General features: G+C 38.8%; 4 protein-coding genes and 2 pseudogenes across 5 annotated transcripts; all 6 read right to left on the minus strand.

Annotated features, from left to right (window-relative positions):
- Positions 1–7,035: 7,035 nt before the first annotated feature.
- Positions 7,036–8,896, minus strand: LOC122088403 (berberine bridge enzyme-like 26). The gene has a single exon (XM_042657669.1). The coding sequence runs from the start codon at positions 8,834–8,836 to the stop codon at positions 7,220–7,222; it is 1,617 nt and encodes a 538-aa protein (XP_042513603.1). The 5' UTR covers positions 8,837–8,896; the 3' UTR covers positions 7,036–7,219.
- A 9,895-nt stretch (positions 8,897–18,791) lies between these two features.
- LOC122087958 (crossover junction endonuclease MUS81) lies at positions 18,792–39,994 on the minus strand. Of its 2 annotated transcripts, none has more exons than XM_042657094.1 (15): positions 39,465–39,994; positions 39,245–39,351; positions 39,076–39,154; positions 38,889–38,975; positions 38,615–38,740; positions 37,536–37,674; positions 29,711–29,909; positions 29,480–29,613; positions 29,199–29,347; positions 27,529–27,586; positions 25,449–25,514; positions 24,985–25,064; positions 21,899–22,136; positions 21,573–21,659; positions 18,792–19,332 (listed from the first exon to the last, which is right to left on the minus strand). In XM_042657094.1, exons 1-15 carry the CDS (start codon positions 39,653–39,655, stop codon positions 19,228–19,230), a joined length of 1,845 nt encoding a protein of 614 aa, XP_042513028.1. In that variant the 5' UTR covers positions 39,656–39,994; the 3' UTR covers positions 18,792–19,227. The 2 variants fall into 2 exon arrangements, with proteins under 2 accessions (XP_042513028.1, XP_042513027.1); XM_042657093.1 differs by having other exon boundaries at positions 25,449–25,607; positions 39,465–39,990.
- Positions 39,995–52,818: 12,824 nt separating this feature from the next.
- LOC122088318 lies at positions 52,819–54,222 on the minus strand (annotated as a pseudogene).
- Positions 54,223–55,281: 1,059 nt separating this feature from the next.
- On the minus strand, positions 55,282–56,700 carry LOC122088258 (hydroquinone glucosyltransferase-like). Its single transcript, XM_042657456.1, has one exon. The coding sequence runs from the start codon at positions 56,698–56,700 to the stop codon at positions 55,282–55,284; it is 1,419 nt and encodes a 472-aa protein (XP_042513390.1).
- A 4,778-nt stretch (positions 56,701–61,478) lies between these two features.
- On the minus strand, positions 61,479–62,889 carry LOC122089556 (annotated as a pseudogene).
- A 2,046-nt stretch (positions 62,890–64,935) lies between these two features.
- Positions 64,936–69,149, minus strand: LOC122089557. The gene is made up of 7 exons (XM_042659291.1): positions 68,477–69,149; positions 68,211–68,296; positions 67,979–68,042; positions 67,608–67,873; positions 66,504–67,448; positions 66,312–66,362; positions 64,936–65,019 (listed from the first exon to the last, which is right to left on the minus strand). Exons 1-7 carry the CDS (start codon positions 69,147–69,149, stop codon positions 64,936–64,938), a joined length of 2,169 nt encoding a protein of 722 aa, XP_042515225.1.
- Between the last annotated feature and the right edge of the window lie 2,940 nt (positions 69,150–72,089).

A 72,089-nucleotide genomic window follows, 5' to 3' on the forward strand; every position in this document is an offset into this window, starting at 1 on the left:
AGAACATCCTTTTGCTTTCAACGACTTTGCCGGGGCAATTTGGTTTGGCCAAGAACTCTCAAGGGATCAATAATGTTTCATTTGTTTCATGAATGCAAGGAACACACTCCATTAAACAGATGAGCAAATTGTAGGAATCAGTACCTCTCACTTGCCACTATTTGTTAAGAAAGAATTAACATATCTTCAGAATATGCAGCTGTGAAATAAAAATGTGTTGAGACACATATTAAAACACAGCAAGGCCCAAAAAGTGGGGGCTACATTAATTAAACAATGATGCTTCTATTAGCCGACCCACTAGATTCGTATCCAATGGAATGGATCATGTAGCCGATCACTCACATGAGCAGAGCATTACATAGATTACAGTTGTACCAGTTCTTACAATTAGCATTAGTTCAATCATTAGCACTAATCATTTTCTTGTAATACTAATCATTTTCTTGTAATTACTTTCTTGTAATTCTGTTTTGTGTAAGCTTATCAGAACATATATAAAAAGGATATTTTAGGGTCTCTCTTTCATATTGAGAAAACCCTTTCCTTATCTTCTTATCTTCAAAAGCTTTCATGGTATCAGAGCGGTAAAGGGAAGACAGTGACCGGACAACGACGAAGACAACGGCGGTGACGATCATGACGAATATGGTTCTACATCAAGATATCACTATCCGAGCTCCTTGAATGCAACAAATTTCGTCACGATCAAGCTCACATCTGAAAATTTCCTACTCTGGGAAACTCAAATCCTGTCTTTGATCGAGAGTCAAGATCTGATCGGATTTATCAACGGAGATTGCTCCTCACCAGATCAAGAAGTTGAATCAGAAGAAGGAAAGATGATCGTGAATCCTGATTACATATCTTGGATTCGGACAGATCGTCTTGTCAAAGCCTGGATCACCGGAACCTTGTCGGAGGAGGTTCTTGGACTTGCTGTTGGGGTAAAATCGTCATTCGAACTCTGGAAGAAACTATCGGATGCATTCTCTCAAGCTTCAGAAGCTCGAGAGTTCGAACTCTTGTTGAAGCTGCATTTTCTGAAAAAGAAAGACTCGGCATCACTCTCTGTATATTTGATAGATTTCAAGAAAATTTGCGACCAGCTCAGTTCCATTGGAAAGCCGGTTCCAGATCAGAGGAAAGTTTTTCTTCTATTGACCAACCTTGGTCCCTCGTATGAGAATTTCGCTACAACGATGCTGAAACCCCCAGTGTCGACCTATAATGAGTTGATTCCTCTGCTACAGAGTCATGATCTACGTAGCAAAGGTAATATTTCTAATTTTCCAAACTATAATCAAGCTTTTCTTGGAGAAAAGACCAATCGACAGAATAATGGATCGAACAGAGGAAAAAGCTCTGGTTCTTTCTTTCCATCTCAACGAGGCAGAAACAACTTCTTTTCTTCTCGAGGGTGTGGCTTCATACAGAATGCCAGATCCAATTTAGAAGAAGATAAAGAAAATAGAGATGATCAGCCAAAGAATGTAGTGCAACAAAGATACAGAGGAGGAAATAATAATTCTCGACCAGTCATCAAATGCCAAATTTGTCAAAAATTGGGACATGGAGCTCTCAAATGTTGGAGTAGATTTGATAATAGCTTTCAGTCTGATGATATACCACAAGCCTTTGTTGCAATTCGGTTGAGCAATTCTCAAGATTCTGAATGGTTCCCTGATACTGGAGCTACAACTCACATTACTGATACACCAGGTAATCTTCATACTTTAACTCCATATACGGGCACACATACCGTTATGATAGGGGATGGCACTCAATTGCCTATAACACATATTGGTGAAAGTTCTCTTACAAGTGGACTTTTCTCTTTGCCATTGAAGAATGTTCTACTAGTTCCATCTATCCAAAAGAGTTAACTATTGGTTTCACAACTTACCAGTGATTACCCTTGCTTTTTTGAGTTTAACAAGGATGGTTTTGTGATTAAGGATCGTCAAACAAGGAGGATTTTGGCATCGGGGAATAAGCAAGGAGGACTCTACGTGTTCAATGATCAGTCGGTGGCTGATCCACAGATTGAAGCCTATTTTTCTTCTCGTTCTCGGTCTGCTACAGAAGATGTTTGGCACATGAGGCTTGGTCATCCTCAAAAGAAAACAATTCAGTTTCTCCGAAGTAATGGTTTGGTTTCTGTCACAAAGAACTCAAAACATCCCTGTTCTAGTTGTCAAATTAGTAAAAGTACAAAGCTGCCTTTCATTAGTTCTTTTACTAAAAGTAATTCTCCACTTGAATGTATACATAGTGATCTGTGGGGAAAGGCCTCGGTTGACAGTGTGCAGAAATTCAAATATTATGTTGTGTTCGTTGATGATTTTTCTAGATATACATGGATGTATCCTCTTAGGCGTAAATCTGATTTTGTAAACACATTCTTGGGGTTTCAAACTATGGTGGAACGACAGTTTAATTCCAAAATCAAAGAGTTTCAGCCAGATGGGGGAGGTGAGTTCTCGGATAAAGCCTTTTTACATCATCTTAATAACTGTGGTATTATCCATCATCTTTCTTGTCTGGGTACACTGGAACAAAACAGTGTGGCTGAAAGGAAACATAGACACATCATAGAGTTGGGCTTGGCTTTGCTGTATACCTCCTTTGTTCCTTGTTGTTATTGGGTCGAAGCCTTCTCTACAGCGGTATTTCTCATTAACCGCTTCCCATCTAAAGTACTCAATATGGATTGCCCTCTTTCTCTGTTGTTCGGAAGAAAGCCTGATTACTCTATGTTGCGTGTGTTTGGCACTCAATGTTTTCCTTATTTGCGAGATTATGCTATGAACAAGTTTGCAGCACGTTCATTACCTTGTATTTTTTTGGGATACAGCAACAAACATAAAGGCTACCATTATCTCCATTTTGCTACAGGCAGAGTATACATTTTAAGGCATGTTGTGTTTGATGAAAATCTATTTCCTTTGGCAAACTCGTCTACAATCACTTCAGTATCAAGTGTCTCTCAAGCTGCCTCTGTTGCACAGGACTTTAGTTGTTTTGAAAAATGGCTTTCTCCATCTCAATCCAACATTAAACATTCTCATGTGCAATCTTCTTTACCTTCATCTACTGACCCTTGGTTCTCACCAAGTGATGATATTTTTGATCCTCTCAATAATGATTCTATCCTTCCCTCTCATGAGTCTCATATTTCTTCATCTACTATTGGTTCTTCTCATCCCTCTGTTTCTATTTTACAACCCACACCGTCCCATCCAAGCCCATCTCATTGTTTACCTGTTGTGGCAGCCCCATCTGTCTTGAATCCATCTACAGAGAATACCCCACCTACTATTGTACAAAACCCACTTCAGCCCACTTTAGCCTCTGATTCTCCTTTAGGCTCCTCTCATACAAGGATCAATTCAGTTGGACCATCCTCAACCAATCAAATGGGTTCTTCCTTTCCCATGGATCCTGTTTGCTCTTCATCTTTACCTACCCATTCAATGGTCACCCGCAGCCAAGCTGGAATACATAAGCCAAACCCAAAATATGCCCTTTCTGTTTCTACCATACCAACCGAACCCACTTCGGTTAAAGCTGCCCTTAAACATAATGGTTGGCGGTCTGCAATGATTGATGAAATGGATGCCTTGAAGGCCAATCAGACATGGACATTGGTTCCCTGGACATCATCCATGAATGTTATAGGATGTAAATGGGTTTTTAAATCCAAGCTTTGTGCTGATGGTTCTTTAGAACGTCTTAAGGCTCAGCATGTGTCAAAGGGGTTCAAGCAGCACGAAGATTCAGTCCAGTTGTTAAGCCTGGATCGATTTTGTTGGTTCTCACCATTGCTACAGTGCTTCGATGGCCCATTCGACAGCTTGACATGAAAAATGCTTTTCTTCATGGCCATCTCTCTACCCCAGTTTATATGAGCCAACCACCGGGTTTTGTTGACTCTCGTCAACCCCATGTTGTTTGTTGTCTTCAGCGTGCGCTTTAAGGCCTTCATCAGGCACCTCGTGCTTGGTTTGATTGTTTTGGCACATTTCTTCTTTCTTGTGGTTTCCTCTGCAGTGTTTCAGATTCTTTTATGTTTGTTTATCGTCGTCTTGGTCGAGTTCTCATTTTATTACTCTATGTTGATGATATAGTGCTCACCGGGAACGATTTACAATTTCTGGACTCGTTTATTACTGTACTCAGTTCCACCTTTGCCATGAAAGATCTTGGCTCGTTACACTATTTCCTTGGTGTAGAGGTCACTTCAATGCCTCAGGGGTTGCATCTATCTCAGTCTAAATATGCATTGGATATCCTTCGGCGTGCTCATATGACCGACATCAAGTCTACCTCCACTCCTATGGTGCTTCATTCTGATCTGACCGCTGCTACATCCTTTGCCAATGTTACTCTATTCCGTAGTCTTGTGGGCGCTTTGCAGTTTCTAACCATGACAAGACCGGATATCTCTTATGCCGTTAATTCGGTTTGTCAACATATGCATGCTCCTACCTATGCTCATTTTTCTATGGTCAGGCGCATACTTCGGTATGTTTGTGGCACTTTGGACCTTGGATTACGAATTGTTCGTGATAGCTCTTTCACCTTGTTTGCATTTTTTGATTCGGATTGGGCTGGGTGTCCTGTTACACGATGGTCCACTACTGGTTTTTGTACTTTCCTAGACTCCAATTGTATTTCCTGGAGTGCCAAGAAACAACCTACAGTTGCTCGCTCTAGCACGGAGGCTGAGTATCGTGCAATGGCCTTTACAACAGCAGAATTGACATGGCTATCATTCCTTCTTCGTGATCTCGGTATCACACAGCCCCGGCCTGCTTTGCTGTTTTGTGATAACATGAGTGCACTTCATATGACTGTCAACCCCGTGTTTCATGCTCGTACGAAACACATTGAGATTGACTACCACTTTGTTTGCGAAAAAGTGGCTCCCAGTTCTCTCCTTACTCGATTTATTCCCTCTACTCACCAGCTAGCGGATATCTTTACAAAACCTTTAGCTCGTAGAGAGTTTCATCACATTTGTGCCAAACTAGGCCTTTGTCTTCTTCCCCGGCCCAGTTTACGGGGGGATATTAGCCGACCCACTAGATTCGTATCCAATGGAATTAATCATGTAGCCGATCACTCACATGAGCAGGGCATTACATAGATTACAGCTGTACCAGTTACTTACAATTAGCATTAGTTCAGTCATTAGCACTAATCATTTTCTTGTAATACTAATCATTTTCCTGTAATTACTTTCTTGTAATTCTGTTTTGTGCAATCTTATCAGAACATATGTAAAAAGGATATTTTAGGGTCTCTCTTTCATATTTAGAAAACCCTTTCCTTATCTTCTTATCTTCAGAAGCTTTCAGCTTCATGGTCTACATTGTGTGGATTTCACATTATATACACTTACTCACTGCCGATTCAGACATCTAAGCTTAAACAGTTAAACTAATACTCAATGCATAAATTTTTCAAAGGCTTCACCTCTAGTTTCTGTTCCTCCTGCACAACCTAATCACCTGTCACCCCCACGGCCCATTTTTCTCCTTCCTTTTCCCTTCTCTCCTGTTTGTTTCCACAAGCCATTCCACCATCAGGCCCAAGTAAAACAAGGCTCTCAAAATATATTTCTGTACCAAAATCATACGGTGGACACCCAAGACAAAGAGTGTGAATCTTTTTCTTCGCTCCATCAAATATATCAAACACAGAATCACTTTCACACAATACTTCTTCATCTTTCTTCAAAATGTATAAAGGCCTAAACAATCTCGGAATCTCAGACAATATTGGTCCTGCAACTGAAAACACTTTAGTCCATGATTGTTCATCACCATGATCCTTCATGACCCAAATGTCGAAATTCTTGTCATCCTTGGAGCCATAGAGTGAAAGAAACCCACCCAATTCCACCAATTCCATGCGAAGTTTGGTATATTCTTGGCTGAAGCTTCTGGGACTGTAACCAAACCCAAAAACAACATGGCTGAAAAGACCAATCTGTTTTGGGTAACGCAACATCTTGAATTCTTTGGTGGCTGGGTTCAACAAATACAAGTTATCAGAACCAGCTAAACAGAGTAACCCATTACATGAACCTGAAATCATCAAGGAATCACTCCAGTACCAATCTCTAAAAGGGAAAAATCAGTTCTCTTCAGTTTAATCTTCTTCTGTCCACTTGTTTTGATGTGCTTATTTCCACATGCCTCAACGTGTATAGAGTAGGCTTTGTCATCATAAACCCGGATGAGTTTGGAGCATTGCTTGACTTGGGTAGAATGAATGAGTTGCCTTTTAATGAAATGAGGATTGGTAACTAAATTGCACCAATACTTTTCATACCCACCTGAATTGCATGAGGGACTTCACAGGTAGTCTTGAGAGGATATTGTCCTCGATTTCGCTTGGGAGAACAGAGCACATTATCTTCCTTGACGGCAGCTTTTCTTGCCCTTTCTTCATTTTCCTTCTTTTATCCATTTTCTCATTGATTTGCTCTACTCGAGAGAGAGATACAGAAGCAAGAGAAAGAAAAAGAAGAGGAACAAAACAAGGGTTCTTCACTATTAATGAAGCAAAAAGATTTGGAAAGAAAAATGTATTAAAAAAAAGTGGGATGGGAATAAAAGAATGGAATTTTTTGAAGGTTTTTTGTAAAATTGTTTTAAGATGCTGAAACTTACCTCACCACACCTTTCTTTGAAATCCTACCATATTCCATAGAATTTTGTGTAGAGAGGTGAGATCAAGATTATATTATTATTTAATTATTTAAAGTTTTTTTTTTTTATTCATATCCTTTTCATAGAGCCCATGGATTATAGAGTGATCCCACGGTTAGGAGGACTTGGGCACACGTCATGAGGTCACCCCAACTGTGAGATCACTCTATGGTCCATTGCCTTTATGGTAGAAAGGAATCCTATCCCATTTTTTATGATCTTTTCATTTCTTTGCTTTTACTATCCTTAACCCAATACGTGTAGGAGTCCATGATTTTCTTTTCCCACCCTTTTTTGTCTACCAAACAAAGGATACGATAATGAAAAATATAGAATTACATAAAGCAACTGTCAATACAAACTTTTGATAATCTTGTCTAATTGAAATACAAAGCATATAAGAAAAAAAAAAATTGAACTATCCTATCTAAACATTTTCATGCATTACACCCTTGATGACTTTATTATCCTCCTTTTTTCATCTATTAGTAAGCACCTTATTTATTAATGAGAACATCCTCTACATCCATCATCCTTAGTGGTGGAATGCTTTGTTCATTCCTGAAGAAATTACCTGGATCAGCCTTGGTCTTCACATGCAGTAAACGATTGAAGTTATTCTTGAAATACTTGGACCCCCAAGCCACAGCTTGAGAATAGCTTGTTTCACCACTACCATCCCTGCCCAAGTCAAGATCCCTATAATTGAGATATGCTTCTCTAGGGTTCTTTGAAACATAAGGAGCCATGAAGTCATACAGCTTTCTGATCCAAGCTATATGTTTGTCAGCTTGTGGATTGTCTTGTTCTGTCCATCTCACCACATACTGAATGTTATATATGTTCCCCTTCCTGTGTGGGAAAGGAATTGCAGATTCTGGAATCTTATTCATCTTTCCACCAAAAGGAAGGAAAAACATCAAGAAAGTCTCACCTTCCAAGAGTATTTGCCATAGATTTTCCAAAACACTCTCTGGGATGGGCTCCTTGACAAAGTCTGATTTCGCCTTGAAGTAGCCTCTGAATTGAGGTGTTCTGTTGAGTAAGATATCTGTGGATTCTCCGTTGGTGTAACCGGCGAAAAAAACTACAGATTGGAGCCAACTCATCTCTTTGAAGTCATTGCTTCCAACCCCCAATTCAGGGAAGCCAGTGGTGATCAATGGGAGGAGATCTTTGGCACCACCAAGGAACAAACAGTTGAATGCTACCAGTATGGTGCTGTTCCCACTCTTACTGGTAGTAGGAAGAATGGAAACTCTGATGAAGAGATCTTCATGGAGCTTGTCAATAACTTGTTGATATCTGTAGAGAAGCTTAGAAGCACCTTCTTCTAAAGTCTTGGACACACTAAAAGTAGTAACAGTAGGTGGGACAGCAACAAGGTTTATCTTATATGAGATTATAACACCAAAGCTTGCACCTCCACCTCCTCTGATTGCCCAAAACAGATCTTCCCCCATGGTTGCTCTGGTGAGAATTCTACCCTTACAGTCAACCATTCGAGCATCGATAATGTGATCAGCAGCGACGCCATACTTTCTCACCATGGGACCAAAACCACCTCCACTGAAGTGTCCACCAACACCAATGGTGGGGCAAAGTCCTGCTGAGAAACCAAGATACTTGCTTTTCTCTGCAATTTTGTAATAGAGTTCACCAAGAATTGAACCAGCCTGAACCCAGGCAGTGTTATCTTCTGTATTGACATCGATTTCTCTAAAATTGGTCATGTCAATCATGATGAAGGTAGAATCTGCAACGTAGGAGAGGCCTTCGTAGTCATGACCGCCGCTTCGAACTCTGACCTGTAAGCCATACCTTCTGGAACAAAAAACAGCTGTTTGGATATGGGATTCTTGCAAAGGTGTAATAATAACCAGAGGTTTTGGTGTTGTAGGGGAATAGCATCTGAGGTTATCTATAGTAGCTTGTAAGATTGTTGAATAGGAAGAATTGGTTTTGGTGTAGAGTGGAATGAAGGATTTAGAATGAAGAGAAAGGCATTGGAAAAAGTTGGATCCTTCAACTGGGTGTGAAGCTGCAGCTTCCCATGAAATGGAAAACAGAAATGCAGAAAGTAGTGAAAGTAGAATAGAGAATGATCTATTCATTCTTGCTACCCTTTTCTCTGTTTCTCAAGAGAAAGGCAAAGGATTTGGTTTGTTGTAATCTCCCAAGATTAGCTTCTTATAAATAGATCTACATTTAGAGGTGTGGGGATAGTTCTTTCTCTTGGTTGGGACCCATTAAGAGGGGAGCTATCTTGAGCTTCAAATTGAGTGAGAGTAAGTAATGGACAAGAAGGTACAATGTGATACCAAGCGTAGAGTATGAGACATTCAAAATTTGTGCCGCAGATTTAGGGTGGCAATTGGGTGGTTGTGTTATGCCAATGACTGTTGTGTATAGGCTTGAGGATGGCACAGTGGTACACACTATGGTTTGAAAAGAAGGTCAAATAACCCACTACAAATTGCGGTGAAGCAACCATTAACTGATCAACCTTTTAATTGATGACTCTTGTAAGAATCAGCATGACATGGTTTGAGGGTCATGCTAAGGTCATGGTTTGAGGGTCATGCTAAGCTCATGACATTGGAATTCCAAACCTTAGAAAACTCCACTGATATGGTTTTTCCAATAAACATGATGTTCCCATTGAGCTTTTGAGTTGGGAGTCTTGGAGACCCAACTGAATATATGAAGAATTTTAAGGTCTAATAAGAGTTTTCCAATGTAATATATTATTTTCAGTACTTTTCCTCAAGTGTTGTCTTCCTTTTGGATTTCAATACATGTGACTTATGCGGCCCCACTATTGAATAAACGTTGTATAATTAATATGGGCCAGGAAACTCTGACCGCTTACGCAATCATTGCATCAGTACACATCGGCAAAAGCCCAAAGGCATGTCGGTGGAGGTAAGGGCAGTACTATCTTTTCACGCCTACCTATGTCTGGATGCAGAAGAAACACAAGTGAGCTAATTCTTTTCTCCAATTGATATAATGGATCTGATGTCATGTTGAACCTGAACAAAGTGGTCTAAAATCACAATTTGGAAGAAGGGGTCAATGCACAATTGATGGGTTTGGTATGGTTCCATTGATACGACTTATGCTTTACTTAAGTCAGTAATTGACCAAAACAACCCATTGGCAAATATACTGGGAAATTAAGAAGTAGACCAAGACAAATGAGGTTTATTAGGAGGGAAAAAAGAGGGGGGCGTTTCTGATGCACAAGGCTCCCACATGTGCAAGGTCCAAGAATGTGAGAACTATGCAACCTTACTCTGAGAATAGTGAGAGGTTTTTCCACCACTTGACCACCAGAAAACTAAGGGTGTCAAACCCTAGTCCAAATCAATCAAAATCAGCCTGAGCCAAATCATAATGAAACCTATTGGATCAGCTTCATCAGGTTGGGGTTTTATGACACCAAATTCAAATCGGACCGCACCAAAATCGATAAGAAACCAAATTGACCATAGAAAATTGGACCAAAACCAATTCCAAACTGATATAACCACTGATACGAGCATGACACAATTTCTTTATATACTTGTAGATATATTTACATTGTAAACCAAATCCAGAACCGATACTGAATAAGTAGTAAACATAAAAGAAAATTGGATCCGAGACAGAAATCAGGCTGAACCGAACTCAAACTGAAACCAGTGCACCATTATTGGATTGGTTTTGGATTTTCATTCTCACATCGAAATCGATAAATATCAAACTATAGCTAATTCAAACCGACCAATTGACACCTCTATGTGAGCAAAGTAAGCAGAAATAACTTCTAAGGCACTTGTTTCCAAAGGAACCATTACCCAAGACTAAAATCTTAGGATTACCATTTTTTTTTCCTTTCCTTTTTTTCAATGAATAAGACAATGTAGCAGACAAAGAAAGAGAAACTACAAGAGAGTTCATCTCTCCACAAAACCTTAAGAAAAAAGTTCAGTTTCCCCTTTCTTAGAAGTTCATCAAAAGACAAAAAAAGATGAATTGCCAATTTGATTAATTATCTACGTTGCCCTCACCAGAAAGGAACTCTGCCATGCTATGCTATTTTGTTTACCCTCCCTATACTCAAAACCTTCAAACATAACTGCTTTCTTAAGTACAGGAAAAAAAAAACAAAGAAAGTCAAAGTGCAAGTTTGCAGGATGAGTACAGGAGAAAAAAGAGCACAAAGTTCTTGAGGTTCCGCTCATCACGCACTGATCCTCTGACCTTAGTATAAGAATAATAAATGGACAGGAGATCTTTCAGTCTTAAGCGGAACAAAATTAGATGTGAAAGCAAAGGGTGATGCATTTGTTACAATCCCATATCAGTTTATGGGATTGATTTTACATCGATTTTTTATGAAAATTAATGTAAATTAATATGATCTTGAGTCTCTTTATCTTATAAGTCAATTTATGAGGTTGAATTCTTCGAAAACTATAACAATGTGATCATTGCCGACTAAACTGTTCTTGAATTACTTAAAATTGAATTCCTTTAATGCGGACAGAAGTTCTTTTATATAGGTAAATGTCAAAGGTACAGTGACCTAATAGCCCACAACTTTGTTCAAGTTTTCAAAAAAGAAGGGCCTAGGCGACCATGTTTAACCACTACCTTCCCACTAACCAACACCAGAAATTTGTCGATGCACTCAGGGGGGATATGATTACAGAGAAATGGAAAAAAGTTGAGTCAAATCATCTTTCGGATTTATTGAAAGAAAGCGATGTTTCGAGAATTGGTGTGAAGATTGGTCAAGATATTAGCGATATCCTTTCACACGTTTTTTCTATCCAATTGGTTTTTCGAGATAGTGGATCCGTTGTTGGTACAATTCCTTGTTTGTACATAGAAGTGAAATAGAGTCAGGTTGAGTCGAGTTTTTGAAAACCCTAACTCAATTCTAAGTTTTTAAAATTCAACCTAGGCCCAATCCAAACCTATCGGGTTCATATTCAGACCCAACTCTATCCGGTTCATATCAATCTAACTCGGCTTTAACCCTGTCAAGGCCGAGTTAGGTTGGGTTGATCCTAGCTTTTGTAATGGTTGGATTAACTTTGGTTGATCTTTTTTTATCCTCATATCTTATACATTAAAAAATTATAAGAAAATAAAATACCAATAATAGCCTAAATTCTTATATAAAATTTCAAGCTTAAATATCTGGCTGAGTTGAGTCAGGCTGGACCAGATTGAGGATTCAACTCGAGGCCGACCCAACCTTGACCCTCAACCTGGCCCGACCCAACTCTGACCTAGGATTGGGATTTTTCAACCCTAACCCACCCTCAAAGTCAAAAAACTTGACTTAAGCCTTATTCAGATTCAAGGCGAGCCAAGATGAGTTTAGATTATCAGACCAAACTTTCACCCTAGTTATACATGTGTGGATATTTTCCTATATTCCTATTTTATAATGATAGAAAATAATACAAACATTGAATCCTTACGAATAGGTGATTTAGATGCATATAATGGATTGGACATTTCTTTTTTTTTTTTTTGGGAGTGGTTGCCCCGTGCCCTCCCACTGAGTAATCAAGTGCGGGGACTTAGGGACCCTTGATAGTTACGAGGGACTGACTGAAAGGACGCAACCATTGTTTCCCCTTATCCCTTCATTATTGGAACTCCCAATAAGAAGGCCTTGATAGCGTCTTAGGAGGCACAGAAAAGTTGCTTTATTGGCCAATTTTTCGACAATGATTTTGAGAGATTCAAGCATAGGATTTCGATAATGCATATATAATTGGAAAGGTGTTTTCGAGTAATGATTTTGAGAGATTCAGTCATAGGATTTCAATAATACATATATAATTGGAAAGGTGTTTTCGAGTACTATCCATTATCCATTGATGAAGAGATAATTACAAATTTGTCCGAAAGTATACTTGAAATGCGCTCAAATCGAGTAGCCTATATTGGTATTTTGATAAAATGAGGACTATACCACATTGTCTTTCACTCATCTAGATCCGACTTGAAATAATAAAACAGAGCTATCCTGAAAGTTTTGGCTAATTCCTACAACGTATGGGCATTCAATTCACCACAAGGGGAAAATGGTCGTTTTTCACCGTATTATCCTTGAGACCAAATTTGGGCTCAATTCATTAAGGTTTGGAGGGTTATTTTAGACGATGAAATTCAGTGTACACTTGTGGCTCAAAGAACCTTTTTTCCTTTATTACAAATTACAGCTTACCCCTATACCTTTTTATATTTGGGAAAATCTTGTTGTAACCAACTTTGGTGAAAAAAGTTTTAACTTTATTTTTTTCCCCTTTTATTATACTATTTTTAGAATTTTTTTCTAATAAGAGAAAATCTTCTAGTTTCACATTCTTACTCCATTGCAACCTGGTGGTCATGGATTCTAATTGAGAAAGAACCTCTTCCTGAAATGGGGTGCATAGCTTATGATCCCCGTGCAATGGGTATACTCTTTTTTAGCTTGCGTCGACCATATGCTAATTTGGAAGGTGATTCATTCATCCAACTGTTGAATTTAGTTGATTAAAACTCCACATATTTGAAACATATTTGACCATTCAATTCCTAAATGTTGTACCAAAAAAAATTTCCAACAGTAAGCATATATTCATTGGATGGATAGTTTAATCAGTTTATGAATATTGTGTGTTTCCAACAGTAAACATATGTATCTTTAGTTGGGCTTCTTGTTTGGGCTTGGGTTGGGCTGATCCCCCAAGTCCTGCGTTAGTACTTGGGGCTTGGAATGGTGATAAATACCCATGATGAGCTAGGTTTTTCAGGCTGGGTTAGATTTTCAGAAAGCCCACCCAACCCACCCCACTCCACCCCAGCAAACCTAACTGCCAATGGATGGCTAATGAGATAGTCTACAACTCTACATGACCTACACAAGATGCATATGTGTGGTAACATACAACCTCACCCTTGTATTTGGAATCTTCCCCTAACTGTTTGCTCACGAAATGACCTCTGCCCATGTAATGTCTATAGTCTTTTTGATAATTCCAACCTAACAGAAATCAATGGCCCTTGAAAATGGAATATTTTTTTGCTACCAATCATATTGATTATACATTAGATTAAGTTACCAACAATTAGGAGTAGAAGTTATACATTAATATTCCAAATAAAAATATATGATAGATTGGATCACTCCACACGTTATCAATGTGCAGATTCTTTTACACAATATCCATGTGTGGATCGTGAGACTCACCCATTCTCTCTCTTCGAAACCCACCTCTCGTATTCTAAAATTCATAATATAACTTTGAGTTAATATCGTATAAAACATCTTTCTAATTTTCTTGACAAGAACTATCATATAAAAATTCAAAACGTTGTGACCTATAACTAGAAGTTTCTATTTCTTTTCATAAGAAGTGATTCTCAGACCAAGCCCATATTGCTGGTGTCTATATCTCTCGTCTTCTAAACAAGGGGTAGGATGTCTTTTCATATCAAAAGGAAAAATATAGACAGGTGAAGGTGCTGACATGGCCATGCTCTTCTGTTTTTCCCTTGATCTCAAGTGGGCTAACTAAGACTAGAAAATACTATAAAAAAATAAAAACAACCATCACCATTGGAGCTGATGGTTGGTATTGTAGAGAAGTATTTTTTGGTCCCACAGCAATTGTCAACTTGTATGCTATTCTAACAATCTGTCACCTTAAGCCTACCCTGAAATAGTGTTTTAGCTGACTTTATCAAGTTTGTTCCTACTTTGTAGATAGTAAAGCCATATGCTCCGCACCATTTTCCAAATGTTCCAATCCTGCAAGTCTCTCCACAACCGTTAAAAAAACCCACCTCAGTAGAGGAGTCCATGCCATCACAATTCAATTTTTCTCTCTTTAAATAAGCTAAAGATCACTTGAAGGTGGAAACAAACCAAACCATCCAATTCAAAGTCTCTCCTTCTAAAGTCTGCAGCAATCATTTCCTTCTTCCCAAAATTTCATCTGAGATCCAATGTCTAGTCTCCTCTGCAACTTCTTTCCCACTGATCTTCTTCCTCCTCCTCAATTCTCTGTCAATGGAGAAAATACCCAAAATCAGGTTATTACCCAGAAAGCCATTACAAGAGAAGGAACCATCAACTGCAACTTCTTTCCCACTGATTTGCTTCCTCCTTTTCCATTGCCTTCAGATGGAGATAAGATGAATCAAACCGTTCATCAAGCAGAACCTACACAAGAAAGAACCAACAAATTCAAAGGCACAAAACTCAGAATACAGCAAGTTCACAGCCAGAGTTCCAAAGCTATTTCCTTGTCACCTGTTGTTTTAGGCCCTAAAACCATTGGCTCAAGGCGAACCAAAGCTTTCTTTACTTCAAGAGACGTTCCTCCCACTTTGTAGATCAAGTTAATAGAAGAAATTGTATCAGTCATCGCTTCGTAGCAGAGGCATTTCTCTGTTAGAACAACCCAATTTTCCTAATATAAGCACAATTTTTTTTTAATTATAAATTAATAGCTTTACTGCTTTGATTCTTCAGTTCTATTGTTTCTCTGTTTCTATAAAATATAAAATTTATTATGTTGATAATGCATAATTTAATCGCTCATTGATCTTGCGGAAACACTGCTTGTCATATGGAGCTTCAACGTTAGACTACGAACACTATCATAGAACACCATTTTTTTAAATATTATATACTCTATAAAAATATTCCAGCTGATCAGTGCTATGAGATTTAATCAGCAAAACCAGAAGTCAACTGATAAAGAGTGACCTTAATTGTAAAAATAAAGCCATGTACTGGAATCCTTTTTACCATTGCTTGCATTGTTACAGTATAGGTTTATCATGGTATGAAGTAAACCCCATTTAAAATGAGAGAGGGGACAACTATATTCCAATAACTCCTCTATCTTCCAAATGAAGAAACTAAATAAAGTGAATATCATAGACGAAAGTCTAAGGGTGGCAATACCTAACACAACATGGAATAATAAATCGATTGCATGCTACTTTGGTTCTTCAGTTCTATTGTTTCTCTGTTTTAATAAAATACAATATTTATTATGTTGGATAATGCATAACTGAATCGATCGTTAGTTTTGTGGAAACGTTGCTTGCTGTATAAAAGCTTCAGCATGAGATTATGATCACTACCATAGAGGCTAGAGCACAAAAAGGTAATTATATATATTATAAATATTCCAGCTGATTAGTGCTATGAGATTTCATCAGCAAAAACCAGAAGTCAACTGATTTTAAAATAAATCCATGTACTGGAATCCTGTCATTGTTACAGTGTGGTTAGTTTAGCATGGTATGAAGTTGACCGAGTTAAACAATGAGAGAGGGGACAACTATATTCCAATAATTCCTCCATATTCCAAATGAAGAAACTACATAAATATCATAGACGTAAGTCTAGGGTAGCAAGACCAAACACAACATTGAACAAACCGATTGGGTGCACATTGGACGCAATAGTATGCTGGAGAGGATCTGAGTCTGTACAATATACATGATTTCTTAAAATAGGTGTTTCAACAACTTGCAAAGCATGGGAATTTTTTTAAGTTGATTAAACAATGTAACTGAAAGTGAAGAAGGTGTTGCATAAAAAGATTATACTCAAGCAGCGGCGAGAAAACTTGCCTTGAAACCCTAGCTCGAAAACCCCTCCCAAAAATACAATGACTTTCTCAATAAGACAACAATACATTATACACTCCAAGTCACGAGTCGACCCATCGGGTCATGGCCCAACCCCTCTGCTTCCATCACAGATCTCAGAAAATTTCCTATTCGGATCGCCATTAAAATATGTCAGAGCAGGTCAATCTTCAAAACGGGTCAAGAATTCGAGACAAACTTAACAGTTCTTATAGCCATTGTAACATAACTTTGAACCGAATCCCACATGGACCATGAAAACAATGCTCAGTCTCGCTCTCAACCCATTTCCTGTCCATGTATAATCTTCTTCAAGTTCAAGACATCTTAAATATAAAATTTCTTTATTTACTCCAATTCTTAATCTCGTTATTTTTGGGGATCATCACAATTCTTCACTCATATTCTAAAAACATACATTAAGGTTGAAAGAGGAAAACAGAAAAATAGGATATGATAAAAGCGTTGGTCAATGATTTGTTTATATCATTACTCATAACAAATCAGACCATCCATTTATGAATCGTGAGCCTCACCCATTCTCTCTCTTCGAAAGCCCCTCTTTCTCTCCTATTCATAATGGGGACTTTCTATTCGCCTGAATTAATAGTCGGACGCCTAATGAAACTCTCTCCTTGAGTTAATATCATATAAAAAACCTTTTTCTTTCTATTGTCAAGGACTACTATACAAAGATTAGGAAGGGTGTGCCTATAACTAAAAGGCTCCATTTCTTTTTATGGGAAGTGGTTTTCTGACCAGGCCCATATTCCTGGTGTCCTCATCTCCTAAACAGGGGCAGGGATAGGGATGTCTTTTAACATAAAGAAAAAAAAAATATAAACACTTTGAGAGTGCTGGCATGGGCCAAGCTCTTCCTTTTTTCCTTTTTTCCTTTTTCTTTATAAACCTCAACTGGGGCTATCTAAGGCGGGAAAATACTAAAATAAATAAAAACAACCATCACCATTGGAGCTGATGGTTGGTATTGGGAGGGAAGTATTTTGAGGTCCCACATCAATTGTCAACTTGTGTGCCATTCTCACCTAAGCCTCCCCTGAAATAGTGTTTCAGTTGAATTTATCAAGTTGCAAGTCTCTCCACAACCGTCAAAAAAACCTACCATAGTAGAGGAGTCCACGCCTATCATATTTTCATTTTTCTCTCTTTAAATAAGCTAAAGATCAATTGAAGGTGGAGACAAACCAAACCATCCAATTCAAAGTCTCTCCTATAGTCTGCAGCAATCATTTCCTTCTTCCCAAATTTCATCTTTGAAATAATGTCCAGTCTCCTCTGGAACTTCTTTCCCACTGATCTTCTTCCTCCTCATCAATTCTCTGTCAATGGAGAAAGGACCCAAAAGCAGGTTGTTACCCAGAAAACCATTACAAGAGAAGGAACCATGAACTGCAACTTCTTTCCCATTGATATGCTTCCTCCTTTTCAATTGCCTGCGGATGGAGATATGACGAGTCAAACCATTCATCAAGCAGAGCCTGCTCAGGAAAAAACCAACAAATTCAAAGGCACAAAACTCCAAATACAGCAAGTTCACAGCCAGGGTTCCAAAGCTATTCCTGTTTACTCATCACCTGTTGTTTTAGGCTCTAAAACCATTGGCTCAAAGCGATCCAGGGCTTTCTTTGCTTAAGAGACGTTCCTCCCACTTTTTTGATCGAGTTAATAGAAGTTCTGTCTTCTTCAGTTCTATTGTTTCTCTGTTTCTGGGACTGGGTGACCTTCATCATCCCTTTCCTGATGTTCAATCCTCATAACACGGAGATTAGGATCTATAAAAGACAACATTTATTTTGTTTGCTTATACATAGTAGCTTCATCTACCAATGAATCATATATACACCTCATCTCCCAAATGAATCATATATACTCTTTCTCTAACAATGCATCATACATTTTCAGTGCAATCATGAAAATACAATATCTTACATGATAGCTTCCCAATTAGATACACCAAAGCTATTCCAGATGATCAGTGCTTTCAGATTTCATCAGCAAAACAAGAATTCAACTGATATTAGTGACCTTAATTTTGAAATAAAGCCATGTACCGGAATCCTTTTTACCATTGCTGAACTGGGAGTAATTTCATTGTTACAGAGTAGTTAGTTTACTAGGGTATAAGTTGACCATAGTTTTCCACAATAATGATGCACCATAATGCAAAGATTTATTTTAGAGAGATCTCCTTGGACTGATACAGGTAATTACACGGAAAGGTTCTGAATGTGATGGAATCCTCATGCCACTTGCATATATACTAATTTACAAGGCAGTTTAGAGATAGCTATCAGTCTGCAACCATCATTAAAACTGAGAAATGTAGATGACCTATTATGTTTGCCTATGAGCCAACATTTTGACATGAGAGGAATCAGAACAATATGTGCAGGGCAAGATCCTTAATACAACTGCCAAAATATATACAAATGTCACAATAACAATTTGATGATAATTTAGCATTGAATGCTTCAGCAAGGAATGATATAACTCAGATTAGATAAACTAAAACAGCCTGGGGTAGGCTTAAAATGATGCTACGAGAGTTGTTGAGGAAAGACATGCATAACTTAGGACCGATAACAATATTGCTTTGAATAGAGTTGATTGGCTAATGAGGATACAGGTAACCGACCCCATTTAGTTGGGAATGCTGTTGAGTTGAGATTTTACACAAAATCATCCAAAGGAAGATCTTTCACAATTCATAGATTTACAACTCAGAGGAAGCACCATGGCGAAAGGAAGCTTGAGATACGTCTTTGATATACAATATTCTCCCTTGGTTTGGTAAGATAAAAGAAAGAACATGTGCAATCAATCAACCACCCCAAACTAGTTGGAAGATGTTCCTGCTAGGAACTGCACCAATCAAATTGTTACTCTGCTTCCTCAGCATTTCTGCTTTTGCGTCTATATCACCATCCTTCAACAATGACAGATATTAGTGAAAGTAAGAACACAGTTCAGAGTTTCATTTACATAAAGATATCATCCAAATAGCCCAGATATATAACCATTTCATAACTACATATAAACAACAGACTAAATTGCATTGGAATTTTTCAGGACCAAAGACATAAAGATGGGTATGAACCCTCCAAGTAGAACACTCAGTAAATAAGGAGATGCTTTGCACCATTCAAGTAACTGCATATCCTCAACAGACTAAATGGCAGTTGGGTATTCCAGGCCCAAATATATAAAGCGTATAAGGTACAGAAGCTCCAAATAGGACAGACAGGGTGAATAAAAACTGCTTTGCACCTTTCGCTGACCATTACAAAATATTTATGACTCACCCCAAGTTGAAGACAATCCAATTCACAAAAGTAGGAAGCTTTAAAAGTACATAATAGTTTCCAGCTGTAGCTTTGATGAGCCCAGAAAATAGTGAAAAAGAAAATGATAATATCCTTTTGTTTCTTGGTAAAATGTCTCAAACAGGCACCACATGAAAATATTTAAGACATCCCTAAAGGAAAGAATCCCATCAAGAAAACTGAAGTTCAGTTTATGCATCTTTAGGAGAACCATCCCTCTAACTCAATCTTAAGTGCAAAAATGGAATGGAAAAATGAAACAAAACAAAAAGTATATTAAATGTCAAGATACCCTTTAACATAAGCCTATGTCTTCTCTGTAGTAGGCTTGAAACCTTTCAGTTGTTGAAGCATGCAGATGGTAATAGTAGCTCTCTCTCTCTCTCTCTCTCTCTCTCTCTCTCTCTCTCTGTGAAAAGCTGTAAGATTTAAGAGAACTATTTTTTTTTTTCCTATGGTATTAGAGGTATACATTTTAAAACACTAGGTCTTTTTCTTTTCTTAATCAACCTTTTTCCCTTTCTTCTTATTCATTTTTATATAGGAACATTTTCCGGGTCTGCATAGTCCAAAGGGTATCTATGGATGGACTGGCATATCTACCATGTGGTGAATTGAATTGGGTTGAAATTTTTGGAAAGGTAGACCCCATTCAGTTGGGAAAAGGCTGAGTTGAGTTGTTTACTGTATCAGCCTATACCAATCGATGAGTATATCTTTAAGGTACCAATAGGTCCAATACGGAACATAACCAAAATGGTACTTATTAGAAGAAAAAAATGGTATAATACTATATCGGTATAATACAGCTCAATATTAGTTGATACTAATCGATAGAGTCGAAACTAAACTTAAAACCTCCTAAGAAACCTATTTTTGGAAAATAAAATAAAATAAAAATAAAAAAACTAAAAACTAAAACTAAAAATTTATCGATACATCGATGCAAATGGGTCCCAATGTGGTTTGAACTTACATATAACATATAAAATACATCATAGATACAATTCTTCATTTTCTCTACTTTTTGAAAAATAAAAAGATGAAAAATTTAAGAATGCTTTAAACCTTGGTTGCACTACCATCAATATTTCGACTAGGGATAGTATTGAATGTATGTTAGGTCTGTATACAGAATCATTTTGATTCCACCTTTATTTGAGACCACTTACAACTCTGAGTTTGAAACAACCCCTAGCTCTCTATGGTATTAGTGCATATAAGAAATCTCATTATTTATACGTAATCAATTGAAAGCAATTATCTCCTCGTATTTCATTATACTTCCTATACATGATATATTTTATATATTGCTTAATTATAGTGTTTCTTGACTATTTCCATGCATATCTTTAGCGCATCTTGCATATCTCGACACGTTACAATGCGATAAGTCTTTCATGCAGCAAGAGACAGATTTCCCATTCCTTAGAAAGATATGTGGCCATGAAAGAGGGATTAAGTGTAACAGAATTGACGTGGTGGTAGAGTCGTGTAAAATCACCCTTCTGATATGATACCCAATACTAATACTTGAAACCTTGGGTAGATCCCCAAGCTTCCTCGCTCACATGTTAAGTTTCAACCCAAGTTGGTCAATTGGCAAAAGAAAACATTGAAGTGCAAGACCAGCAAGAGGGTGCACATCAATACATGGGAAGGTAATATCATTGATTTGAGGCTTAAGTTCCACACTTGATCAATCCAGATCATTCCCTAGAATACCTAATGGTTGGACTAGTCAGATTAAGCTCCACATGGCACAAATAGGTGTGCAGTCCACAGATTCGTAATGGAAGGTCCAGAAAACCAATTCCATTAATTCAACAAAACTTTTACTTACCAGAAGACTATATGCATTGGCAAGTGATAAAACTGTAGGGTACAAATCAAGAACAGCGACAGCAACCTCCTCCGTTACTTGTGGGACCTGTATCCAAGAAACAAGAGGTAAACTAAACAACTATTATCATGATTCCATTTCAAGATGACATGTAATAGATAAAATGGGAAATGAAAGAGAACTGCTTCACAAATTGAAAATATTGTTTAAATGGAAGAAAAATAAAAGAAGCAACAAACATCATATTTATCCAGCCAACCAAAACCTGATATTTCAGGATATATGTTAAATGTGTTTCTGAGACTGAGAGCACACGAGGTTCTTACCTGCATGAGTTGGAGAGCAAAGACATCACTGACAGTCATCCTGTCAAGGTCTTCACACTTCTTGATGAATTCGTCATAAGGAGGACATTTCCCAGCGGTCCTGACCTTGTCCTCGGAAAACTGTGTTCTGTAATAGTGGGTTATCGCTAGTGTGAGATGAGCATATCTCTTCACTGTATCAGACAAGCCACTTGTTCTCTGCACATCAAAGCCTTCCAAAATCTCGGTTGTGAAACAACTGCAAATAATAAAAGGATTTAAAATAAGGAAAGCGGAACACATAAAGAGAAAAAAGCATCTGTGCATACCATGAAAAGGATGTGCAAGAAAGTAGTAAGTGTACAGAAAATAACCAGAGGGAACAGTGCTATCGAGTTTTTTATTGGCTGGGCAGTTGGCTAATGCTTGCTTGAGTTCAGTCTACCTATAGTGATTTTTTCTTCCATAAGCAAACTCTATTAAATGATTGAAAAGAGAAAACCACATGCCGAACTCAGTTGTGAAGTAGACCAACTTTTGGATGACTAATATACTCTAGACCAACCTATGTGAACTGAAGACTATAGTTATCACAGCGTCTTAAGCAACCCAAGGCGTAGGAGGAGGTCCAGACACAACGCAACCAACAAGGCAACCAAGGTGCCTGGATGCCTAGGGATGCGTTGCAACTATGTGGGAGACTTCCAAAGGGGGCTTTATCCGTAATTTTCAATTGATAATTCATATTCAAACTGTCAAATGCTGTGTAGTTGTCGTATCTAGATAACATATGACCATCAATAATGTAACACCCACGTGTAAAGATAACAATAATATTATATATTAAAAATTTATGTTATTAGTTATCACTTATCAGCAAGGGAGGCGGTTTATTTTATAATGGGTTTAGAGAGAGGGAGAGAGAGAGAGCCACGTTTAAAGGAGGTGGTGGCAGGTTTCATTATAAAATAGAAGAGAGGCGGTTTTTAACTCCCGTAGGAGAAGGAAAAGAAGATAGAAAGAGGAACAGAGAGTGAGCCATGGAAAAATAAAAAGAAGAAGAGAAATTTAAGGAGACAGAGGAGGATGGTTTAGGCAAATTATTGACATTGTTTTGATTTAGTTTTAATATATTAAGAAACAATTGAGAAAATAGGAAAGAGAGGGAGAGAATATTCGGTAACAAAAGAGGGAAAGAACGAGATATATGGAGAGAAAATAGGAAGGAGTGTGAGAGAAGGAAGGGTGCGATTGTATGAGAGAGATAGAGAGAGAAAAGCTGTTCTTTTGTCTTGATTGAAAAAGTTGAGGGACAATAGGAATGAAGGTAAGAGAGGGTATAAAAATAAAATAATACAAATAAAATTGATAGAATGAATCCGATTGGGTTTCTTATAGTGGGAAGTTCCTAGAAAGTAGGGAACAACCGTATACACGTGTGGAGACTTGGAGAATGAGTTAAATAAATAAATCATTAATTAGTATTTAAGGGAAATATAAAAGGGTTAGATTTTATGTCAATTTACTAAATAAAATGGAATGCTAAAAGAATTGTTGCTTGTATGTATAGGTAGTGGTACTCTTGGGTGAGTGGATCGCCTATTGAAATTTTCGAATAAGTGGATTGACAGGTAAGTGGAACTTGACATATTTCACTAATGTATTTATGCACCTATTTCATGTTAATTCATATATGGATTTATATTAAATGAATTTGAATGGTGCTATGATAATATGGAATGATTCTATGGATGAGGTTTGATTTAATGAATGATTTGTATAAATGAAAAGTTCAGAAAGTGGTTTATGATTGTACTTGACAATGTTGCAGGGATACGTTTAAAGAAATGTAATGAAAATAAATGAAATGATGGTTGACTGTGACAAGACTGCAACCCTTTCCAATATGAGTTATGTGATGGAAGAGGCATAGAGTATGTTATGTTCCTCGCTTAGCCACGGGATGCGCTGCCTAGCCAGCAGAATGGCCCATCTGGGATGAGATGAGATATGATGTACCACCTAGCACGTGGTTTCATCATGCGTGCCACCTAGCCTGTGGTTTCACATATGTGTGCCACCTAGCCCGTGGTTATGAGGCTGGATTGTGACTTTATGATATATGAGATGCCTCTATGATTACAGTTGGTAGTGTATCTCAATGACTTAAAGGAGGAATTCTTGGTTTTAAAGTTAAGAAGAGTATTTCTCAAATACTCCCTAAACTGTTTACAGTAGTTCATAAATGCTTTGACTTATTATGTTTTAAGTCAAGAAAATGTTATTTATGTATTTGAAAGATTTATGGATGCCTATATTTTTGTATTGTTTGTGTTATGCCATGTTCTATCTTATTGGGATGTATAGCTCGCTCCATTATTTATTTCCCTACAGATCACTAGAGGTGTGGCATGGCTTAGAGGAGAGCCACTTGAGCAGATTTTTGCTTACTTTTTGGAACTACAATAGAGATGTATATATTTTGTTGTAATTTGTACATGTGAGAACTTGTTATGTGTAATAGTGAATTTTAAGTCGAATGTAGTAACATAATTAAAAAATGTTCACCTTAGTTAGTAGCCACCAGTACTTTGTTATTTGGAAATGTTAATGATACTATCCTTATTATCTGAGATGTTAGATAGATGAATGGGAAATTCTGATGTGTTTTTGGTAAGGTCTAACTATAAGATTTTACTTAGATTTTTTTTTTTATATGGATTTAATGATATTTTTATCATTGCCCATAAGGGCCGCACCATTCCTGTTACCCAAGGCTTGGGGCGTTACAAATAATCTATCTGATAGGTACTTTTCTATATTAGATATATGAATGGTGTACATGTCAAAGGCAGCCCATGGTGCCAGTCTGTTGTACTTCCTGCGCAAATGAGAGAAGATGATATTTCCTTTCAGCTTTCTGAAATAAACAAAAGGTTTGTACAACATGGTAGAGGTTCAAGAACAGGTAGGCCATGGGCCACCCAGTCCTCGTAGCAGCCTTATAATTATACTTTATAGTATTTCCTAAGAAATCAGACAAGATTAAAAAACTATCCCACAAAAAAATGAACAAGATCCATGAGAGTTTTTGAGGAAATACTTACGCTGTTTTGATGCTTTCAGCTCCTTCGCAAGAATTTGGATCACCTTCCACCAGATATATCAGCTTCTTAAGCCCACATCTCTGTAAATAAAGGTCCAAACATCAGGAGTAAGGCATGGATAACGTCAATAAACTGATGCTAACCCATAATTCACCATGTAAGAACATGCAAGAACAAAAGCACATACATATAAACACACACAGATTAAAATAATTGACAGCACCCCAAAAGTAAATGTCTGAAGGAATTGATTAAAAGGGACCAAAAAAAAAAAAAGGTCACTTTTCTAAGATGACATATATCCCATAAATACAGAAAACAATGTCATTTAAAACCTCCATCTATAAAAGGCCAGCAGTTTCAACTCCTTTCATACCACAGCTAGACTGATCTGCTAAAAACCAAATCCTAAACAAACTTTTAGCACTTTTCAGAGAAGGAATTTTCTACTTGCAAAACAATACCAGGAGCCTCAGCTTCTGATCTCTATAGCGGTTATCCCTGATCGAACAGCGAAGATCATCAACTTCCTTCCTTTCAACAACAAAATCAAGCACATATTCAGAGTTAAGAAATCTGTGTCGTGCTATCCAAATTCCATCTCCAACTGGTAACCGTCTCACCTGTGGAATGGTCAATATTAAACAATTAATAGTTACACCAAGAGGAATGAATGAATATCAACTGAAGCTATTGAAAGAAAATAAGCATCTGAACATTCCATGTGCTTAAGTAAGTATATTATAAAGTCGGGGGATAGGATATCCAAGAACTTCCGGCTTCCCTTATAATTTTTTTTCCCATGGTGAATGATGCCCCTTAATAGCTATCTCTTAATTTTCAATTTAAATGAACACAAGATTGTATTCACCAAAAGATACTGAAATGAAGCATTACCAGTAACCTAAAGTTGCAAAGATGTCACAAGTGTAAAACTCGAACAAAAGTGATGAAAAAGTGAAGTCATTTTATTAAATTATTTTTGTATGCTGTCCATAATTTTTTCCAGGAATAAAAGTCAAGATGGCCGGGTAACATTAAATATAATAGTAATAATAGCTACAACCTGAGACAGCCTGATAGACAACTTTGAGACCAATATTATCGTCCATTCACATTGTGGAATGTGAATATAATTGCACAGGACTTGAACAACATGGAGAAAGTATTTTTCTGGCAAAGCATAACTAAGATGAATGAAGCATGCATAGTTGTCATGGCATCGCCAAGGCGGCGATTTGGCGTCCTAACGGAAAAAGAAGTTCATGGTAGTGCTACGATTTACGTGACTCACAAATGGCGGTCGCCATTGGCTTATAGGCGTCGCCATTGGCTTATAGGCGTCGCCATGGCACCGCCATGGACGCCAGGTCACACCTGATTCACTAGGCGGTCGATTTTTTGTAAAATGCTGAGTGATTTTGATAGGGCTATGTTGATTTTTGATGATTTGATGTTGCTTAATGTTGGTTTTCTATGTTACAGGGTATATATTGTAGGCTTATAACATGCTAAATAACTTTAGAAAATAGGGGAAATAAAAAAGTAGCATACTAAATAACTTTAGAAAATAAGGAAAATAAAAAATGACACATGGGCGATTCGACCGCCATGGCAACACCATAACGGGTGATTCATCGCCAAATCGATTAGCCACCCCTCCACCGCCTTGGATCGATTTGATGCCGTGACAACTATGGAAGCATGCAAATGATATGATTTTCAACCTGAACACACAAGAGGAACCTTGAACCATTAAACACACCCATGTACACACACATGCACACAAATCTTGAAAGGAAACTTCTAAATAAAATGAAACCATCCTTCTTAGCAATAAAAGCCTGAACTTTTCTTTTAACATTTTACAAAAATCATGGCTCCATGTTAGTATTTGGCGAAAAATGAATTGATCCCAATTAGGCATGAGAGAGGAACTTGATAAGACCTCAATCAAAACCCCACAAGACATGTACATATAAAGAGAGTTACAAAAGTTGAGAGTGCAAACATCTGCAGCCATTTAGTAACCCTTGCTCGTCTTACAACTTACCAATAAACAAGACCTATAATCTCCTTGATCATTCTCTAGATTATCCTTATAACACTGACTATTGAATCTCAACCCTCAAATGACTCGATTTTAAACCTCAAACATACAAACAACTTAAATAAGAAAGGGAAACATACCCAGCCTAATAAGTAATAATAAAGAATTTAAATAATTTGGGGGTGAGGGGTGAGTGGTGGGGGGGGGGGGGGGGGGAAACTAAGCTTCCTTTGGATATCTTGGATCAGTCAACTTCCATAGCTATTGGTCAACCATCAGGTCTTTATCCTCCCATATATATGTTTCTCTTTACAGTACAATTTTTACACATTTTCTGTTCCTTGTTCATTTTCAAATTCATTTTAACAAAATAAAATATTATTCTTCAATCTGACCCATAAATCATTTGTACTAAAAATGTAGGACCCTCAAATCATTTGTAGTGAATCAAGTTTTTGGGAAGAGTTATTAAATAGGAAGCATTTAAAACTTACCTCTACTTGAATTTTGAATTGTGAACGTACATTTTCGATAATTCTCCTATACAGTGACCTGGGATCCAATGAATAACACAAAATTTATCAGAGCTTTAACGAGAAATTAAATTTAATGTGCCGAATTTTCATAAGTAACCAAAGATTGAAGTTTTTAGATATTATTAAAAAAAAAAAAAAAAAAAAAAAAAAAAAAAAAAAAAAAAAAAAAAAAAAAAAGGTACTTTCATGAGATGAAGTTTTCAACATTGAGATTCACGTAGAATAATTTAATGCAACAACAACAAGAACGACAATAAAGATAAACCATTATACGACGTAATAATAGTTGTCAAGGCAAAGCCTAGGCATCCAGGCAACTTAGTCTTGGTCACCTTGTTGGTGTCGCTTTTTTTTGGACCCTCTTCAATGCCTTGGGTCGCCTAGACGCCATGAATACTGTATGTAACTCGAATAATCTATGAATTTTATAATGTGCATTGTGCAATGGCATCCAAAAAGCACATGCATATGAATCAAATGTCATCCCAATGGCAGAAAAAAATGACATGCATGGTAAAGTGTATATATATATATATAATATTTGAAAGGGAAACCAAACTTTACAGTAACATACAAACACAACTAAGCCCAGGATTTTTTTTTTTTTTTTTTTGGGGGTGGGGGGGGTTTGTGGTGGGTGGGTGGGTGGGTATGTGTGGATAACCAAAGTTGATTCTGCCTAATGCATTAGAATAGAACTATAAATCTAAACATGTTGAACGATGACAAACTTGATGATTTAGCCCAGGTCACAATTCATGTAAACAAGGATCCAAGATACACATATTCTTTCTCAATATATAGGAACCAAACTTGTAGGGATATTAAAATCCTGTAAGTTTAAATGAATTCAGTAATCTTTTCAGACCAACAAAATGACCAATATTTTGCAATATGCTTAAAACTTGACAACAGAGTCATGATATCGGGCCAAAAATTTTATTTCAGTCCCTCACTTTGTTATCTCTTTAACCAAAAAATCCCACAATGAGCCCGGTAACTTCAGTTCAACCCAAAAATCACCTGAGCCAAGAGTACTTGGGACTTCTTCCAGGATTCACCCTGATGCAAGATGGGAGGTTGTAATCCAAGAATTTGACTCAATGAGGCCCAATTACAGATTCATAGTAAGTTGTTTTCTCTCTCGAATAATTAAATCACTTTTTTTCAATAGAAAATAAGAACAGATAAATCAATCTTTTTTTCTTCTTTTTTTTCGGGTGGCATTACAGTTGATCAAAATTTTATAGGATCAGTGTTCGGTATTTAAATGGAACTTTCCCCAAAGGCCCGAACTCTTAACTGTTGCAGTCACTAATTGTGAGAGGCTTTGGAAATTTGTGAATCACGGAAAAGGAAAGTCTGAAAATAGGTAACGATTAAAAAAAGATTAATAGAATCTCCTAAGCAAATTAGATTGACTAATCATCTATTTTATATTTTCATTATACAAAATTGTATAACTTGAACCTAGGGTAATATAATATCAACAAATCAACAAAGCTCCTCCCAAGCTAGTTGGGGTTGGTTAAAAAAAAACATCAAGGGAGCAAAACAAACATCCTCTAAGGTCCCATCAATGTCCAAGTTGGCATTGCCAAGAAAGATAATAAGCAGATAACACTGACCCGTGCCTAGTGAATTGCTCCCTGTCATCCAATATCAAGATCACGTCATATACTTCCTCAAATCTCTCCCCAAAATCCAGAGGTGGTATTGCTAAAGCACTCGACTTAGCCTCTGAACCATCAGAGTTTGATTTAGGCAAGTTATAGCCCTAAAACATCGAGGAAAAAGTCAGACAACAAATCAAAACTAACTTAAAGCATATGTTGAACATGATGGCAAATTGTTTTCCCAGTATAATGCAAAAACCCTCATAAATTCTTCAACCAACTAATTCACATACAGATGATGAGCATGCTTTCAAGTTATAAGAGCTCCTTGCTGAATCAGCTGAACATGAAGACCATGGACCACATTGTGTGTCACCATAGGAGAAGCTCATTCGACTTTTCTCTCTTACAACAAAATCTACTTCACCTGGACATCAATGTATCATATGAGGAAGGCATATTGAAATATTAATCAGAAGTAATTTTCCTTTCATATTTCATTGGAATTATGAACAAAGCTGTACCTCTATCTGTAAAGATGTTGGTAGATGATGTTGCAAATGGATCCTCTCCAAGACCTCGCTTAGGCTCCAAATATGAAGTACAGACTTCATCCTTTTTAGGTTGATGCACTATTGTAGGTCCAAGTGAAGAGGTCCTCTTCTTTTGGGCAGCTTCTAAGAGATCGGTGGAAGCACAAGTTTGTTCCTTAGGACCGCTCCTCTGTGTAAACACAAGAAGAAGTATTATATAAGTAATATGCCAAAGAAACGTGACTAGAAGATATTTGGAAAAGAAAAAAAATCTAAGCTTCAAGTTTGCACTCGGGCCCTAGCATGGTATACGTATGGATTCAGTTGAGCCAACTGCGCTGATATCATCTAGCCAAATGGCCTGGCAGTACCAAGTTATGCATGCTTATCTGGTTGCCAGCGTGCGTTCAATGTGGGTGTGGTAGTCTGGTCGCAAATATGTATGCAATAATCACCATCAAGTGAACTAATTTTACTTGTAAGCATAGTTGTCAAGGCGTCGCCTAGGCGACGACTAGGCGTCCAGGCGGTTTGCCTGGGGCCTAGGCGACAGTCGCCTTATTGCACTGCATGTCGCCTTGTGTTTTGGCACTTATTTCTGCCAAATACCATTTAAGTAAATGCTTTTTGTATTTGTTATCATTTACTTAAGATATTATTCATAAATAAGCAAATACCCCCTATTTGAATCCAATAAAAATAGTTTAAAAATCAAATTCCAAAAGGATAAAAAGTCAACCCCCCAGTCCAAGAAGAAAATCTGGATTTTGGTTATAGGGGCGATTTTCAACTTTTAAATGCTAGAGTTTTTCCCAATTATGAAAATTTTATAAATTCTAGCATGTTTAAACATTGCTAAAAACCAAAAGTCCGGTAAAATAATTTTTTGTTTTGATATCCATAAAATTATTTTCATTCATGCGATTTTAACAGCATTCGCGCACTTAAAAATAAGTTTGACAGGAGCATAACTTTGTCATTACAACTCAGATTTAAGTAATCTTAAACTTGTTGGAAAGCTGATTTTATATTATAATTGATACAAAAAGTTTCATGTAAAAATAATATCATTTGACCAGTCAAACTTATTATAGAACCAGAGCATTTCTCTAAATTTTGATTTTTTATAACTTAATATGACTTAATGTTAATTTTTTATGATTTAATATGATTAAATGTTGATTTTTAATGACTTGATGTTGCTTAATCTTTATTTTTTAGGATACAAGGTATATATAGCTTAACAAATAATGTTAGAAAATAGGAAAAATAAAAAATAACAATTGTTCGCCTTGTTCGCCTCAAGGCGTGCGCCTTCTCGCCTAAGCGCTTAGACAACCCTCTACCTCCTTGGTTCGCCTTGGCGCCGTGACAACTATGCTTGTAAGTTATATCAAATGATCTTGACGTTGAGTATCATCTATGGAAAACCTCGAGTTCAAACCGGTAAAATGGTGCAGCAACGATGTAAAATAACTAGAGAAAGGAGAAAGAATGAAGAAGAGGAAGAAGAAGAAGAGAAGGAGAAGGTGAAGTTACGGTGAAAGAATTGAGAGAGATAGGAACTATCTCTCTCCTATATTCACTAATTACTTTATATGTTATTTCATTAGCTTAAAAATGAGAAATTACATCAATGCCCCTTTACAACATAACATGCACATATGTGCTTATTCCCATACCTTTACTATTCTACCCTCATCAAATGTATAATTCTAATATTGCCCCTCAAGCTAGAGAATAAATGTCATGCATGCCTAGCTTGCTAAAGAGGATATGGAACTACAGTAAATTGATTCCTTTGGTGAACACATTAGCAACTTGATTCCCTACCTTCACAAAGGGAGTGCAAATGTAACCGGAGCCAATTTTCTCCTTGATGAAGTGTTGCTCAACTTCAATATGTTTTGTATGATCATGTTGAACAAGGTTATGTGCTATGCTAATGGCAGCCCTGTTGTCACAGTACAACTACATGGAGCCTCTCAAACCCCAATTCCTGAACAAGTCTCTTCAACCATAGAAGTTCACATACTCCATGTGCCATGTCTCTAACTTTGCCTTTGTGCTTGATCTGGCCACCAAAATTTGCATTTTTACTTCTCTAGGTAACCAGGTTTCCACCTACAAAGGTGTAGTATCATGACGTGGACCTTCTATTGGTAAAAGAACCTACCCAATCAGCGTCAGTGTACCCCTCAATTTTTAGGTGGTCATGTCTAGTGAATAGCCATCCTCCTAAACTAAACTTCAAGTATTTGAGAATACGATACACAACATCTAAATGCCCATCTTAGGTTCATGCATGATTGACTCTACCCCAATAGCATAAGCAATATCTGGATGAGTAAGGGAGAGATCGATCAACCTCCCCACTAGTATCTAATACTTCCCTACATCAATTAGAGGGTGTCCATCTTCGTCACCTAGTTTATAATTTTGATCAATAGGTGAGAAGGTGGGTTTACAACCCAACATCCCTATCTCTTTAAGAAGTTACAGCACAAACTTGTTCTGACAAAAATGCCCTTTTTTATCTTGATACTTCAATTCCAAGAAGTACTTCAAGGGACCAAGGTCTTTAATCTCAAACTGTTGAGCTAAGTAGGATTTAAGTCTCTTTATTTCCTCTTATTCAATCCTAGTTACTACAATATCATCCACATTGAGAATTAAGGTTGCGAAATTACCAATACCTTGACGGATGACACCGTGATCAAACTGACTCTAGGTGTACCAATTCTTCAAAATAGCCTGTCTAAACTTCTCAAACCAAGATTTGGAGACTGTTAAGACCATAGAAAGCTTTCTTAAAGCGGCACATTTTACCTTTAGTTGTAGGAAACATGAGGCCAGAGGGAATTTGCATAAACAAATCCTCCACCAAGTCCCCATGGAAAAATGCATTCTTCATATCCAACTGATACAATGGTGAATCTTGGTTGGCAGCTTTTGATAAAAGGACTCTTATCGAGTTGTTCTTCGCCACTAGCACAAATGTCTCTTGATAGCCAATACCATACGCTTGACTATATCCCTAGCCTTTTGGAAGTTCAACAAGATCCCAAGTACAATTCGATCGAGTAAACCCATATGCAACCTACTGTCACCCTTCCTTTTGGAAGGTCGACAAGATCCTAAGTACAATTCTTCTCAAGAGTCCTCATCTCACTCATAGCTTCCTTCCACTTGGCACTAGTCATGGTCTCATTGACATTCTTGGGAATAGGAGTTGAGGAAAGGGCGGCCGAATAAGGAAGCCTTGTAGGAAAAATTGCATCATAGGAAATAACTTGACTATACGGTTAGTACAAGCTCTTGTTCCTTTCGAAACAGCAATGGGAAGATCTAACACAGAAGGAAAAGGAGTGTTAACAGATTCAGAAACGGAAGGCAAAGGAAGTAGATCTGAAAAGGACTACTGGCAAGTTTTACTTTCTTTTCTTTTGTAAACCAATACCTCCTTCTACTTGTCACCTCCCTCAAGGCTAGGTTCCCTTCTATACTAGCTCCCCCTGGTTTTGATGTGGGCACACCAATATCCACATCCTGGGTTTCCCAACATCACAGAGAAAAGGAGGAATAGGCAACTGATAGTACTTCTTCACTGTCAAACCCACTCTCCCCCTAAAGTGGTAGTCTGAATGAGGGAAGCAATTCTCCCAACTGTGGTTCATCTTCTTGAAGGTTTTTCCTGCTGAAACCTTTAAGGCCATCGATCTCCCAACATACCAATCAGGTGCTGCCCAACTTTTGAGGATCAAATCCCCTCCTAAGGAGCCCCACTTGACTGGAGTTTGAGGCTGCCCTGAGGCCTGGTCTGTCCGATACCAGAAATCTCCAAATTAAGCCCTAAATCAAGAATTGATTAGATCTCAGGATTAAGCAATCAGTTAGGCCTTAGATTTTGAGGACAGAATCCCTCCATTCGATGGTAATATCAGCCCCTTTTATTCCCTGTTGCTATTGTTCTTGAAATCAGTTTATTCTCAGGTTCTTAAATCCTAGTTCCACCTGCGATAGGTATTATATAGCTGCAGTTCATTGTTCTCTTGGGCTGAGGTTATTCAATATCATTGCTAGGTATTGCTAGGAGTTATAAGGGTGATTTTAACCTATTGTTACGTGCTGTTGGTTACATATTCATACACTGTTATCAAGTCTGAAAACAGAGTCTGTTTGGGTTATATCTGTGATCCTGTTAGGGGTTTGGTTATTTAAGACCTAACTCTACTACTCTAGATTAAAATATCTTTGGTGGTATTCTTTCGCATAAATATCCTACCAATTTCAGGTTTCCTGGAGAAAATCAACCAGGTCATAACCGTTGAATTCTGTCTCCCATTTCTGGTATGCTGATTCACTAGAGAGTGCAGCCCAAATGGCACCGGTGATGTAACCCAACTTCTCACGACCCCATAGAGAGAGCTTAGCAGAGTGAGACTAGTCCATGTAGTTTGTACTATCTAACTTGACAATGGATATATGGGAATTACCGTTATCCATCATGATGGGGCTGGGAGTTGACACTACATGGCACACCAATTGAGGAATCCGTTGATCAATAAACCTCAGATATGGTTCACAAATACTCACAGGAAGCTAGTTGGATACCCTAACCAGGTGGGGAGTTCATGCTCTACCTAATCTTATTCGCAACAACAGAATGCTTAATTTCAGTTAACAAAACAGACCACAAACATGGAAGCATGGTTTCAAGTATCAGTATCGTATCGTCCGTATCAACCATATCGTATTGGTATCGGCAGAGACCGATACCAATACCTGACCGAATCAGATCGGTTACCCGTATCATTTCACGGATAAAACAGTAAAAAAATGTACTTTTTTTTTAAAAAGCAAGGTCAAAAGTGACCAATATGCACCAATCCGATGGATCAGTATCGATACCTAAATCCATGCATGGAAGAACTCCAAACAAGTAAGCATGTCCAGAAGTAGGGTCACAAGCTGACCAAGACATTATGTTTCAGTAAGTACGCTTAACATATCATGTTTCAGCAAGTATCCATTGAAGAAGTAAAAACCGCTGCAGCCAAGATATCAAGTTTCAGCAAGTTGGATCACACACTAACCAAGATAAAGTGTTTAAATCAACAAGACAGCAGATTAACTACCAGTATAGCAGCAGAACAGCTCATAGGAATTTGAGTTGCAGAAAAAAGACTAGATATCACCAGACGAGAGCAAGGGGTTTTGACAATAGACCCCAGGGCAACTCAAATGGAGCTGGTACCATATCCAACTGAGATCAGATGAGGGAGAAAAAGAGACTGATTCCCAGGGCTGTCAGTATTCAGTAATCCTGTTCTGGCTCTGTTCTTCATGATTTGGTATTAGCACTCAATTAACTGTCCTTATGATCTCTTTGAATCTTGATCAACAACAATATCCACAACCTTATCCCAACTTAATGGCGTCAACCTCTCTGAATCTTGATCAAGACTCTAAATCTCGGTTTCAAATCTGGTTTCGACCCTCGCTGAAACCAAGATATAACCAGGTCAAAACCTTTTTCTGGGCCAAACTCGAAACCTAGGTTACGAGGCCCAAATAATGTTTTTTTACCTGAATTTTTTCATGTGCCTTTTTAACATTTTACACCTATTCCATGAATTAGTTTTACAAACAAATCCACCCAAAATGGTACTTGTGGTTTGGACCCAAGTTTGCTAATGTACGTTGTGTTGCTAATTTGCTATACCCTAGCCATATAATAAACACTGAGTCTACATATTTAACAATTAGCAATGTAAATATGCAGTTAAAACAACTAAAATACACATTAGATTAGGTCCATGTGGAGTTTCTTGGCAATTCAATTCTTTTTTTTTTTTTTTTTGGCAGGTCCATTCCACGAGCTGCGTGTGATTGATTGAATAAATTGTAGCCGCTCCTTGAAACGCAACCCATACATATCCGATGACATGTTTTGGGCCCTACTATTCTAGTAGTCCATTATTACCCACCTATGAGCCTCATCATCAACATATTGGAGGTATCCCAACCTAGCAATGATGGCTCAGTAAGACTAAAACTAGATAGAGCCGCCAAAGATGGTTGGGCCGGACACAAGAAGATTTTGTCGATGGAAAATGACCTAGCACCTAACCCGCCCCATACTCAATGCTGGGGTACATAGTTATCAAGGCGTCGCCTAGGCGATAACGGGGTTCAGTCTATATTGGCACCTTTGTCGCCTGGGCGACAAGGCATCGCCATGTTGGTGCCGCCCTGATTTTTTACCATCCTCCATTGCCTTGGTCGCCTTCTTACCTTGATAAGTATGCTGGAGAATGAACTAGAAGATCCACCATTCACACCCTCAAAGGCACCATACCTCCAAATGTCAAATCTGCACTCTCAAAAGATGGCCCACGATCATTTTCACCATACCCAACAGTTGAGATGACGCTCTTGAAGCCACTATCACCACAATGTGCTGGATGAGGCTCTCTCCTGTGAAGGATGGTGCACGCCAATGCCTAGATCTTCTACTCTTACCCAAACTCATGGCTTCCAGTGTGCAAGACAAGCTCGATACATACATGCCCACCCCAGTGCCTCCTCCTCAGGTCAAAACCCCTACGTCGAAACTGTCAAAAAAATCTCCCCCTCTCAGCCGAAACCTGTTGAAATAAGACAGGTTTCAATGGAAAAATGGGATTTTAAGCGGCTGTTAAAACAAGTTCCGGTCGATACTGGTCCTAAATAAAAACCTCCCACTGTAAAGACTCCATTCCGGAGGATGCAACAATGTCCCTTGCTCTCCCAATGCATCGAATTACCCCTCTCAAAGGGTACCATGAGCCAAATTTGAGACCCAAGGTTTCATCTAGTCGGAACTGAGAATGTTTCAACCAAGATTGAGAACCACAGTCTTGATTCGAGTCCTCACATGATGGTTTCTTAAAGTCTTCTAATGAGGGTCTCTCCCTTGGAACCCTTTATTACTCTAGGGTTCTAAAGCAAGAGAGCAGCCCAGGAAGAGTTTCAGAGCTTGACCCTTAAACCTTTTCCTTGCTCTGATACCAAGTTCGAACTTGTAGAATGGTGCAGCAACGATGGAAGACAAGGAGAGAAGGAAGAAGGAGGGAAGAAGAAGAGAAGGAGTATACAAAGGAATCAATGTGTACTTCCAACACCACGTATATCGAAAACTTTAGCTTCAAAACTTCAACAACAACAACTCAGACTTATCCCAACTAAAAGGGATCGGCTACATAGATTTGTGCAAAGACAGGAAAGAATAGTAAAAGTAAAAGAAAGTAAAAGGAGAGGAACACGACAATGCAACTCATAAAATCCCACCTAAATTTTAGTTTCAAACTTCATGATAACCTAATTCAACTCACATTACTTGAATATCCAAACAAATAGTCTAAAATGGCACTGGTGGCCTATTTGATCATGCAGTTCTACAGAGACACCAAAGGAAAAGAAATGTCAGCCCAATAGTAATCCCGAGGAAGGCTGCACACAAAGAATTTTTGTCATACATTGGAGATCTCACAAACTACAATCTTCCTTTGATTAGGCAAAATATTTGGGGAAAAAGGTACTTACTGTCATTGCTAAAGTGGATTTAACCCAAGAAACAAAAAGAGGAAAGAAAAAATAAATACAATGATATATATCTTCAAAAGAAAATAATAGAACGTCTTACCAGAAGAGAAGCCTAACTTCAGCCCCTTCACCTTAAGTTTTCGGTATAGTACCCTTTACCCACTCGATTTTCAAGTGGATGTAAAATTAATTTCCTTGAAATAATCAAATCCAAGGGTAGAAATCTCACTTCTTTACAAGCCGAATTTGCATGAGCAGAGCCCAAATCTGAAGCACAATGAACATCTTGACTAGGAAGTTCATCTATCAAAACAGATCTTGAGAGGCACTGACGTGCTGCTTCTCGGCCTTCTTGAGTTAGCATATACCTGCACAAATTCTATATTAAGATAGGAAAAGATGGTAATTTTTTGTACACTGACAGGAAACTGTCGGGCGCAGTGATTCCTTACCATACTTGAATCAAATGTGAAGTGATCAGTTCAATGACCTGAACTATTTTTCCTATCAATATTGAAATGAACTTTGTTGCAAGATATGTGAAAAATACCCACATTTTTAAGATGGAAAGCATTAATTTGATAAGAAAGCTATAGAATACATCATATATATTGATGGGTCCTCAACAGGCAGTACATGATCCAGTCTAACTCGATAAACTCCTTGCGTACAGCCCAACCAAGGAAGTGGATACTACCCCAAGTCGGTATTAGCCTGTATCGAAAAAACATCAAGCCCTCCCTTTTTTTCTTTTTTTTTTTTTTTTTGGGGGGGGGGGGGGTGCATCTTCTGTATAATGGAGGAATATACTCTTTTAGTTCTTTCTTATTAGAAAAGAAGAGTTTTACTTGAGGATTATTCGCCTTTGTATAATTGATTCCACTGGCCTTTTTGGAACTGCACAGATGTGCTCCTTTCTTTCTTATAAGCGAACTTTTCTCTTGATCTGTCACACACACACACAAAATGTGTGTTCTAATCATGCCAATTTTCTTGAATTGTGCGAGCCTATTTGTAGAAATAGTTGGTTTAGAACTACAATTGCCATAAAAAATTCAAGGCGAAGAGATCTCAATGAATAGTGAGGCAAATTAAGAGGGTTAACATGATTAGAGCCTAACTGTTGTTACTATTCTATGAACATTAAATATTGATGTCTTCCACCACAGGGTTCAAGTTTAACTAGGTAGAAGATTTTCTTCCACAATGATCAGATGAGGTCACTCAAATGGTATAACAGGAGATTAAAATAATTACATAGTAATGCAGGAAAAGGAAAATATATACAAAACCAAATTAGAGTCATACTTTGCTGGACAACTTGATTTGACAACTAATCCTTTGGTTATCAATGTTGTCATGCAACTCCATCCAGTATACCACTCCTTTGCTGAATTTCCAAACCCGGAAAGTTTTCCTCTCCCTTTTTCTGGCCTGTGGATATAGAAATTCAGTGGACGATAATCAATCTCACCCTCCAATAACATACAAGTTACAAAGATATATTATGAAAGAAAAGAACAGAAAAAGATTAAAACCATGTTGGCTAACAACCATAACAATCAAGAACAAATTGACATACACAATTGGCACACGCGAAAGCCCACTTGCTTCAGCAGCATCAATAAGCTCCTGTTTCCGCATAAACTCATTGCCATTTGCCATTGCCCTGTCATGGCATATTACAGTCGTCCTAGTTTTAAAATTTGGTAAAAAGGATTTTAAAAAAAAAAAAAATTCCAATTCAGTAAAACATTTTTGGATCGTACCTGTAAAGGGTAATCAAAAGCGCGTATGCAACCGAACTCTTTTGAGGTACGTAGCGTCTCGTTCCTTTGGATTTCTTCCCTGCAAGATTCAAAACGGTTACACTCGGAATCTTATCAAACCAAAAAAAAAAAAAAAAAATCGAAACACAAAGGTAACAAACTATATTACCTTTCTGTGTCACGTCTTCAGGTTCAGGTTCAGGTTCAGGTTCCGAAGTACGCGAGTCCGTCTGGAAAAAACCTTGCATAAGCCTTAGAATCCATTTCCCCACACCCCTATCATACATTCAAGCCAAATAACTCCATAAGAAACACATCGAAAAATTTAATCCAGAGAAAATCAGTAAGAAAAGCTTGAAGGGAAAAAAAATCCAAAGCCCTAACAGTACTTGATCTGAGAGAACTCTTTAAGGGTTTTAATGGGAGCTTTGGAGTTGCAGACATTGCTAAAAACTTTGTAGAACGTCCTATCGATATGTTCCGAAATCCCTTTAGCATTATCCATCTCCTGTCTCTTTTCCCGCACATACAACGCAAGTTCTTCGTTTTCGGGACGGAGAACTCGTTTTTGATAATCCATGGAGAAAAAGAAATGCTTGCATACACAGAAGTCGTAAGGTTTAGTTCAATTCAGTTCAGAGAAGCATTTGTCTGTATAGAAATCGAAAGAAGATCATAAAAGAAGGTTCCATTCGCCATAACTTCTTCCATGGATTCGTCGTCCATGCCAGGTTAGAGGTTTCTCTGCAAAGAGCAAATAAGCGCCAGAACCGTGGACGTTGAGAAGGTTTGAAATCATAATGGAACGAAGGGTAATTTCATTCTTTCACATGAGAGTAAGGGTTTTTCTAGCCCAGTTCCCAACTGGTCCAATGGCTCCAATGGCTCCAATTCTCAAGTCGCAACTGGTCTGCTCACCAAAAGCTTTTCGTCCGCTTTATCATTGGCACAGAAATAATGCGACCGCTTGGTTGCCCAAAGAGTGAGGGGAAAAAAAAAAAGGTAAATAGAAAAGTTCAGCCACCTCTGACCATTCTAGGATTCTAAGGGCATGTTTGGTTGCGTAAATCTATGGACGCATGTATCGAATCTAGACATAATTTCATGGAGAGTCATTCTTTGAAACAATCATCTTAACAGAAAAATTATTTAGTTATCTTGAATATGTGACATGATTTTTACTGATAAACTGTTTGGTTACCCTGTGATGTGCTTCTTCCAAGAAAACTGTTTGGTTAACATATGTTGGTTGGATGCATAAAGTAAGAACAAAAGTATTACGGAGTAGACATAATCAAGGATGTTGCCATACTATGAAAGTCATTGGAACAGTAAATTGAAGAACTAAAAAAAAAAAAAGTGAAATGCCTGAAATGTTGCCTCTTCTAGATCTCCTTCAAAACCTTCTTGTCAAAGTTTCACGGGAAGTGTTTGGATTTGCTAGAGAGTGGCCTCCTTCATCTTACAAAAACCCTAGTTAAAATAATATAGAGAAAAATCCCCAAATTAATTTCAGTCCAAATAAAATCCTTGTCTTACCTAAAAAAACTGACCTGAGAAAGCAAATAGAGATTGTAAACTCTCTCTCTCTCTCTCTCTCTCTCTCTCTCTCTCTCTATATATATATATATATATATATATAGAGAACTCTACCTGAGTTCGTGAGGAGATGAGATAGAGAACCACTGAACAAAAATCCAAATCTTGTCCACCTTGGTCGCCCAAAGGTTGAAGAAGGTAGAGTTGTTTAGAATCAAAATCCCGATTTTGGTCAATCAAGAAGGAAGTACCTTTTTATATTAAAGGGCAAAAGGGTGCTTCATATCTGAGATTAGGTATAGAGGTAATCTCATACATGAATGACTTTTCTTCACAAAGGTAATTTTTAGGAATTATTTGGATCCCTAATGAATGTAATTTTAGGAGAATAAAACACGTCCAAAAACGTAGAATTGCAATTCTATAGAAAGTAAATCCGTAGATTTACGCAACCAAACAAGCACTAAAACATCCTCTATTGGATTAAGTCGATGTTACTCTCTTCTGTTGCGCGATACCTTCTCATATCCATCCAAAAGTCACACTCAAGGGATTCCCTTTCACCCTCCATGCATGATCCCAACAGTTAATGTGAATACTAGTTTGCCCACTTTATCTGCCTTGCAGCTTGTCACGGGAGTCAAGAAGGGAAAAGAAACCCTTGAGATAGGACTCGCCATAACCTGGTGTTAGAGTAAAGCATTCCCCAAAAAGAAAATAAGGCAAACTAATTAGGCTATCGGGAGTTTGATTCCTAACAAGGGCTAACAACTCAAGCAATATGCCTTTCTCTGTGTCGAAGAAGCATGGAAAGCAGAGGCACCAAGGGGAAAAGACAACCACTTAGTATTGGTGGATCTGGCGATACCCAACTGGAATTCGCTTATAACAGTTCGATAAATTGGTATACTGGGGAGCCCCCATTTCAGCTCGTGTATGCCATGTAACCTAACAATGTGTTAGATTTGGTGTCTTTACCGGCTAAAGGAAGAGTCAACGACGACGCTGAGGCATTTGTTGGAAGAGTATTTTGAGATCTCATCCACAAGTCAATTTCTCTAGTACTCCACGGTAAACACTGTCAGTCTCATTTCGCTTTTTGTCAAAGTCAGGAATGTGGCATGGTGGTAGAAGGTCCCTCATTTCTCCTCTCCTTTTGGAAAATGAATAGTTGAGGTTCCGAAGGAGTAGAGAAGGACTAAGAAAAACTCAATTCGTAAAATAAAAATTTTAAATATTAATATTAAACTAAAAATGAAACTAAATTACGTCAAAAGCTATTTGGTTTCCAAATAAAGTAACGAAGGTGAAGGTTTTTATCATCTATAAAATCCACTCCAATTGGAGGCATTGTTGGGTATGGTGATTTATTTGTCATGTGACAATATTTATTGGTATTTTTTTTTTGTTGGGGGGGGGGGGGGGGGGGGGGGGGGGGGGTGGCACTCAAATTAAGTGAACATGTTGTTCGGAGTATCATAATTGTTATGTGTTAGAATAATACCGTCCCATCTCTTGTGAAATAAAAAAATCTAATTGATATTGATGCCCTTGAACAGATGCTCTTGCATTTTTTTTTTTTTGTTCCGCTAAAGATCATGAATTTCATGCTCTCTCGATGAAATTTGAAAGAAATACATTTGAATAGTCATTGAAATTTGAAAGAAATGCACTTTTTATGAAGAATGGTACACAAAATCACGTTACATTGGCATGATTTTTGTTTATAAGAAGTTAAAAACTCATTGACCAACATTTTTACCATACCCTATTTTTCTGTTTTCCTCTCTTGATAGTAATGTATGTTTTTAGAATATGAGCGAAGAATTTTGATGATCAACTTCAAATAACAAGATTAAGACATTGGGGCAAACCAAGAAAATTCTATTTATATATCTTGAACTTGATCAAAATTATACATCACGGCATTGTTTCCATGGTCCATGTGGGATTCAAGTCAGTGATTCATGAGAGAAAAGGGATTCATGTCAGTGATTCAAGATAGAAGATTACTTTAAATTATAGAGTTTAATCCCACTTTTGTCTGGTCAACTTCCGAACGTGCCAAGATTGGATGTTCTCCTTTGCAAACTGACTTCCAACAACCTTGAAATCCAGTAACAAGGAAAAGAGGGAGAGAAGGACATGGAGCACGAGACAAAGAGAAGAGGAATAACTGGGTGATGAATCTCGGCGGTTTTAAATAAACCTGAGCTTAACACTGTGTCCTAAAACTCAACCCAGCCCAGCCCAATCCAGTCGGCCCTAGTTGACACTAATTGGGTTGGGTTAAGTTAGTTTGGCCCTAATTCGTCCAGATTTTTGCCAAGATTGGATTAACGGACTATGTTTTAACAATCGGGGTTCGGGTCAGTGTCGCATTAGAGAAGTATATCAAACATTGAAAGTAATTATGAAATTTTGTGTATGATGAAATTATAAACTTTCAAATTTCACCCTTCTTAATAAAAGAATAGGATAACAACCCTAAATTACATTATGTAGATAAAGTTTAAACTCTGCATCAGGTTGGGTTGGTCCTAGGCCTTATAACCGAGGCTTGGCCCAAACTTGACATAGAGTCAGTGTTTTTTAACCCTAATTCACTTTGTATCAAAAATCTTAGCCAAAGATTTGTTTGAGCGCAGGCCAGCCAAGGCAGATTCAGGTTGTCAATGCCAAACTTCCCACTTCCGTTAATTAACCGGAAATAAATGACAGTGGTAATCAAGACTAAAGAGTTGAATAAAATTGAATTGCATATATATATATATATATATATTTTTAAGGGGAAACATGATAGTGCACGACACATGAATTAAAGGTCATCTAAAATCTAGTCCCAAGCTCGAACACCATGGCATGATTCAAAATGATATAAATATGACAAGGATAACATGGTTAAACAGGTTTTTATTCTTTGGGTTAACCGATTTGAGTTGTTTACGAAATTAACTTTTTTCCTTCCACGTTATTTGCTCAATCCAAAATTGAGATAAACCTCAAATGCCTAACCTGAACATGAATTTAAGAATTGTTTATGTTGTATGGACCCGGATCCTCTCCAGCATGCTAGTGCGTCTAGTAAGCATTCGATTGATTTGTTCCATGTTGTGTTAGGTATTGCCACCCTAGACTTACCTCTATGATATTCACTTTAATTAGTTTCGTCTAACCTAGCTATTGACACCGCCATGAAGAGAAAATGAAGTAGAGCTATACCAACATTTCTTTTAGGAAGAGGGCTCCTTATAAGGGACTATGGCCCCTATGTACTCTCGCATGCATGGGTGTCAATGAGGATGTGTATAAAAATATCAATATGGGTGGAATTTCAGGCACCGTTTGATAACGTTTCTGCTGTTTCTGTGTCTAGAAACAGTAGAAATAGTTTTTCAAGTTTTCAGAAACAAAAACAGGTTTTTTGGTGTTTGATAAACCTATTTCTAGAAACGTTTTTTGCAGACATAATGCTACTGAAAAACCCAATAGTATCATCGGATGCCCAAAAGGGAGGGAGGGTTCGGTTGCCTCTTTTTAAGTTTAAATAGTTAAGAGATTTGTCGGGCACAACAACCTTTTTTTTTTCTCTCAAATTCATTCCTAGAAACGACAAAACAAGTCCAACTTGTTTCATCAAAGTCGTTCCTGGAATTGTAAATAAACATAAATTTTGATTTATGTTTTTAGAAACGGGTGAAACGGAACAACTTTATCAAATGTTTTTCAGACTGTTTCTCCATTTCTGGGAACAAGAAAACGTAGAAACAGCAGAAACGAAACATTATCAAACGGTGCCTGAGTCTTTCATCATGGAAAAATTGTAATTTTGTGCCACTGGGGCCATGCACGCTGCATGGTGGGCCCTATGTACGCTGCGGTGTGATTTAGAAAACCTAAAGGACGTTACAGTATTACTTGAGCTCTACTTTCAATCTAGCTCAAGTCAAACTGCCAAAGTCGAACGCTACTATCTTGTTCACTCCAAACCGCTACTCCCTATTTTCTCAAGTTTAGGATACTAGCGATGGAAGGCAATACCAATGGAGAGAATAATGAAGTACTTTTGTGGTTTCAGATTTCGTCGCACTAATGAAGAACTCATTAGACACTACTCTGGAGGAAAATCGTTGACCCTGCTTTCTCCTTCTACACCGTTAAAGAAGGAAATATTTATGATTTCGCCGCATTGATGAAGTAACCATTTTCATCTTCTTTTTTGTTGTTAGTTTCGATATGATTATTTAGATTCTAATACCCATCCACGAGTACTACATGTAATCAGATGTGAGGGTTTGCTTCATCCGAACAGAAGAGAGAAAGGAGGGAGAATAAGAAGAAGATGTGAAACTCTAACAAGGATCGAAAACCTCTATGTTTTGAGGTTTTGGTCAACCCGGTTCATTTTTAAAACCAAACTTTTAGACCGGCACAGGTGACTATCCACCATACACGTAGCATCGGCCATGTGTCGACATCATAGCCAGCTTCAGCCAAAAAATGACATCGTAGAGGATTTTGATCCTGAGAGAATGCTACTCACTTACGTGGACATTGCACCAACATGCATACCAATGGAAGGCTGCCTGAAAGTATTTTCAATGCATGGGTCAAGGGGTTGTGCAGTTCTCTTCGCATCCACTTGCATCAAGGCATAGACACACACAAACGGATATCTTTCTTTTTTCCTTTTAAGTTTAGGTAGATGAATGATGACTCTGATGGGTAGAAAAGCTAAGGTAGTAGCCTCTTTGATCTCAATAGTTCCAGGATTGCAAGTGGTGAATGTTCAACTAATAGTAAATAAGGCTCTCTGTGGTTTGATTTCATTTGTATTTATTAATTATTTTTAGAAATTATTCATGATAATAAATTATGGACCACAAATAGTATTCATTTGGTTACTATTTATAAAATAGATTATATAATGAGAAAATATGTTTCAGTTTTCGCCTTCAGCTTTGAGCTTCGAGCGAGAGAGATGATAGGATTTGTGATTTTTTATTTTTTAAAAAAAACATAAAACAAATTGAAGTTATCTATTTACCATTAATTGTGAGTAGTTCAGCACAAGTGCTCATTTAAAGGAGCAAAAATCAACATAAATGATTTGTTGCCACAAATCACAAATAACTTGAGAGTAATTTGAGGTTTGTGATTTATTATAATTTATTATTAATAGAAATAAGTGCTAGAAATTATACCAAACACTTATAAAAATAGAAATAAGTCAAATAAATACAAATAGAAATCAAACCGAAGAGAACCTAAGGCATAGTGAAGGACTCATCATGCTATTCTGATTAGGTTGAAAGACCTCAAGAAAATGTAATTATACTCCACCTTGCTAGGTTGGATATGCACTACATATATATATATATATGGTGGCATTTTTGGGTTTTTAGGGTTTTATGTTTGAGTTTACAGTTGAGCCAACGAGTGCAGTGAACCCTCGAACGCGACATGCGTCCCAGGTGACCTAGACGATCACGATTGACGACCTAGCCAGCATCTCATCGGATTTGCTTTTTGAACTGATCCTCATTATAGAGAACTGATTTGTCGCTCGTACGATCACCTGGTCGTACGAGTTAGCAACCAACACTTGTCCTACTTTCTACCATTATAAGGATAAAGAAAGATAAATCTAAGAACAAAAAGGACAGATGTTGGTCACTGACTCATACGACCAGATGATCGTACGAGAGTAGCGAATTCTTTCTCCTCATTATACCCAACCGGATCGGGGGATCTAATCCTTCCTGGCTTCCTTGGCCCTCACTCTCTGTATCAGGAGGTCTAACCTTTTCTTTGTGTCGAACAAATAACGTGGAAGGAAAAAGTTAATTTCGTAAGCGACTTAAGCCGATCAACCCCAAAAAACCTATTTAAATATTTTCTTCTTGTCACTTTTATATAATTCTGGATCATTCCATGTTGTTTGAGTCATTAATTTCGGATTCGATTAAAGATGACCTTCCATTAATTTGGGTAGTGTTGACTTTGAGCCACTATGTGCTACAGCTGTGTCTCAACAAGCCTAGAACTTGCGACTTATTTTTATGATGTCTTTGATGTTGATAAACATGATGAATATGATTTCTTGCTTTATTCTAGCATTTCTCTTTTTGTTTGAGTTTATTTTGATGTTTTATGCATTTTTCGTACATAAAAAATGATTTTAAGTGTTATTTCAATTATTTGAGAGGGATGCCTACCCGGTTGTGTGGCCAATGCGCTAGTGTGCAGCTAGTTATGACATTGACATAGAGGACATAGTACAAACGCAATAGTGACATTTTCTTTGCTTTTATAATATATTATTAGTACATATTGTTGCGGTGAAAAATCATCCAAGGTTGTTGTGAAACTTACACAGAGAGTAAAACACAAGAGAGTGAGCATTAGGCTGATTCGGCAGGAATTCTCTAATGCCTAAGTTAGATCTCTTTACAAGCAAATAATTCCAGTAAGAATGAAAAAAGTTTCGATCATCTGAAAAGAGGTTTACCTGGGTATTTATAGTTGAAGATGGCAGCCATCGAGTGAGAGTTTTGCTTTGGTAGCTTCCTAATGTTGGTGAAAGTCTGAACATAGTAAAAATTGCAATAGGAAAGTGATAAAGAGTGAAGAAGACATTGAAAGTGGGTTATTAGAGTGTTTTAGTGTGAAGGGTAAAATTGCATTTTCCTTCTTATATTTAAAGCCGTCAACGTAGGAGGTATAGTGTAATTGTCAGTTCTACAGGGGATGATTATAACATCAGGGTAAATTGCAGGGAAAGCCATTGTAATTATCCTATGAAATAATTTACTTTCCAGTTGGGTTCACTAATAACCTCTAATGTTTTTGTATTTTCTATAATACCCTTCAAAATTCTATTTATTTGGCTACCAGCAAGGGTTGCAGCCCAACAACACCTAAATTTTGTTTGCAAGTCATGAAGCCTCGATATCCTATTGCCAACCTTGAATTACACACTCTAGATCAGTTCCACTCGTAAGAAGAGAAGTTGGCATGAGTGTGAAGGATATAGGAAGGTCAATAACGAAGTGATCTTCTAAGCTTCTATGGATGATATTGGAAGTTGAGAGTGGAGGCTATAAAGAGTGTGGGGAATTTAGTTGTAGATATATGTGGACTAAATGTAGAAAATTCTTTTGATATGAGAGAGTAGGACATTCCTTTTTATCGATAGTCAAGAGAAACTCGGTCCAAAATATAAATACTCATTTTAATTTTTTCAATCAAATTGGATTGGACCCCATTTTAGCGAGGACAAATTGAGGGACAGCTATATATACCAATACCTGACACATCGGACCAACCTAGCACAGCCAGTTCAGATCGGATCCCTGCCTGTACGTACTTCTCTTTTTATTTTCAAAAATGCCCTTCTTCACTTTTTAAATGACAATAAATAGGTCACGTTCATGTTTGACGTAAAGGGTGTATATCTCAATTTTGGGTCGACCAAATAACGTGGAAGAAAATGGTTATTTTCATGTCAAATTATCAATAGCTAATGAGGGTGTGTATAAGAGCATCAAAGGGTAGAATTTCAGTCTACGATGAGGGCCGAACTGTAATTTTGAGCCTATCAGTCTGAGCGCAGGTGCCATGCGCTGCGTGGTGACTCATATTTCTACTTTGACTTGAGCTCTGCTTTGATTCTCTCTCATGTCTAACTGTCAAAGTCGAACCAGGAATGCTAATTATAAAAGGACACTGTCCAGCGTCCACTCCTATCTTATTCACTCCAAACTCTCTCTCTCTCTCTCGCTTTCTCTTCTCTGTCTTATTCACTCCAAACACTTTCTCTCTCGTTCTTATCGTGCCATGGAAGACATTATGTTACCTCCTGGTTTCAGATTCCGTCCCAGTGATGAAGAACTCATTATACACTACCTTCGGAGGAAAATCGTTGACCCTTCTTTCTCCTTCTACCCCTTTAGAGAAGTCAATATTTATGCTTTTAATCCGGAAGAACTCATCGGTGAGTTATTAGCAAACCATATTGTTCCTTTCTGCTTTCTTTCTGTGTTTCATTATATTAGCTTATTTAGATTCTAACAACATTAATGTTCTATATATTATTCTGTTTGTGCAGAAAAGTACGGGAATAAAAATGATTATTTCCATTACTTTTTCACCGCAACAACTCGGAAATATCGGAAAGGCTCTAGACCTAATCGTTGTACATCAAAAGGACACTGGAAGGCCAGTTCTGCTGATATACAAATCAAAGACCATGAATCCAACCTTATCGGCTACAGGAAACCTCTCGTCTTCTACATTGATAAGAAGACCCCAAATTTACCAAAAAAATTAAAAAATAAGACCCCCAATTTACCCAAAAAGAAAAAATCGGTTAAAACCGATTGGTTAATGCAGGAATTTCGAACCAAAGAAGACCGAAAGCTTAAAAATAATAAATATCTTCCAATGCAGGTATGTAAATTTACAGGTTACATGTTTCATGCATATTATATTATTTTTATTTCAATATTTACTAACTAACCTTCTTACGATCCTTCTTTGTTTCTCTTTTACTTTTGTTACAGTTGGATGATTGGGTAATTTGTAAAATATACAAGGGAAAACGTAAAGACTCCAAAAGAAAAGAAAAAGAAAAAGAAGCAGAAGAAGAAGAAGAAGAAGAAGAAGAAGAAGAAGAAGAAGGGGAAGAAGAGGAAGAAGTGATGGAGGGACAAGGAGAAGAGGACATAGGCATAGAAGAAGATATAATCGAATCCATGGAGGGTGGCCAAGATAATTCTTTAGACCAATACTTTTCCAATATCGAGCAATTTCTTCCTTTGGATGATCTCCTTTCCAATCCTTCTGATATGATCTGTAGCTTCAACAACATATGTGATCCTGTTGGGTGGGACAATGGTAGCCCCTTTGATATCAGTGGTTCAATCACAGAAGTTGGGGAATGTTCAACTAGCAGCAATGTTAACCAAAATGGATATGAACCTATGTACACATCAGTCAATACTAATGATCAGCTTAGTATGGATTGGGATCCTCTCCAACACCAACGACCCTCCAACGATCTATCCAAAGGTAGGGAAGGCTTGGACACACATCCCCAGGTGTTGACAGGTATTGAGATGTGTGACCAAACCCCCGTAACTCTTGAGTGGCCATTGGGGAGGAACCCAATCCAACATGGTATATCACTAGATCAGCCAATGTTGCCAATGCCACCGCCAATCAATCAACAACCTTCGGTTCAGAAGGAACATAGCAGTACCAGTGATCAGCCTCAGGTAGTGAAGGACTCATCACGCTCTTCTGAATAAGTTCTAAGGCGACAAAAGACATGTCATCATTCCCGACTCGTTTAGGATGTGATTGAGGATATTTCTTATAATTCTTTTTATTTGTAGATTGTATTTTTTGCTTTGTTCTAGGAAGGCTCTATCTTTTATGAACCCTGCTTGATTTATTGAATGGAATTATGTTTACTAAAAAGACAAAAAGGGGTTTGCAGATGAACTTTTCATGTTCCATTAGACAATTAAAAACTTTTTGTTCATATATATCTTTCAAATGTTTGTGGAGATATTTCTCATATCCTCAAAGGAAAAAAAAAAAATATTACATGTTAGGCCACCTTTTATTGGTTGTAAGAGAATCTGATCGAGTGTTTAGTATTAATTTTAAAATGAGCAAGATAATGCTACTCACTTTTGTGGCCACGTCAACAAATCAAAGGAAGGATGCATGGAGGCATGGGCAGCACATGGGCTGTGCAGTCTCTTTGCATTCGCTTGTGTCTAGGCGTAAACACACACAGGCAGATAGCTCTCTTTTTCCTTTTTAAAGTTTAGGTAGATAAGTCCAAGTTTAAGTAGATGAATCTGATGGATGGAGCTATGGTAATAGCCTCTTTAATGTCAATAGTTCCAGGACTGCATGAGCCTACAGAAAGATTGAGTTGTGGCCATATCTTTAGCAACTCAGATATTTATTTTTCTGAGTTGCTTCTTATTAAGTTTGTCTCGAATTCTTGACCCGTTTTGAAGATTGATCCGATCCGACATATTTTGGTGGTGACCCGAATGAGAATTTTTCTGAAATCTGTGATGGAAGCAGAGGGGTTGGGCCGATAGGCCCAAGCCCGGAGCCCATCACTAATCTCATATGGGGGTGTGGGGGCTATGCCCCCGCGTTATGGTTCGACCGGATCGACCGCGACCCGATGGATCGACCCACGATTTTGGAGTATATATAATGTACTGTTGCTTGTTGAGAAAGTCATTATATTCTAGGGTTTTCATGCAGCTAGGGTTTCAGGGCGAGTTTTTCCTCACCGCTGCTAGGGTGTAATCTCTCTTCTGCATAGTGAATCATCTTCTTCTTCGCCCAAGGACGTAGCACACCACCCTGGTGTGTGAACCTCGTTAAATCTCTGTGTCATACGGATCTATTGTCTCTTTAATATTCGTGTTTCTTGGTGTTTGATCTAACACTTCTTGATGAATTCCTCTGGTATTTTGGTCAACTTCAATTTATCAAGGGTCTCTGGCAGTCGAAAAAGTTCTTTCAAGTTTTTGGTAAACTTTAATTTATGAATTCCCTCAACCATTGCAACCTGTGGTTTTTATACTTTGTAGACAACGATGGATAATACAAAGAGATAGATGCATATGACATCCAAGAGAGATTAAACTAAGTAATAGTTTCTGGAATCAATCTGTCAATTTCTTTTGTGAACGAGTGATAGATTTAAGTAATGAAATTGGTGCCATTTGTAGGGATTCTATACTGTAGTTTTGATTGACAATATCAGGTCCATGGGCAAGTCACATGTGGATGCATTTTGGATGATTTTGGATATTTTATTAATCTTTGGCGGATATATTTTGGTTGATATTTGATGGTGATGATATAATAGGTTGTGAATTTGGAATGATTTATAGATACTATCTACTTTCTGCCATTCCTGTTTTTAACTATGGGTGGAGGGGAGAGAGTTTTTTTTTTTTTTTTTTTTTCCTGTTGAGAGAACAAGAGTACAAAAGATAGAGAGATGCTGAATTTTCTATCGAAGGTGAACATGCATCAGGACTATGATTCTGGAGAAGGGTCAGCGCCTTGAGACTGAGCAAAGGTTTCGCGATGCCCGGTGAACCATGGCCTGCCCTTATCTCTGAAGAGGAGCTCCATCAACGGGCCCCTGATACCAAGGTAATTTATATGCTATGTAATGTACCTTATCTCTTATGCTTTGCTTTATAGTTCTGTGTGACTGTTTATGTCATGGGCATTTCGTTAGACACGTGATGGGCACACTATATGATTAGAATCATTATATGTGGCTTTTCATCATCATCATTATTATTTTCAATGGTGAGGTGAAACTGCTGATGCATGCCTGTTCAAATAATTGGAGTCTCCTCAGTGAAATTATTACATTTGGTGCTTTAGACTCATTTATACCTTTTGATATGCACTTAAATTCACATAGTTATAGTTGTTTCTTGTGTTGGAAGTTGGTAGCATTCTGGTATATCTTTGTTCCCTGTTTGCAACTTAATCCATCTGTTTTTACTCCCCCTACTCCCAAAAAAGATTGTTTGTGCCCTTATAGGCTCCAACTTAGAATTCCTATGCGGGGGGGGGGGGGGGGGGTGGGAAATAGCCCTTGTGTGTTCCTGTTCAGACAACCTGTGAATGCATGGGATTGTGAACCTATTGAGGGCATTCCCTAGGTCATGATCAAAGCCATCTGTCCCATCTATTTGCAGGTTGTTTTATTTATCTGAACTAGTTAATCCCTTAGATCAAACCTGTCTAAGGATAGGTCCACTTCTTAGGATAAAACAGAAGCTTTGCAGAACCAGTGAAATAAATCCATTATTTCTCAATCTGCTTCAGATTTCTTCATTTATTAGGCCAAAAAAATTCCAGTGTAGGCTTTGTTTCTAGTCCTTTGAATGAGGTTTTAAAACATTGCCACAAACCCCTAGGATTTGTCCCTAATCTGAAGTATGGATGAATTTAAGGACCATTAAGGCTTGAATTTCCTTCACAATCCATCAAGACAAACGTATCCAAGTCATGCACCAGGTGAAACTTGAGAACTACCTAGACTCATTCTAATGTTACTCCATATCCCCAAGCATCTTCTAATGCTAAGTTGTAGTGGAAAAATCAAGAAATCTCTAAACTAGGTAAATACAACCATTTTTATATGGCTGCTTGAGTCTTCCATCTGTGTGTCACCTCCAAGAGTGAGTTGAAGAACCATCTTCACTCCAAGCCTTGGCTGCAGCATCCTTGAGTTCCCTCATCCTGTTCCTCTTTCTCTTCCCTTCTTCTCCTTCAATTAGACACTTCACCACTGCAGCAATCTCCTCTCGCCCAACCATTCCATCTTCCCCTTCTTTAGGCAACAAGGCCACCTTCATGTCCTCCACTAGCATCACTGCATTCATCCTTTGTTCTGCATAGAGAGGCCAAGCAATCAAGGGCACACCATGTACAATGCTCTCCAAGGTTGAGTTCCATCCACAGTGGGTCAAGACCCCTCCTGTTGAGGCATGGCTTAGCACTTGGATCTGAGGAGCCCATGATGGTAAGACAAGGCACATCCCTTTTGTTCTTTCCAAGAACCCCTGCAGGCAGAAAGGCAAATGTGTTCTCAATGGTTTGAGCCTTAAAAAAGGCATTTGCTGCCTTCCCAGTTGGGCTTTTAACAACCCACAAAAATCTTTGCTTGCTTAGCTCCAATCCAAAAGCCAATTCGGTAAGTTGCTCTGGTGAAAGGACACCAGCACTTCCAAATGACACAAACAGAACAGACTCGTGTGGTTGATCATCCAACCACTTCAAGCAATCAGGCACATCAACCCCATCCCTTGAACCACTTTGCACCAGTGGTCCAACCGGGTAGACCGGTGGCATGCTATGATCTTTACCTTCCTTGATTGCATTTAGAGCATTTGGTTCCAAGTCCATGAAGCTATTTAACATGATACCTTCAGCCAATCCAAAGCGTTTGCAATGGTGTAGAAACCATGTGTAGTCCTCGTTCTTCCTATCTTGAATTGGCTGAAATAAATCTCTCCCATGAAGTGCAACGCAACCAGGCAATTTTACTGGCTTTTCCAGGTCTCTATACTCACAAGAGTACATCTTATCAAGCTTGGGCAAATGAAACCTCCATGACAATACCATTGCCCCCGCCGGGTTGAAGATGCAAGGAGAGACCTTAAATTCCTTGGCAACCTCAAATGCATCTGTGCCAAACTGATCAACAACCAAGGCAGTAAGACGAGTTGTGGTGCTTAAGACCTTTATGAGCACCTCACGGAGAGAAAGGAGGGACCGGGCAATCGTTTGAGAGATGCGCGTCACAGGCCTTAAGTCGTAGAGGTCATCGAGATTTGCCGGAGGGAGAAGCACTGAACTGATGTTTTTGGGAAGGTTATCTAGGATTTCTTGTGCGAATTTTGAAAGGGCACCATTTGTTGGGATGATGAGTGTGATAGACAGGTTGTGTTGGTGGATGAGTCGCTTGGCAAGCTCTGCTAGTGGGATGAGGTGACCCATTCCTGGGGAAGGTAGAATGGCGATGTGGGCCGTTTCCATTGAAAATTTCTTAATCGAATGGAGGCTTCAATCTTGGATTTCAACAAGTTAATGAATCAATATGTTTGGAAAGATAGATCTGTTCTGGAGAGGGATCTATATGCTACTCTGATATACCTACCATCATCTATTGAAATGTCTAGCACAATAAGGGGGTCAATGGGTCATGGTATCAATAAAATAAAAGTTTATTAAAAAAACGTGTTAATAAAATGAGAGGGTCTTGGTAAGAAATTATGTAAGATAATGTATATTTTATGGACTTGTCTTTGTTTTCCCCATTGTTTATTACTCTTTGAGGGGGAATTAGGATGGACTAACTGGGGATGGATATATCTGTGTTGCTGATGGGTTTTCTCTCCTAAAATTTTAAAGGGAGAGGTTTTTTAAAAGATAGCACAGGGGTCAATGAAATCGAATGCGGAAGCATTAATAGTGGTGAAATTTCTACCTTTCATAAGGGTTTGAGTGGTCATTTTACCCCCCCTTAATTCTAGGTGTTGAGGGCCACTGCCTTCCAGGCTTTTTCCCCAATTTCAATTTAATTTCTACTAAATGATGCCAACATTAACTTAATCTTAATTTCAAATTAAGATAAGGGATACCTATCACACGTTTTCCATTTTTATTAAGGAAAAAAAAAATTCTTGAAATTCCCTGCAGCCCATATTCTCTTGGAGAGGAAGCTGAAATGGAACGGATCGCACGAGGTGAAATTTGAGAACTAGCAGCTTGACTGATTTTATTGTTTTTTCCTTATCAGAAGATAAATAATTTAATCCATCAAACAAGAGGAAAAGAAAAGATTTATACATCTGAGGGATTCCATATCACCAAGCATCTTCTAATGCCAAGTTGTATTGACACATTCATGCATGGGTTCCCCAAAGTGAATGGATCAGGTTCACGTTCTCGTACATCCCTGGTTTGTAGATTTGGAATCTATTAAATGAAGAGAGAGAAAATTGATTCTAAATTCACAGATCAGAGACGTTCTCGTACATTCTCGTACGTGAACCTGATCCACTCCCTTCCCAAACCAAGTAAATACAACCTTTTTTATACGGCTGCTTGAGTCTTCCATTTATGTGTCACCTCCAAGAGTGACTGTGTTGAAGAACCATCTTCACCCAATGCCTTGGCTGCAGCATCCTTGAGTTCCCTCATCCTGTTCCTCTTTCTCTTCCCTTCTTCTCCTTCCATTAGACACTTCACCACTCCTGCAATCTCCTCTCGTCCCACTATTCCATCTTCCCCTTCTTTAGGCAACAAAGCCACCTTCATGTCCTCCACTAGGATCACTGCATTCATCCTTTGCTCTGCATAGAGAGGCCAAGCAATCAAGGGTACACCATTGACAATGCTCTCCAAGGTTGAGTTCCATCCACAATGGGTCAAGAACCCACCTGTTGAGGCGTGGCTTAGCACTTGAGTTTGAGGGGCCCATGAAGGCAATACATGGCCTATCCCTTTTGTTCCTTCCAAGAACCCCTCAGGCAAAAAGGCAAAAGGGTCCTCAATGCTTTCAGCATCAAAGAAGTTGGCATATGCTGCCTTCCGAGTTGGGCTTCTAACAACCCACAAAAATCTTTGTTCACTTAACGCCAATCCAAAAGCCAATTCAGTAAATTGCTCTGGAGAAAGGGCCCCGGCACTTCCAAATGATACAAACAAAACAGACTCATTTGGTTGATCATCCAACCACTTCAAACAATCAGGTACATCAACCCCATCTCTTGAACCACTTTGCACTAGTGGTCCAACCGGGTAGACCGGCGGCGGCGGCTCGTTTTTGAGATCTTTACCATCCTTGAATGCATTTATGGCAGTTAGTTCCAATTCCATAAAGCTATTTAACATGATCCCTTCAGCTAATCCAAAACGTTTGCAATGATATAGAAACCATGTGTAGTCCTCGTTCTTCCTATCTTGAATTGGATGGAATAAATCTCTCCCATGAAGTGCCATGCAACCAGGCAATTTCACTGGTTGTTGCAGGTCTCTATACTCACAAGAGTACATCTCATCAAGCTTGGGCAAATGAAACCTCCATGACAACACCAGCGCCGCACTTGGATCAAAGATGTAAGGTGAAACCTTGAATTCTTTGGCGACTTCAAATGCATCGGTACCGAATTGATCAACAATCAAGGCAGTAAGATGAGTGGTGGTGCTTAAAACCTTGAGCACCTCGCAGAGAGAAGGGAGGGACCGGGTAATTGTGTGAGAGATGTGTGTCAAGGGCCTCACGTCGTATAGATCATCGAGATTCACCGGAGGGAGAAGAACTAAATTGATGCTTTTGGGGAGGTTATCTAGGGTTTCTTGTGCGGATTTAGAAAGAGTAGGATTTGTTGTTGGCATGATGAATGTAATAGAGAGATGGTGGTATTGGATGAGTCGCTTGGCAAGCTCTGCTAGTGGGATGAGGTGACCTATCCCTAGGGAAGGTAGAATGGCTATGTGGGCTGTTTCCATTGAAACTTTCCTAATGGAGTAGGGGCTTCAATCTTGGATTTCAACAAGTTAATGAATCAATATGTTTGTAAAGATAGATCGGTTATGAAGATAGATTTATACGCTAACTTCTATATATTGACATCATGTACCAAGTGTGAAATGTCTAGCACAATAAGGGGGTCATGTTATTAATAAAACAAGCTTACCAAAAAAAAAAAAGTTATTAATAAAACAATAGGGCCGGCCATGTGTTAATAAATATGGCTTTCTTTCTCATCTCTCATCTCCCACTTCCTATTATGTTTTGTATGAATGTAGCCGACTCATGAAGTTGGAATAAGTCTGAGTTGGTTATTGTTGTGTTGTATGTATTAATAAATATAGGTTGACAAGAAAAATTATGTGTGTATGGGTGTATATTTTGTCGCTTGCGTCTTTATTTTTTCTATTTTTTATTACTCTTGACAGGGAATTGAACCAGGATAGAATAAATGGGGAAGGATATATAATTTTTTATGGGAAATGAACGTTCCCAGGTCAACCGGCCCTTGTGCGTAGCCACTCGCTCTAGCCTATTACGTTTTCCAGAAACAAGTGGGGCTTAGTCAAATCGCGAGAATATGGAGGGTGTGATAACGCGCTCCATCCCGAGAGCGCTTGAGCACGACACACAAAAGCAAACATAGAGTCCAGGAAAATGACACCCCATCCCTGTGAAATAAAAAAAATCCCACCCCTTGTTGATGCCCATGTGAGCACCTCATTGGCCCTAACGCCATGGACCCGGGAGGGTTCAATTCCCTTAACAATAATAAGAGCAAGAGATTCATGCCTGGTTGCGTAGTGTACGCTAGTGCCTCCCTGCGTAATAATTGTAATAATAGTATTATGGGAAAAAGATCCTTGCTAGTTTGGTGTTGCGGTATTGTTGCCTACATCCAAATACATGCGGGCGAGAAAAGACCATGCTACCCGCCAGCCCCATCTGTTGAAGATACTCCTGTGTGCCTCCCATTGGCCCTGTAAGTTGGTGTTGCTTACACCAGAATGGTAGGGTTCTTTCTTCCCAATATGATAGAGGGTTTCCTGAAAGGCATTGTGGCCCCTGCGCTAATGCGAGGGCCAATGTTCATTGAAAGCAGTGAAGAGCACTAAACACTCCCATGTAAGTGGCCCAAGGACGTAAGAGAAGTTGAACTCAGAATCACATGCTTCTTGAGGCGAAGGTCCCTTGCCAACTCCACTACACCCTTGGATGGGGAAATTTGGAGTGACTCTGCTAACCGTCAAACTCTTAAATCAAAATACTTTTGCAACAGGTCTGTTTTTGATTCAAAAACTCTAAAATTCAGAGGTTCTCCTTGCTGGAATAGTATTACTAAAACTCTTCTTCCATTATTGAGAAATATTTTCTTCCGGAAAAAAAGGTAATGGCTCCAACACTTTCTTTTGGTATGACCCTTGGATCCACTTATCAAATCTCACCCTTGAGTTACATAGCTTTATAAATAACCATGATTTACACCATTGTTCGGTAGAATCAGTTAATAATTTCACTGTTAATAACTAATGGAACGTAGAATTGTTAAACTCTGTTGTTCCTGTTCATTTTATTGATTCTATTACTCAAATTCCTATTTCCCATCATTCTGACGGTGGTATACGGTGTATCATTTCTAAGGAGGGATCTTTCAAAACTAGACTAGCAGCTAAGTTTCTCAAGACCAATTCACTAACAAGCTTCAATGAACGCTCAAATGGGTATTATTACTCATTTATATGCTCACAATGGCAGCGAATTTTTTGGAAAATCAATATCCACCCCAAGTTTAAGCTTTTCTTTTGGAGAATGGTCAATGTTGGATTACCAACAAAAGAAGTGTTTTTAAAATGGGTGGAAATCGACCCCTCATGTTGTTTTTGCCACACCCAGTAGGAATCCTTGTACAATTTATTGTTCAAATGTGAATTTTCAAGAAGAGTGTGGGCATCTTGCCCTTTGTGATTTAAACCTAATCGTCTCCCAGTTGCTTCTATCAATAAATTAGTTATGTTTAACTCTGGGACTATTCCTAAGCAAGATTTGACATGGTTCTTTTCTATAGTTATGTTCATATGTTATTTCCTCTGGAAATATAGAAATAAGAATCTTTTCTGTGCACAAACATTAGATCCTCTAACCATTCTCAAACAAGTTGAGTTTTGGACTGCAAATGGAATTTCCCACAAAAACACTGAAGCCCAGGTATATCCAACTCAGCCCAATATTACACTCTAACACCAATGCCACACAACACAATCACTCTTATTATCACAAGTGTCACGTGATAACATAAAAAATGCATCTACATGGGCGATCTCTTTTGTTTTCCAAGGACATTGCATCTAATGTGAGACGAACTATGTCTTGACAAGAAAAAGTGGTGAGGTAGTGGCTCTAGGCTTGCTGAAAGGGACGACAAAGGCAAGGACCATGAAGTGGAATGTGGACGTTGTATGGAGCGACACGGAAGAATTTAGGAAGTTCTTTGATAAGGAATATGACAAGTTGTTAACCGTACGGCTAATGACTCTAATATTATTATATTTAGAGATGGATAATCACTCTACCCCCACCCCCACTCCCCAAAAAAAAAAAAAATTGCATTAAAGCTAATAGTAGGTACGTGGGGGAACTAAAATCTGTAGCTTGTATAATCGATTTGGGTGGGTTACTTCTAGTTTTGTATAAAGGGCTTAGGGGTCAGGCCTAGCCCCTCCCTATATCTCTATGATGAGGAGGACGACAGATCAAATAGAGTAATACGAAACCACTTGAACATGAAATAAATAGTCTTTAAGCTCGCTTCACACTGTGTTAAGTAAGCGTTTAAGACACCAGATAGACATTCTATCGACAGATTTAAAGAGGCCTTCGGACTACATAAGTCCCTATAACCAAAAGACAATCGATATATCGGACGGATATGATATAAAATGTATATGACTATGTCTAATGAATATTTCTCTTTTGGTTGATCCAAAAAAAAAAAAACTTGGCCACTTTGCAAATTCTCTCTTGTTCTGGAAGTACATAATTTGTTGTCTACTCTTAGTTTTTGTCTGGAAGTGACAAATGATGTGGTTATACTTTTGAGACACTTAGCTTTTTGGGTTCTCCCTAAAAGAACATATTTCTTTAACCTCAACTCTTATAATGATGTGCATTCACTCCTTACTTATCAACGAATTTTCCTTTTTTGCTTAAGGAAAAAAAATTGTCATACCAATTTTAAATCATCTTTGAAGTTTGGGCAATGGACCCCAGTAATAGTAAAACTCGAATGAATACGTTAAAAGTGGCTCATGAGAAAGGAAAAATAAATAGAATTACAACAGGTTGGGCATTTTTTTTACAGTTGACCAGGTGATTGGGGAACATACTCTAGGATAGATTTAAGAAGGCTGTCAATTTAAAATCATAATTGGTCACCAAAATCAAATAGAAAGGTATAAATTGAAATTAGTATGCCACTTATTCTGTTCAGTTTTAAATTTACATATTGTAAAAAGAAAAAATTGATTCAGTTTTGATTTTGACCAATAAAGCATCGATTTTAAACCATTTAGAATGGTTTAAAATCGAAAAACATCAAACCGATTTTGAATTGAAGATAATCAATCAGTTAAATCAATTATATTGAATAATTGAACCGATTACAAATCGTATGGCAAAGAATCATCAACAAACTAAAATCAAACTGGTAATAAACTGCATAATCGGAATTGATTAATAGAAACCAAATTTCTATTTGAGAAACTTGAAACTATATTTGGTTTCAATTACGACATTATGCAAATCGGATCAAACCATTTAAACTGAAATTAATTCGGTTAACAACCTTACATGCATTGACTTCTTTTGTTTTGCAACTAATGTTGAATTTCATGTTTTGTTTGTCGTCTAGACTTTTCCAACTTTTTAAAATCTAACTGCCTATGTGATTGGAAGGATATTTAAAGTGAATAATAACACTAATCCAATACTGCTTTTCATGTCAACTACCATTACCATAACCATAACCATAACCAGAACCAGAACCAGAACCAGACGCTTGAGAGGTGTCATTGAGTCAACTAGGGGTGCAATGGGGTTGGGTTGGGTCGGATTTTTAAAAACTTCAACCCAACTCTAGGTCCCCTTAACTCAGCCTAGGCCTATGTGGTGGCCCGATCTCGGGCTGGGATATTTCAGCTCAAGCCCCAACAATATTAAAGGAATTGCCAGTGAAAAAAGTCCTATTCACCAGCCAGACAGGGCTTCAGCCAGCGAATTTTGGATTTCTTTGGCAAAAGCTATAAGATTTCTAATTAGATGTGCTAGCATAGTCCAAGATTTGTTTTCAAAATCGGTTTAGTGGTGTTGACTACAAATGGAGTAAGCAGAAATTATCCAATATTAGTAAGTGATCTCTTTGGAGATATTGGATTGGATTTCATTACCACACCTTAATGGTATGAAATATTTATTACTATGTGTGGACCTAAAGTATTGTTTCCTTAATGGGAAGGAAACCCTAATTTCCTTGCTCTATATAGTTATCACTGGCGCATTAAGTGAATGACTGGAAAAAATCAAAAGTGAAAAGGGAAAGAGAGTAGATCAGACCAACAACGACATTCGTGTTGCAAAGAGAGAATGTTCTACTTCAGCCATGGATTCAGGTATGTTGTTCATGTCCATAGTAATTGTATTGCATGCTTATCTGATCTCCATGCGATGTATTACAAGTATATTTTCTTTCAAAAGCCTTTTTTTATATGGCCGCTTGAGTCTTCCATCTATTTGTCACCTCCAAGAGCGACTGTGTTGAAGAACCATCTTCACTCAATGCCTTGGCTGCAACATCCTTGAGCTCCCTCATCCTATTATTCCTCTTTCTCTTCCCTTCTTCTCCTTCCATTAGACACTTCACCACTGCTGCGATCTCCTCTCGCCCGACCCATCTTCCCCTTCTTTAGGCAACAAGGCCACCTTCATGTCCTCCACTAGCATCATTGCATTCATCCTTTGCTCTGCATAAAGAGGCCAAGCAATCAAGGGCACACCATGTACAATGCTCTCTAAGGTTGAGTTCCATCCACAGTGGGTCAAGAACCCTCCTGTTGAGGCATGGCTTAGCACTTCGATCTGAGGAGCCCATGAAGGCAATACAAGGCCCATCCCTTTTGTTCTTTCCAAGAATCCCTCAGGCAGAAAGGCAAAAGGTTCCTCAATACTTTGAGCATTAAAGTAGTTGGCAGCTACCTTCCCGAGTTGGGCTTCTAACAACCCACAAAAATCTTTGTTCACTCAACCCCAATCCAAAAGCCAATTCACTTAATTGCTCTAGTGAAAGAGACCCACCACTGCCAAATGATACATACAAAACAGACTCATTTGGTTGATCATCCAACCACTTCAAGCAATCGGGCACATCAACCCCATCTCTTGAACCACTTTGCATAAGTGGTCCAACCGGGTAGACCGGCGACACGTTAATGAGATCTTTACCTTCCTTCATTGCAGTCATAGCAGTTGGTTCCAAGTCCATAAAGCTATTAAAAATGATACCTTCAGCCAATCCATAGCGTTTGCAATGGTGTAGAAACAATGTGTAGTCCTCATTCTTCCTATCTTGAAATGACTGAAATAAATCTCCCCCATGAAGTGCAATGCAACCAGTCAATTTTGACTGGCTCTTGTAGGTCTCTATACTCACAAGAGTACATCTCATCAAGCTTGGGCGAATGAAGCATCCACAACAACGCCATCGCCACCATTGGGTCGAAGATGTAAGGTGAAACCATGAATTCCTAGGTCACATCAAATGCATCAGTGCCGAATTGATCAACAATCAAGGCAGTAAGATGAGTGGTGGTGCTTAAAACCTTGAGCACCTCGCGTAGAGAAGGAAGGGACCGGACAACTGAGTAACAGATGCGGATCAAGAGCCTTGCGTTGTAGAGGTCATCAAGGTTTGCCGGAGGGGGAAGCACTGAATCGATGCTTTTGGGGAGGTTATCTAGGATTTCTTGTACCGATTTTGGAAGGATACTATTTGTTGTTGGGATGATGATTGTAATAGAGAGGTGGTGGTGTTGGATGAGTCTCTTTGCAAGCTTTGCTAGTGGGATGAGGTGACCCATCCCTGGAGAAGGTAGAATGGCGATGTGGGTTGTTTCCATTGAAATTTTCTTGATAGAGTAGAGGCTTCGATCTTAGAATTTCAACAAAATGAATCAATATTTTTGTAGAGATAGATTGGCCATGGAGAGGGATCTATATGCTAATCTTATATAATGGCATCATCTACTGAAATGTCTAGCACAACAGGGGTCAAGGGGGTCATCATCATGATATACTATTTGATGAGGCAAAATATGTCCCCTTCTTCAGCATGGCTGAAGCGTGTATACAAACCTGAACAGAAGACTGACCCACCACCTCGGCCTCTCCTCGTTGATGATGAGGGTATTTCTTCCCAACCACGGCATGGGCAGGGATCATCCTGACCAATGCTGCACCTCGGCATCTCATCAGGCCGTGCTATCACCTCGGCCCTCCATCAGGCCATGCTGCCACCTCGGCATTTTATCAGGCTGTGCTGCCACCTCGGTCCTCCATCAGGCCGTGCTACCACCTCGGCTTGGCACAGTCAAGTAAGTCACCCAGAAAAGTGCACACATCCACTCCTACATTCAAGGAACACAATCCCTGATCACAGGGGCAAGACTCTATCCACTACACGTCATCAGAGGCGTCATCAGACTCTATTCCCAGAATATGCCTTGGAACTCGAAATATTCCCAGAATCACAGTGTCACTCCCCTCAAGAATTCTACGCCTAAAAAGGACTCTCCACAAACGCCCTTCCTTCTCTCTCCATCAGCAGCCTATAAATACCAAGGTAAGCCTTTATCATTGGGGATCAATTACTTCTTTTACTGGAAAAGCTCTATTGAGCATCTGCTGTGGAAAGATCTGACTTAGGCATCGGAGAGTCCCTTGTCGGGTCAGTCCAGCTCTCCCCTGTCATCTCTTCTCTGTAGGTCGACTAAAGCACCAGGAATTGCAGGGAAGATCATCCGGTCAATTTTTATCGCATCACTATTAATAATAAGAGAGGAGAAATTACGCAAGAGGATGTATATACTCTATATTTTATGGACGTGTCTTTATTTTTCCTATTGTTTTATTGCTTTTTTTGACAGGATGGGAAAAACTAGGGAAGGATATATTTGTGTCTAGGATTTTCTCTTCTTAAATTTTCTAGCCCATATATATGATGTTTTTTTTGGTAAAAACTATATATATGATGTCAGCATTTACGTAATCTTAATTTCAAATTGGGAAAAGGGACATAAATCGAACTAAACTTTCTATTTTGTCCCACCCTTGATCTTTGGCGTCTTATAATCTTTGGACGCCCTTCGCCTCTAATTCATGTGTGTAACCTGCAACATCATAATTCGTAGAGACAACGGTGGTGAAAGAAGTCTTATAAAAAAAGGATTGAGACCTATTCCAAATCCCCAGTAGTTTCTACAAACAAATTATTTGTTCATCACTAATATGCAACTCCTTATATTCAAGGAAAAAGATCCTCTCCAGGGATTGAACAGATCAGAGTCATCCCACAAGGGGTGACCTAGTGATGCACACGTCATGTGCTGGGCATGTGATGGGATGTGCATCCGGGTCCTCTATCTGTGGGATTACGCTCTCAGCTCTCTGCTCTTTAGAGAAGATCCGGACATACTCTTTGGAGAAGATTTGGACACGATATTCAATTAATATTACTCAGGTTTAATGGGTGGAAGTATTCTCTACCTTGTCTCTTTTTCACCTTCCTCAAGCAAATTCTCCCAATCTCTGTCCCTTATTTAGTGGGATTTAATTAGTTGTAATCTTTGAATATAAATGCACATATGATATCAATAAACGTATTGAGTTTTCACTTGAAATCACTAAGGATTTTACATGGTAGCAGAGTGGATTTTTTTTTTTTCGTTCCTTCTAATTATGTCAACGTGTAAGGTGATCTCTTTCCTCATATGCCCAGCCAGGAATACCTCCTATTATCAGATCCGTCTTTTAAAATGGAAATTTACATATGAGTTTAATAGCTGAAACCCAATCTCTATTCTTTATTTAGTGAGATTTAATTAGTTGTGATCCTTGTGTATAAACCCAAATGAAGTATGAAATAATAGCGCTAGAATCCTTTACAATCAGGTTTCAGTAGAAGAAGGATTAGAAATAAGATCATTCAATAAAAGAACATCAAAGGAATTCAGTTCCAATGCCAAATGGCCCTACAACAAAGATAAGCTTAGTCAAAAAACGAGACAAAATTCCAGTCTAATTCAACATCATCTTTACATAACACACACAAATTGGCTAAACACATCCTTCACTTTGTGGGTTCGAGGTTAAGGGTTCAATTCAACATGCCCCACTATTGCTCAAATGGTCTCGTCACAATTACAATAACTGAGCGGGGACGTTGAGCCTAGAATGTTGGGAGCCCCTTTTTATAATAAAGGGAAAAAAAAAATGAAGTCTAAAACCCCATCCACATATAACCTTTGGTCTACAAACACCCTCCCAAGAAACTAATGGGCACTTATGCCTCCAAATGCCTCCAAATGAAACACTTCATCAAAAGGCTAAAAACAGGGTAACAGAGTAAATAGATCCAAAACAGGGATAATGATATGCGGTAGATCGTGTTAGCGCCATTTGCCTTCAACATTTAATTAACAGAGTTGGGAAAAAACTCTCCCTTTGGAAGGCAAATTCCCTTAGCTTTGCGGGTAGATCGGTTCTGATTCAATCAACGCTCGCATTCATCTCGGCATATCTCATGTCATCCTTTTTACTGCCTAAAAAAATCTGGACTAAATTGGACTCCATCTATTCTAGATTTTTGAATGAAGACAGCCAAGACGGAAAGAAACTTCATCTTATAGACTGGCAAAAAATCTGCAAACCTAAACCTCTTGAAGGCCTGGGAATTAAATCCTCCGAGGTACAAAATAAAGCTTTAATTTGCAAACTCGGTTGGAGACTCATGAATGAACCTGACTCCTTATGGGTCAGAATCTTAAAATGTAAATACTACCTCAACAGGAGCTTATTCCATATTGCTACGAACCCTTAAAAAAAAGGGTTCATGGCCATGGAACAGTTTGACCGTGGTGTTATTATCCACTGTGTTCCAATGGTGTACCAAAATCATTGATAATGGCAACCAAACGGGCATTGAGTGGGACCCGTGGGTGCTACCTGTGGCGCCTTGGGTACTTCAAATTTCTCAATTCCAGACTCTATGAAAAACATAATGGTAAGTTTTTTTTCGCTAAAGGGTCATGTATATTAAGAGAAAAGGGGAAAAAAAGAAGAAACTGTACAAAGAAGATCCAAAAAAAAAGAGGATCCAGAGAAAAACAAAAAACCAGAAATCACCCCACCTAGAGCCCACCCCCACCTACGGCATTGCCATCAGTGGAAAGATAGGTGCTAGGCCAAAAAACAGAAAAAGAAAAAACTAATAAAATCTGAATCGCGATATGCCCATCGCATCCTCAGCCATGAAATCAAGCACCTCAGGAGGCCATTCCACCACTGATGTAGATGCTTCCTTCTTAGCAGCCATCTGCGCCAGGAAATCCACAATAGGGTTTGCCTCGCGATAACAATGAGTGATTTTCCATCTTATACCACTGAGATAAGAAATAAGGGAAGACCACCTTTGCCAAACAAACCACGGGATCCAGCCCCTTTGAAACATGAGCACCACAGCGCCCGAATCACATTCAATCCACAGAGATGCACAATTCAGCTCTCTAGCTCTCTCAATTCCTTCAATTAAAGCTTGAAATTCAGCATAGAAATTTGAAGCTATTCCTAAATAGGAGCTATAAATCGCTACAATCTGGCACTTGCTGTTCCTTATAATGCCACCTGCTCCAGCATTCCCTGGATTACCCAAGGACGAGCCATCACAATTTAGCTTCCACCATCCATCCATCGGAGGCAGCCAGAAAATTTCTTGGTCCCCTTTAGTCTTCCTTCTTGGTACCTCTATATTAAGCTTCAAGCATCTCTCAGAATCCAGTCGAGATTTTATTCTGTCATTTTTTCCTGGGCCACGTCTTCTAATCTCCTCTATTATTGTATGAAAGACTTGACCATAAGATCGATGGAGACCCCTAAATCTTCTCGAATTCCTTTCCATCCAAATAAAGTATGGAACAAGAATCAAACCAGCCATCCACAATTGAGACAGTCCAATGGATTTGGATTTTTGAGTCCACCATGAAGCATGCGCTAAAAAATCATCCCCCTGATAGGACCATTGAAAACCAAAGACTTCAGCAAACGCCCTCCAAATGTAGACAGCTCCATCACATTTCACGAACAAGTGATTTATAGACTCCTCAGCCTTATTGCACATCTCACACCTAGAAGGGAGCAGCACTCCTTTTCTTTTTACCTTGTCATCACAAGGAAGCTTTCCATGTATAAGTCTCCAGCCAAAAACTGATTGGCGGGGGATCAAAACCGAACTCCACACCATTTTTGCCCAGCCCACTTTAGGAGAAACCTTTCTCAATGCTTCCCAGGCCGATTTAGTGGAGAAAGCTCCTAAGGAGGATAGAGACCAACAGCATCGGTCTTTCTGACCCTGTGGCAAAGATATATTCCCTATAGCTTTGAATATATCTTTTAAAAATTCAGACTGAATAGGGGGAAAACACCACTTACCATCTTCAATAAAATCTACCACTCTGCAATTGCTATAGGAAAAATGGGACAAAGGGAGGGGGGAGAGCTCAGCAATAGACAAAGGACCTATCCATCGATCCTTCCAAAAGAAAATGTCCTCACCTGTACCCACCATCCACCGCTCAGATAGAGATACAAAATTCCACATCTTCGCAATACCTTTAAACACTGAAGATGCTCTATAACCCTTCTTGAGGTCTCCACCTTCATTCACAAATCTAGCCCGCAAAAAGGAACTAAAAGCAGATTCTTCATGCTTCATTTGCCACACAAGTTTGCTAATCACTGCACAGTTGACATCCCTCAGTCGCCTGATACCTAAACCCCCTTCCTCCTTAGGTCGGCATATCTCTTCCCATTTCACAGTGATTTTCTTCACTGTGGAAATATCCCCAGACCATAGGAAATTCCTAATCCATCGTTCCACCGTTTTAATCACCGATTCAGGCCACCAATAAATGGAAAAATTATGAATAGGCATACCTAAGATCACAGACCGAATGAGCTCTGCACGACCAGCCATTGAAAGGAGTTTGCCTTGCCATCCCTGTAAACGAGATTTAATTTTATCCATAAGAGGAAGCATCCTATCCTTCTTGACAGCGCCCTTGAAGATCTCAACCCCAAGGTACCTCGTCGGAAGAGAGCAAATTGGGATACCCAGCAGATCAGAAATATACCTCTTCCTGTGAGGGGCGACTTTGCCAAAAAAAACCTTACTCTTCTCCAAGCTTATTTTTTGGCCAGAAAATTCTTGGTAATTAATCAAGAATTCTCTCAGACATCTAACATGTTTTGCTCCTGCATTCATGAAGATAAAAATATCATCCGCGAAAAGCAGATGACTGGGGACAGTAGCACCTCTAGGACCAGGGAGCGCCTTCAGTTTTCCTTCCTTTAATAGACCATTTAGACCCCTGCACAACACTTCTTCTGCCAAAATAAAAAGCATAGGAGATAGCGGATCCCCTTGTCGCAAACCTTTCTCAACTCCAAAGAAACCCACTGGACCACCATTCAATAAAACTGAAATTCTAGAAGAAACCAAAATTTCATGAATCCAAGCTAACCAAACATCCGAAAAGCCAAATTTTTTCAAGACTGCAAAAAGAAAATCCCATGACAATGTGTCATAGGCTTTCTGCACGTCAATCTTAATACCCATGCCACCCCCTCTGACAGATGTATGTAATAAATTAGCAAGCTCAGAGGCTAAACCAATATTAGATGAAATAATCTTACCTTTCTGGAACGCCCCTTGCTCATCTGACACCAATCGAGGAAGAAGGCAAGATAACCTCTCAGCCATGATCTTTGATAGGACTTTACAGAAAAAGTTTGCCATGCAGATGGGGCGAAATTTATCCAGAGAGATCGCTCCCTCCACCTTTGGAATTAGCGTCACAAAACTGTTATTTACCCCATTCGGAAGCTTCCCACCGCGGAAGAAAGCAATCACAGCCCCACAAAAATCGTCACCCACTATCTCCCAACACTGTATAAAGAAAGCACCTGGGAACCCATCAGGACCAGGAGAGCTATCTGGATCCAACCCCCATACCACCTTCTTAATCTCTTCTTTGGCAGGAATAGCTTCTAATATGGAAGAGTCCTCCCTATTCACCTCATTAGGAATCACCTGCAACAGCTCCATATGATCTATGCAATGGTCCGCTTTATGAAAATTTTCAAAAAAAATGACACATATTCTGCCATCTGCAGCGGCTCAGAGACCATTGTACCATCTTGTTTTTTCAAAGCACGAATGCTGTTTTTTATACGTCGCACCTTAACCGATAGATGAAAAAATTTTGAGTTACGGTCTCCAAGTTTCGCCCAATTGCAGCGAGCTTTTTCAGCCCAAAGCTTTTCGTGCATCTCCACTGCTTTCAAGAGCTTAGATTTCGCCTCTGCTTCTCTGGAGTATAACTCATCAGACATCCCTATCTGGTCAATAGTTCGCTGGACTTCCTCCACTTCTGCAGTAGCATCTTTAAGAGCTACATCCAAGTTAGGGAAAGTCTGTCTTGCCCACCCTTTTAGAGCACCCTTAACTGCCCTTAATTTATATGCCAGCCTGCCAATGGGACCACCCCTAACCTCCCTAGACCACACATCCCTCACCAGGTCCACAAAGGATTCCTCTTTCATCCAAAAACGATGAAGTCTGAAAGGGGCATTTCGAGGCTTAGGAATCGCTGCTGAGGAAAAAAGGATTGGAGCATGATCTGAAATTGATCTATGGAGCACCTTCTGACCACAATCACCAAAAACGTCCAACCATTGAGCATTGAAAAAACTTCTGTCAAGCCTTGCCGCCACATGTCCTCTACATCTATTGTTTGTCCAGGTAAAATTGGATCCTTGGGAAGGAGAGCTAATCAAATCACAAGCATCCACCATGGCCTGGAACTCTGCCGCGGAACCCACATTGAATCTACCAGGACCCCTCTTCTCATGGGAATATAATGTGGCATTAAAGTCCCCCAAAACAACCCATGGACATAACAGTGCAGCCACAATGCCCATCTCCACCCAAAGATTTCTACGCACTGCCCTGAAACACGAAGCATGAATCACAGAAACCACAACCTGCTGACCATTCCATTGCATAGAAACTGAAATCATCTGCTCTGAAGACTGAACCACCACAGGCCTCGCAAGAGAATTTTTCCAGACTACCCAGAGGTTTGGCACTTTATCAAGACGGGAGTTATGGATAAATTCAGACATGAATCCCAGTCGATTAAAAAAACGAGCAGGGAAAGAAAAAGGATCCACCATGGGCTCTGCAATACACACCACATCAAGGGAGTGATCACGAAGAAAAATATGCAACGCTCTAGAAGCCGCTGCCTTTCGAACACCTCGGATATTCCAATAGAAAATCCGCATAATTAAAAAGATGTTCCATTAGACTTGTCCGACCTCAAGGTCTGACCACCACCTTTCTTTTTCTTTTTCTTTTTCTCCCCTGCGTCAATTCCTTTCTCAATTATCTCTGCTGCCTTATCGACCACTTGAACTCCCATCCGAGCAATCTCCTTCCTACTCAAAGGGAGCTGCAATGGGGCAGTATACTCCCTATTCATCACTGCACGACCCCCCCTGCCTGTCAGACCTCCTCGAGAACTACCTAGGGACACCCCTGTCCTTGTGTGACGAGCAGAAGACCTCACCCCACCCTGAGAGGAGGATGCAATAGCCTTGCTCACCTGCTGCTGAAGCTCCAACGGTCCAGTGATTAAAACTTAACCCAACTGGTTTGGTTCTCCTTCCTTAACCATATCCCGGTTTGATTCCTGCCCAGATTCAGAGGAAGACTCCTCATCAGACCGGCCCACCTCATCATCAGAAAATAATGCCTCCTTATCTGAATCAGAAGATTCAGACTGTATTTCCTCACTATCATGAGCTTCCTTATTTACAATCTCCCCCTCCTTAGCCGTTTCCAGATTTTCCAAAATAGGAATAATTGAATTGTGAGATGGAGAATTCAAATCAATTAAAATCTCACCTTCTTCCACATTTGGTAATTGAGGCAGAGAATTAAGAGGAAGACAAGCTCCCGCCAGTACTCCATCATTGTTCACACTTTTTGAATTTGAAATCACAAGATCGTGATCCCTTCTTTCCAAAGAAGTGTTGATGCAAACCGGAGAGTTATTCGTTCCCGAGTTGACTCTGTCTTCTTCATACACCGCCCCTGGTATCTCTGCATTGGCTCGAGCATTCTGCCGCTCGTCATAGGCCTTCTTTTCTCGGCAGGCGTGAACTTGGTGCCCCAGTTTTTTGCAGAAACCGCATTTGCCCAATGAATCCTCGTATATCAACTGCTGCTTGAACCAGAACAAAATTTGAGTCCCAGGCTGTTTGCGTTCCACTTGGATTTCCTCCAGCCTTGGAACCCCCACTTCCATTTCCACTAGAACACGAGCATAATTTCCGTATATAACGCTCTTGGTGCGTTGATCGAGACCAACTGGCCTCCCTACTGCCTTGGCCATTGTCAATAATACCTTTTCATGCCAATATTCCAGAGGAAGATCTGGAAAACGAACCCAAACCAGGACCTTATTGATCAATTTTTCATGGATGCTAAAATCTGGATGCCATCTTTGAAACCGAACGAGTTGACCTCCAATCTTCACAGGGCTTCGCTTCCACATCTGGGCCATATCAAGCTCAGACTCAAATTGGAAGATCGTGAAGCCCTTACCCATTGGTATCATCTTCACTTTACCTTTCAATTTCCAAAATTCACGGGCTTCTCTGCGAACATCATCCAGGGAAAGAAAACGAAAATTGATTCTGCCTATCAGGGCAAATCGATATTTTAGTAATCTATCCTCGTAAGCCTCCTGGGGAATGATCACCTTGGTCGAATTCCCTGCATGAACAGGGTCGGGCAGTTCATCCACCATCGGTGTGTTTGAGCCTACCACATTCGCATAAGATTTGTGTGGTATTTGATCAGTTGAGACGGTCACTTTTGCAGAAGCTTCGGTATCAGAACCAACAATGGAGGCGAAGGATTTATTTGCAGCAGCAGAAGGCTCCTTTCCTCCATCCAAAACCGCCTTCTCCATTGGAG

Source organism: Macadamia integrifolia, chromosome 9 (assembly GCF_013358625.1).
Source record: "Macadamia integrifolia cultivar HAES 741 chromosome 9, SCU_Mint_v3, whole genome shotgun sequence".
NCBI lineage: Eukaryota > Viridiplantae > Streptophyta > Magnoliopsida > Proteales > Proteaceae > Macadamia > Macadamia integrifolia.

What these genes read in the sequence shown, in the direction of transcription:
- LOC122089557 (XM_042659291.1), bottom strand. Translation starts at nt 69,149, where the DNA reads ATGGAGCTGTTGCAGGTGATTCCTAATGAGGTGAATAGGGAGGACTCT. An exon ending in TTTCTTTGGAGTTGAGAAAG is followed by an intron (nt 68,297 to 68,476) that starts GTTTGCGACAAG and finishes TCATGAATGCAG; the next exon opens with GAGCAAAACATGTTAGATGT. An exon ending in AATGTGATTCGGGCGCTGTG is followed by an intron (nt 66,363 to 66,503) that starts GTGCTCATGTTT and finishes TTCCTGGCGCAG; the next exon opens with ATGGCTGCTAAGAAGGAAGC.
- LOC122087958 (XM_042657093.1), bottom strand. Translation starts at nt 39,655, where the DNA reads ATGGATTATCAAAAACGAGTTCTCCGTCCCGAAAACGAAGAACTTGCG. An exon ending in AAATCAAGTTGTCCAGCAAA is followed by an intron (nt 37,675 to 38,614) that starts GTATGACTCTAA and finishes GAATTTGTGCAG; the next exon opens with GTATATGCTAACTCAAGAAG. An exon ending in GAGCAATTCACTAGGCACGG is followed by an intron (nt 27,587 to 29,198) that starts GTCAGTGTTATC and finishes ATTGGATCCCAG; the next exon opens with GTCACTGTATAGGAGAATTA.
- LOC122088403 (XM_042657669.1), bottom strand. Translation starts at nt 8,836, where the DNA reads ATGAATAGATCATTCTCTATTCTACTTTCACTACTTTCTGCATTTCTG.
- LOC122088258 (XM_042657456.1), bottom strand. Translation starts at nt 56,700, where the DNA reads ATGGAAACAGCCCACATAGCCATTCTACCTTCCCTAGGGATAGGTCAC.